Genomic DNA, 69,597 nt, shown 5'->3' on the forward strand with positions numbered 1-69,597 from the left:
CACCTCCCACCCCACACTTACACAAATATGGCACTCCAGAAATGTTTGCTGAACGGAGGCGATTTCTTGGGTCAGACATTAGCCAGGGCCAGGGCTTTCCAAACTTCTCCCCCTAGCACTAAAGAGTGGGAAAGGGAAATGGGACCCCAGGGATTAGAAATGTGAGGGTCTTGAACTTGCTTTAAGCTGGTAGGGCATTTCTTGAGTTTTATCCTTATATGTTATGCAAAAGTTGTATTCTATGCAGATTACACACATATTATTGTTTGTTTTAATACAAAATATTATTTTTCCCAAATCTTCAAATTGATGATCCAAAAAGATGTTCCTCCTTTACTCGTTAGGCTTTCAAATTAGCTGCTCCCCGCCCCCACCCGCCTCAAGGATCCTCAGCAAGACCTGGATGTTGTTCCAAGTGCAAACCCTGAAGAAACAGCTGGGTTTCGCTCCCCCGGGAGGTGGAGAATGGTTGCTGCCAGGAGGGGGTCCACCAGCTAGAAACTGGACCCCGCCCCTTCCATCCCTGGTCTGTCGGGAGGGCGGAGTCGCTTGGGTCCCGCCCTCGGGGGCGGGGACGGAGTCACAGCTGCCTGGCGCTCCCGCTTGGCTGGTTCCGGGTTGAGAGGCTGCGCTGGGACTGGAGCAGTGACTGCTAAGCCGGCGGGGGTAAGGATACGCGTCGAGCCGGGTCTTGGGCCCGGGATCGGGCTGCTGAGCGTGCTTGCACCCCTTCTTTCCTCTGCCTGGCACAGCCGCGGTGCGATTCCGCTTGGCTTCTCCCTCCCCCAGAATTCCGTATCCCCAGTGTCTCCCCTCCCCCATCGCACCCATCCCGGGATTTCAGCCCCCCTCGAGGCCTCCGTCCCCCTCTTGGATTCCCTTCTCCAGCACCCATTCCTTCGGGCTGTCCCTTCCCCTAGAACCTTCTTACCAGGAGTCCCTTCCCTCAACCCCCTCCCTCCAGCACCCGTCGCTCCAGGTCACCCACTGCCTTGAGACCACCTTCCTAAGCTCTCATCTTGGGTAGTCCCTACTCCTTACCCCTTCCTCACGTTACCCGCCTCCCGGACCGCTCTCCTTCCTTCTGTAGCGTCTACTCCTCTCTCCCTGCCTGCTCCCGCACGCATCCCTCCGTGCTGCCCCCAACAACGCCGCGCTCTCTCGGCAGACCCCCTGCATCTCAGGCCCCCATCTCCGTCGCCCCCGGAGCCATGGCCTGCAGCCTCAAGGACGAGCTGCTCTGCTCCATCTGTCTGAGCATCTACCAGGACCCTGTGAGCCTCGGCTGCGAGCACTACTTCTGCCGCCGCTGCATCACCGAGCATTGGGTGCGGCAGGAGGCGCAGGGCGCCCGCGACTGCCCCGAGTGCCGGCGGACGTTCGCCGAGCCGGCGTTCGCCCCCAGCCTCAAGCTGGCCAACATCGTGGAGCGCTACAGCGCCTTCCCGCTGGACGCCATCCTCAATGCGCGCCGCGCGGCACGACCCTGCCAGGCGCACGACAAGGTCAAGCTCTTCTGCCTCACGGATCGTGCACTGCTCTGCTTCTTCTGCGATGAGCCCGCTCTGCATGAACAGCACCAAGTCACCGGCATCGACGATGCCTTCGAGGAGTTGCAGGTGGGCAGCACCACAGGCCCGGAGCCGGGGGGCGGGGCAGGCCCGGGGGCGGGGTCAAGGCTGGCCCGCAGGCGGGGCCCAGTTAGAATTGTCATGGGGCGGGGTCGCTGGCAAGGTGCTGGCCCTATCAGAATTCGTACGGGGCGGAGCCAGTGCAGGGCTGCGGTGAGGGGCGGGGCTTGGGGAGAGGCCTGAGGGAGACCTGAAGTTGGGGGTTGGTCCATGGTTGGGGAGAGGTCAGCAATGCAGTGAGGGAAGGGTAAATAAGACCAGAACTGGACCAGGTACAGGTTGGGAGAGGGTTGGGGATGGGCTGAATCAGAGCTGGGCAAGGATAGGGCCACTGTCAAGTGTCATTAGGGACTGGACCTGGCCACAGACGAATGGTTCAGGACAGTTTGGGACAAATACAGATTGGTATGGGAACACAATGAAGGCTAGACATGGGGTGGAACTGCCTCCCAGGATGGGCCAGGACTATATGGAGTACCTGGGCAGCGGGTGTGGGAGCCCAAAGGGGAGGGCTCAGTCGGGTGTGCGTCAGGAGCATGGGACAGTGCTCGAAGGATTAAATCTGAGAGAGTCCAAGTTAGACTCAGCGAACCGCTGAGAGGGTAGGTTCGGGTGCCAACGGCTAGGCCGAGGAGCTTGAGGGGTTAAGGCTGGGATCTAGTCCCGACACTGTAGGAACCGTTTTGGGTTTAAGGTCAGGACTTGAGGACTCAAGGTTTGGAGAATGAGGCCCTGAGGTAGGGTGATTTGAGAAGGCAGGGTGTGGACCTGTAGGAGTCTCCAGGGGCTTTTGATGACCTCCTTGGCTCTGTTACCCACATCAGGACCTTTGAGGACTAAACGAAACAGTACATGCACAGTAACCTGAGCACAGTCAGCCTAGGACTGTAAACATTCTCCCTTTAACCACCCCATCCTCACTAACCAACTCCTACTGAATTCTAAAAACCCTGCTCAAACATTCTCTCTGTGTAAGCCTCCCCAAGAACCACTGGCAAAAAGAAAAAAAAAATTCACACTAGAGCTGCATTTCCCCTAATATTCTCTGTTAATAAGTATGATGTTTTAAAGAGTGGTGTTCCAGAAAGCTATGTGTGGGGAAATATAATATATTCTCTATTCACCCCTTGGAGGATTCACAGTGTACATTTTCATATTGAAGGCTTGGAGAAATCTTACAGCAAGAAACTCATTTTACTATATTTAATCAAATGATTCCCAAGCTTCCTGGAGCCTGGAATCTTTTTCTCAAGTGAAATCATTTCAATCCAGCCCTTCCTGTCTCTGGCCGTGGCATACCAGTCCAGCACACAGTTCCCCAAGACCAGGCACAGTCTGTTATTCATCTTAGCTGTGGCCCCAAAGCCTGGCACAGGGCCTGGTTGACAGCACATGTCAGTAACGGCTGAATGAATGAATGAATGAATGACCAACCTTGGCCAAAGCTGGCCCAAACTTATGGAGACTTTGGAAGCAGAAAGTTTTGATGCAAACATTTTATGAACATGCAGTGGGCTACCTTGGGAGACAGGGAGCTCTCTGAACCTCAAGATGCTTATGCAGGAGATAAATACCTACTTTGTCCCATGTTGTAGGGAATTCCCCCCACCCTTCTCCATGGCTTCCTAAAAGTCAACCTGCACCTGGCAGATGCTCGTGGAGATGAGTGTGGGCCCCAGGAGAAATGGCCTCATGTTCACCATTACCCACTCTCTGTCCCTTCCGTCCCCAAACCGTGACTGGCTCTCTTCCAGTCTGGCTCTTTAAGGATGAAGAGCAAAGGCCCGGGGCTCTGAGGGCTTGTTAAAGGGTAGTATTGGCCCTCCACCTTCCTTGTCCCAGGCACACAAACTAGGAAGAGGAAAGAGCCTTTGACAGAATTGGGCGCAGGTTGTAAGGGTTTGAAGGGACTCTGTCTGAAACCATCTGTCCATCCTTTCCATTACATAGCTGTAGAGGCTGAGGTCCAGACAGGTGATGTGACATACCCAAAGCTACACTCTGGACAACGAGAGTTCTGGGCTAGAAAGCACAGCCAGACCCGGGCCGGATCCCTGGGTCCCCTCCTCTCCCTGTGCGACTTTCTAGTTGGAAAGTCTTCTCCCTGAACCTTGGTTCCCCTTTCGGTAAACCAGAAAATCCGAATTACTGTGTTTTGGTCCATTCTGTGTCCTGGGGAATATAGGAGAGACTGAACATACATTTTCTGCAGACGTTATTGAAACCCTTTTGATTCTTTGGGGAAATGACAAACAGGACTACCACTCACTACCTTGTGGTTACCGACCTGGGGTCAGACACACTTGCTTTCCAAACCTTCCTTCAACACAACCTGTGTAACTTAGCCAAGTCACTGCTTGTAAGCCCTGATGTCCCCATCTGTAAAGTGGGGTCAAGATGATTCTTTCCTGTGAGAGTTTTCATGAGGCTGACCTGAGATGGACCTGCTTTTAGAGACACTGGGCACATGGTAGGGGCTGGGTCAGCACGCACTTCCATTCTTTCTCCTCTTGCCTGGGAGAACTCACGTGCCCAGATGGGGGAATGCCCAGACCTGCCTGTCTTGCCTGAGAAGGCCTGGCGTTGGTGCCTCTTGGGCTTGGCAAGAAGGTGACAAAGAAACATGCCTCCCTAATGGAGAGGTAAGCTCCTGGGTGAGGTTCAAGCCACTCCCAGCCTCTACCTGCATCTCTCTCCTGGTGGGGAAGCCGGCTTGTTAGCTATTTAGGCACTGGGAATGAGACTGAGTCTGCCCACCATACCCCCTCCCCTCCCAGATGCAGGCTCCTGATGCTTGGGACTGGGCCCCTCTCCTAAAGATAACAGACTTAGAGTTGCCAGGGCCTTGGAGATCATCTGGTGCAACCTTCAGTTGACAGATGGGGCATGGCAGAAGGGGGGGCTTTGCCCAAGGTCTTGAGGCCAGAGGAGGCTGGACCTAGGCTCAGCCGGAGACCTGTGCCCCCTTCCTTCCAGTTGGTCTGGAGCTTTTACATTTATTACAAATCCTGGAGGCAGCAGAGCAGAAAGGTTGAGAGCTCTCTGGCTGTGTATTCAGACAGCTCCAGCCCCGACACTGCCGTTTTCTGGCTGTGTGACCTTAGAAAAGTTACTTATCCTCTGTGAGCCTTACATTTTTCATTGACAGCATGGAGTGATGGGGTTGGATTAAATTAGAGGACGTTTGCAAGAACTCAGTACTGTACTTGGCCCATAGTAAGCACTCAATAAATAATAACAGCTCTAGGATATCCCATCGTACTCTGCTGTCAAATGTCAAGCGTCTATTGACATTTCAGGTCAAAGAAGGCTTTGTTTTGTGCGAGGCCCAAATGCAATCCTGTGCCCTGTATATTTAGCAGCATCCCCAGCCTCTGTCTACCCACTAGATGCCAGTAGCACCCCTCTCCCCAAGCTGTGGCAACTCAGAATGTCTCTAGACTTCACCACATGTGCCCCAGGGTCAAAATCACCCCTGGTTGAAAACCCAGGCCTAAAGAAGTCCTACTCAGCTTTCCAGGCTCAGCTCACATGTCACCTGCTCCGTGAAGCCTTTCCTGACCTGCCAAGCAGAGATGCCTGGCACTTTCCAGATTCTAATACGGGGTCAGACCCTGGCATCAGCATCGAGAAGCTGTGTGTCCTTGGACAGGCTACTTCACTTCTCTAAGCTTCCACCTGCTCATCTCTAACAGGGGTGAAAACTGGTGTAAAGGTGAGGGATGCTCTGTCCAAAGTGCCTGAGACTACCCTGACCGGTGTGGCTCCGTCGGTTGGGTGTTGTCTCGAAAACCGAAAGGTCGCCAGTTCAATCCCTGGTCCGGGGACATGCCTGAGTGGCTTGTTTGGTCTCTAGGTGGGGCACTTAAAACCAGCTGATGTTTCTCTCTTACAGCAATGTTTCTCTCCCTCTCTGTCTCCCTCCCTTCCTCTCTGTCTAAAAATAAATAAGTAAACAAAATCTGTTTTTAAAAAGTGCCTGATGCTGTACCTGGCACACAACGATTTTTAAGTATCTTTATTTTTTTCAGATTATAGGATTAGCATAGTAAACAGAGCCTTATGATGTAAAAGTTAAAGTCTCCCAGGAGTGCCACCCCGTAGGAAAACTTGCTTAGAATTGCTTTCTAGTTCTACAGAACTTTTGTTGTATAAATAGCACGTGAATGTGTGTGTGTGTGTGTGTGTGTGTGTAGGCAGGGGGATGCATTCCTTTTTCTTTTCCTTTTTTTACTGCTGAGCACTAGACCACAGAGCAAAGGGGAGGGAGGGAACCCCATCTCAGCAGGGTTGGGGACTTCTCAGGCCATACTCATTGAGCTCTAGCCTAATGTCTGGGGCTGTACTAAGCGCATTTATGGTATTACCTCATTTAATCTTCATAACGCCCTATCCAGTGGGTACTGTAATTTGATTCTTTTACAGATAAGTAAACAGAGGCTCAGGAATGCAGTGCCTTGTTTGGTCGCCCAGCTAGTAAATGGCACAGGCAGGATTTGAGGCCAGTCTGCCAGGGCCATGCATAGCCTTGGAGCTGCCTCTGAAGGCCGGGTGGTTGTCTTCCCACCTCCCCACCCGCTTCCTGCCTGTCTTTGTATTTCAAGTACTCAGCACAGGGTCAGGCTAAGGACACTGTCTGTGCCAGCTGATGCACCAAGGGCAGGTGGCTGGAGGTTGTCTTGGTCAGGCAGGGTATCCGGCTCTGTGGCCAGCTCAGCTTCCTGACCTCCAGGGAAAGGATTGGGTTCAGGCCCAGCCACCCCCTCTGGGCTCATGTGACCGCTGGAGCGTTTCCCAAGGCCTCCTTTGTGGCACAGGAGACAGCAGTATGTCAGCCTTGGACGGGCGCCTTGAAAAACTTGGTGTAGGGATCCAGGGATACCAAGGCAGCCACATGAAGAAAGAGCTTAAAGTGTCAGGGGACTGGGTTCGAATCCTGCCTCTGGCTTCCCCCACCCGAATGGAAGGTAATGCCTTCTCTGCACCCTTTCCCAGTCTGGGAAATGGAAGTAGGAACAAGACTGTCCACTTAATATATAAAGAGAGAGAGAGAGACGTTCTGCCTATTCAAAGAAATGACATACAAAGAACAGGGAGGCGGCCAGGTTGCCTCTGTCCCGAGAAGCCTGCTGTGACTTTCATGTGCAGGCAGCAGCCTCCGTGGGGGTGAGGCTAGCAGTGAGTCAAAGCCAGGGCTAGCTGCTGGCATCTTACTTCCCTCGTCATGGGTGTCCTGTTCATTCAGGATGCCTTGGCTAAGCACAGGCTACCATATAGAAACCTAGAATTGAAGTTTATTTCATAGAGAGAAAAGGACCTGGTAGGGGGTGACAACAGAAGTAATAACAACTCTAAAAAAGACACTGGTGGAAGTTTACCAGCTACGTGCTGTGTGCCAGGTGCTGTTATGGGCATTGAATCCTCCCAGCAGCTCCGCCTCCCTTCCCTAATCCAAGTGGGACTAGGATCAGCCCATTGCACAGATGAAGACACTGAGGCTCAGAGGCTCAGTAACTTGCCCGAGGTCACACTGCAAGTACAAGGCGGAGCTGGGATGCAGACTAGGGTCTGTGTGGCCTAGAGCTCGGCCTCCCACCAATATTCTAACTGCCTCAGGGAGCATCCGAACAGGGAAGGAGCTTGGAAACCATCCAGTTCCACCCTCTCCCCACTTTCCATATGGGAAATGGACACCCACGGTCACACCGGAACCCAGCTATGTGGACTCTCATCCAGTGGTGTTTTCACAACATCATTGACCTTGAGGACCTTGAGATCTGCTTGGACACTAGGGGTGGGGGAGGGGCGCAGAGGACTTGGAGGTGGGTTCCATTTTATACTCAGAGATTCATTCAGTAACTTCTCCAGTTGACACCCCTGCTACAGATACTGAGGCCACGGCCTGTGAGGGGCCCAGGAGAGAAAGAATGAGCCCCGGCCTTGCTGTGGTTCTCAGTCCCTCTCTCTCTTGATTAATCTTCATGGCAACCTTATGAACTGGGTCTCATCGCTACATTTTTAAATGAGGAAACTGAGGCTCAGAAACTGTGCCTTTAGTACAACTACTGTCACTGAAGCTGGATCTGGGACTCAGGTTATCTGAGGCTGCCCAGGGACAGGCGTGGAGGTGAGCACCACGTGCTGTGTTGGGTCTGGAAGGGAGGCTGTATGGGAGGAGGCGAGAATGGGAGAGTGAGGTCTGACCAGCTCCAGAAGGACCCTGCATACACCTTTCCCCAGCCCAAGGAGCTTGGACTTGATCCTGGAGATGCTGGGGAGCCAGGAACGGGTTTGAGCAGGCGTGCGTGGCCTGGGCCGATCTGCTCAGGGTGGACTGGTGGGAGAGCCTGGAGGCTGGGGGAGCAGCCAGGATTCGTGGCCAGAGGCGGCAAAACTCAGAGACGGGCAAGATATACAAGAGTTCGCATCTGTTGGGAGAGCAGGAACATCAGGAGTCTGGGCACTGAAGAGGGATTGGGAGGAAAGGAAAAAGGAGACGCAAGTTCAGTTTGCCCCGTTAAGACTTCCAGCACCCTTGGGTCAGAGAAGGGAAGAGAGAGCAGTACCAGGGCTCAGAGAAGGGGAGAGGGCCTCGAGCACCTCTGTGCCAGCACCGTGCTGGGCCCTTTCATGGGTACCGTCTCGTTTAATCCTCATCACAACCTCATGGTGGCTCTTATCCCCATTTGATGATAAGGCTCCAAGAGGTGGACGCTGAGAAAGGAAAGAAGTACCACTGGGATTTGAACCCAGACTTTTCTGAAGCCAGAGTGCATGCTGTCTCCACTGGGCTGCGCTGATCGGTGAGGGGGTATAGTCCCTGAAGTCAAGGGGAGATGGCTTCCTGAGGCAGCCTTGTCCTCTGGGCTGGGGGAGGGTGGCCTCTCGGGAGGACAGGTCTGGCTCTCTGTCCGCCCCAGCTTCTGTTCCAGCCCTGGCCTCTCCAAAGCTGTGGGAGCCCCAGAGCCTCTCAGCTGACATTTTTGCGTAACTGTGTGCTCAGGTCTGCCCCAGCCCTGACTCTGCCCCCTCTCTAGAGCAAGGGGTGGAGAACTGGCTCTGCCCTCTGCAGGTGCCTCCTCCTCTCCCCTCCTCCCGCCCTGCCTCAGCTCTGATTGGCCCCTGTGGAGGCCAGCTCCCCCAGGCTGACCTTCAAGGCCTTCTCCACACCCACAACGCTCACCTGAGCTGGCCTCATGGCCTTTCAGCTTGTGACTGCCTCTGGCCACATACTCGGCTCCAGCCATCCCTTGCTGCCCCCATGCCAGGTAGGTGTGCCCCTGCCTGACTAGTTCCGTCTGCCGAAATGCTTGGGCCCCACCCTGGAGACTAGAAGGAACCCTGCCCACCTTTTCCCCTGATCCTTCCACCAAAAATAAACTCTCTCCTGGAAGCTCCCAGGTCTGAGTCCCTACTTCCTGTATAATTGTAATTACTTGACAACAGCTAAGAGTGACAGAGAACATCCTGGGCATCGCGGCGGGTCATGAATTAGGTGGTTATGTAATCCGCACAACCCCGTGGAGCCTGCGCTGTTATTAGCTGCGCTTCACAGATTTGGTGGAGGGATGGTGGCATCCAGCTGGGGTGGTTCCTAGGTGGTCCCACGGTGTTTATTCTGTTCCCCCATGGAGTCTTCACATTCACGTTTCTGCCTCCCCAACCAACCGCACCCTCCTCAAGGGCAAGGACTGTGTCTATAGCCCTTGGAGTGGCTGACCCAAGGCCTGACAGTGGGTGACCAGGCAGGATGCCGTGTTGAATTGAGTGGGAGACAGAGCAGCCAAGGGTTTCCAGCACGGATTAGGAGTCACTCAGAGCCCCTGATGAGCTGAGTGACCTTAGGCCAGCTGCATGACCTCTCTGGGCCTCCGTTTCTCCCTCTGTGAGATGGAGGTGATAAGGCACTAACCTCGTGAGCTTGTGAGAATTAGATAACATGACACCTGTGAAATTCAAACCCCAATCACGCCACCTCCACCCCTTCTGGTCCCCAGCTCTGGCAGTGCCAGCATCCTTCCCCCCATTTAGCCCTGTCACTTAGGAGTTTATCGATAGCTTCATGTTTCCTGTCTGACCTCTGCTAGGGGTAAATTACCCGGTTGGTCCTCCTGTGTCAGTCCATGTGGCTGTGGGCCACCCAGTCCCTCTTCTTGGACTTTAATTTCCTGTTTTAGAAATCCAGGGGGTTGGACCAGATGGTCCCGGAAGCTCCTTCCTGCTCTGGCTGCCCGAGGACGCAGAGAGGCACCTGGACACAGCAAGGGGTGAGGATGTGGAGAAGTGACTCAAAGCCTCACGTGGGACATGGTGACCACTCCATCTCCTACGTGCTCAGTGTACGCCAAGCTCTGGCCTATGAGGCTACACACTTCCTATCGTTAATCTCATTTCGCCTTCCCAACCCTAGGAGGTATTGTTATCCCCACTTCACAGATGAGGGACTGGGGCACAGAGAGTTGGGGTACATGCCCAAGGTCATACAGGCAGCCTAGGGCAGAGCCAGCTTCCTGACCAGGTCCGATCCCAGGCCTGGAAGGAGATGAGCAAAGGGGGCGGGGAGCGGGGGAGGCAAAGCTCAGGCTACCTCCTAGTCCTGCCCTGTGAGTTCCATGGTTTGGTTTTCCTTAATTAGCTGTTTCCTCAGTCTGGGTAGCCCTCCTGGGGTGAACTGCCTGCCTGGGGCCCTCTCTCCTCTCCCACCCTTCTGGAGGTAAGCTCGGGTCTGGACAGCCTCTTCCCTGGACAGATTCACACCAGAGTCACTCTGTGCCTGGCCCTGTCCTAGGTACTGAGAGTGAAAATTCAGCAGGTGCAGTCCCTGCCTTCAGAGCCCACAGTCTCGTCGGGGAGATGGACAGGGGACTCTATAATAAACATGCCATGTGTGCCACCGTGGTGCCAGTGAAGGAGGGTCTGGGACAGTGTAGACAGTGTGAGATGCTTCTCAGTGGAGGTGACGTTTACTCTAGGTCTTAAGAGATGAGCGTGTAGTATAATAAGTGAAGAACGATGTGGGCGAGCACTCCAGAAAGACAGAGGGGACAACAGACGCACAGACCTGAGGACAGCCCACACGGTGCTTAGTGCATCTAAAGCAGCGCCATCCAGGAGTTTCTAGAATGATGGGAGTGTTGTGCACCTGTGCTGTGTGATACAGACGCCACAAGCTACGTGTGACTTTTGAGCACTTGAAGCATGCACTCCAGTGCAACTGAGGAACATAAGTTTTAATTTTATTTAGTTTTGATTTCATTTAATTTAAACACGCACATGTGGCTAGTGGCTACCATATTGCACAGTGCAGGTCTAGACCAAGAGATAAGGCTGGAAAAGAAATCTGGGGCCACTGGTGACGGGCCTTGAATACCTTGTTCCGATTTGTGCCATTCTTCCTAGACAACATGGAAATCTTGGAGAAGGCGTTGGGGGAGAAACGTCTGCCCTTTACAACAATCACTCCAGCTGCTGGGACGGGGCGGGGAGTTGAGGGACTTGGAGAGTGCAGGGGCAGGGAGGCGCCTGGGACCACAGCCCACGAGTCTTGGGGGGGGGGGCGGTGGCTGAAGGGTAGGGCGGTGAGGGCAGAAGCATAGAGAGGAGAGAGGAGGGAACACATTTCAGGGCAAACTGAAGACTGGATTGGTAGGTAAACAGTATCAAAGATGACTCCCCAGTTTCTGGCTTCACTGGCCATGGTGGGTGGGGTGCCCTTCACTGAGATGGGGAACATGGCGGGAGTAGGTTGGGAGTCCCCTAATATTGTACTTCCAGCATTCACTGCAATGTTAATGTCTGTGTCACCGTCGCCCCCCCCCCCAAACTGCACCCCTCCTGAGGCACCATCGGTTGGAACTTGTCCCTCATCATTCTCCCTGTCGCTGGCACAGCACCATGTGGGACCCAATTCAATTGCTGCTGGGGTCCAAGAGGAAGGGACAAGCCTGCTGTCCCTATTCCCTGGCCATGAAAGCAGGAAGGAATGTGTCCAAGTCCCTCAGGGGCCCTGTTCAGAACACGGCCTCCAGGGCAGTTTTCTCAGGGACTCTGAAGAGCAGCCTGGGGGGCTGAGTCTTGTGGACCCACAAGGACCACCAGTGGGGAGGATTGCAGCGCTGGGCCCACCTCCTGGAATATGTGTCTGCGCCAGACCTTGTCCAGAGCCAAGCCGGGAGGACCTGAGGAGCAGTCACTGTGCACTCGTATGAGATCCATCTGCCCCCACGGCTCAGATGCACAGGAATCAATCAGGAATGACTTTCAGCTGTTAGTAATCCAGACCTGACTAAAAGGAGCTGAAATTAGGTGGGGGTGTTTCTCCTCCATGTAAAAGTAATACGTCTAAAGGAAAGGACCCCAGGCAGTGGTGTGCTGGAGCCAGTTTGCACCGGTTCCCGAGAGTGACAGTGCAAACCTCTTCGCAGCCCCGCGGTGTCTTGTGACCTCTCCCATTGAGAGCTTGAAACTGGCTTGGAAACTGGCGTCACAGAAACTGGCAAACCCCGTAAATTGGGACTTTTTCCCCCCCAGAGGGAGCTGAAGGAGCAGCTTCAGGCCCTTCAGGACAGCGAGCGAGAGCACACAGAGGCGCTGCAGCTGCTCAAACGACAGCTGGCGGAGACGAAGGTGAGCGAGGCCTGGGCACGGAGGTGGAGCCGGCCGGATGGGGCGGGGCTCTGTGGGGGCGGGGCTTTGAGGGGCCAAACTCCAAATGGAAGGGCTGGGGCTGTGGGGATGAAACCGAGGTTGAGGTTTCGGCAAAGATTAATAGGATGGGTCTCACTCCAGGGTGACTGAGGGCAAGGATTTGGTTACTGCCTGGGTTAAGAGTGGGTCCTCTTCTCCCTTCTTGTGGGTCCCACCCACAAGGTAGGACCAGGGACCCTGGGGAAAATCCTGGCTCCCTGCAGGGGTCTTTCTCCTCTTGCATTATTAAACACACCTTCCCTTGAAGCTCTGTCCATGGGCTCATGGACTCTAAAAAATAGGACCAAACTCTGCAGTCTCTGGCTACCATGTTTTTAAAAAAGCCTTTTTTCTTGACCCAAGAGGGGTTCTGTGAGTTCTGAGACAGCCACTCGCTCACTATGACTTGCAGTAAATTGCGTACTTTTCTGGGGATCCTGTCTGTACAGTGGGGATTCCGCCAGGCTCCTCGCAGCTGACTTCTGGATCCTGGCCCACGTCTGAGGTGCTTCCTCTAAGTTCCCCTCACAGACAGCGCACTAACTGGGCAAGGCTTGCTTTGATTTCTGCCCTATCTTTCTGGGACCGAGAACTGGGGACCCAGGCCCAGCTGCTAAGCTCTCGGGTGATTTCACTGTGGCTCCACTTCATCAGCAGGAGTGCCACGGGCAGCAGCAGCTGGAGCGGAGCATTAGGAATGCTCTGGGCCTGGGGAGGCCACCCTGGGGCACCGGGAGGCCATTGCAGATCCAGATCTGTGCCCCAGAGTGGCGACTTGCTGTGGGGTCTCACACATTTCTCCAGAGAACATTCCAGAGGGACCCTCTGTGCAGGACACTCTGCGGGTAACAGATGAGAAACAGTGCCAGGACTCTGGCCTATCTGCTTCTCACAGCCTCAGTTTCCCCATCTGCCTGGTGATTCTATACCTTCCTCGAAAAGAGAAGCAAATGGAAGCCTCTGTCTGGATGAGGTGGGAATATTATGGTCTATTTCTTCTCCCCTGCATTCTGCTTTCTCCATCCCCCTCATTGTTTTTCTCCACTGACCTCTTCCTCCTCTGATTTCCTGTCCATCTGTCTACCTCTGGGGGGTCCTGTGGGGCCACCTTCCCCTCCAGCTCCCCCAGCCCTGCTTCCTGTCTGGACTAGGGTGTTTATACAAGAAATGCCTATGGATGCTTTAGAGGTCATATTTCACCTGGTGCCTGACTCAGCTTTCCTGCGGCGCCTGCTCCCCCAGTGGCCCAGCCTGAGGGTCTGTCTGACCTCCCCAGGCCCAGTGTTTTCCTTGGTCGGCTCTGACTGAGTGATGCATTCTTAGCAGGGTGTTTTTCTGTCATGGCCCCAGCTCCTCCAAGCCCCAGTGCGTTCTCAGGGCGGTGGTGGGCTGGGGCGGGGGCTTCTTTCCCAGCCACAGCACCAAAGGGGCTGGGGGTGAGGCTGGGGTAGCTCTACCATAGAAAGAACTAAAGTAACTGGGACAGACCCATTAGGATAAACCTTTCTCTGCTAGAAACTGTTTCCCATTCATTGTCTCACTGAGCCCCGCAGCATGCCACCTCCAGGAGAGCAGGACTCCCCAGACCTAGCACTAGGTGCTTCCCACACAGTAAACAGTTGTCGAAGGAATGAGGGGGCAGGCAGGAACACCCTTGGAGGTAGAAACTATTATGGCCATTTTATCAGCAAGGAGACTGAGACATAGAGAGGTCGAGGGAATGGCCTGAGGTCCCAGAGCTAATAGGTGGCCAATTGGAAGCTTACTTTCCAATTCTGTCAGAACCTAGTGCCTATCCCAGCCTTGTGCTGGGAGACCCTCAGCCAGGTCCTTGGCTTTGTGATCAGCAAACCAGGCAGGTCAGGGAACATGCTTGGGTCTTCTGGGGTGGCTGTCACCCAGGTGTTCAACTTCTTAGCTGCCTCTGCCACCTTCCCTACCCATCCCCTCTTCTTCTAGGAAGCCCTGGGCTCCCACCCTAGAAATAAGATGGAGTTTGTACCCACCTTTGTAGAGTAATCTTGGGCAAGACCCTTCACGCCTTCACTTCTCAGGCAGGTACTGACTGCTACCAGCCTTGTGTCAGGCCCTGGGATGGATGGGGGGGCCGGGGGGTGGTTGAGGGGTAGAGCTGAGAAAGACATCATTACCATAGGGCAAGGGGGTTGGTCCCCTAGCTGGAAGCCACATGAACTGTGGGTCAGCGCATTAAGTATTTATAAAATGCTCTGGGGACCTTTAATTAACTGCTTGAAGAAGTAAAAGAAGGTGTCACAGAGGAGATAACTTTTGCATAAATGATTGTTGGGGCGTCCATTCAAGGCAGGTAGAATCGAAATGCAGTGGCACCGGCGAGGTAAGCCAGGATTAATTAAGGACTCTAAATGCCAGGCTAAGGAATTCGGGATTTAACCAGTCATCAAGGAGCCAAGAAGGGCCCCAAACGCACAATTGGCTGTCTCTCAGTTTACGCATTAGAAGGATCGCTCTGGCAGCGAGTTTGTTGGCCGAAACACAGAGTTGACTTTGGACCGAGTGTGTCGGAGGGCCTTGGGATCCCAGGTTATGTGTGGAAGAGGCAGGTGGAAAGATGAATGTGTAGTCAGGGGATGTGGAAGGCCAAGGATAAGGACGTGGGAGCCACCCTCAAAGCAAGGAGAGCCGGAGGTGACAGAGGACACATGGGAGGAGAATGGGAGGAGCTGGCCTGGGCACACCCTGAGGAACGTGGGTGCAGAGAGGAGCAGCCACAGAGGTGGGAGGCAAACCAGAACTTTCAATCAGTAGAGGGGGCCCTGTGGCCAAAGGCTGCTGCACAGAGGTTGAGGAGGAAGTAGAAGGGGTGGCCACGGGGCTGGGGGGCTTTGGAGGGCAGCGGCAGAGAGTGCAGGATGGGCAGGCCCGGTCTTCTCTATCTGCAACCTGCCACTGCAGAAGCCTCTAACCTCCCTGGGTGAGGGGCTCAGGAAGGCCACAGCAGCCTGGTTGTTCTTCCCCAGCCTCCCCTCCACCCCTTTGTCTGCCTGGCGCTCTGGGTGGGCATGCGCAGGAAGGCTGGCCCACTGCCAGCAGTTCTTCCTGCAGGCCGGCAGCCCAGACAGGGAGGGAACTGGCCCTAATTGAGCCTTTGTGGAGCCTCCCACAGAGCCCTGGACACTGCACACGGCAGGACGCCTGACTCTGTGAACTCCCAGCCAAAACCCCACAAAGTGAGATTGCAGAGGCAGGCCCCACACACTGCTGCGGCGGGCCGCACGCCGTGCCCTGTGTGTGTCATCCTGACTCGTGCTGGCCCCTCTTCCTGTTTCCCTCACCCCTGGTTGACATCCCCCTCATCCTCCAGGCTGCAGCTCAGAAGCCAGCTCTCAGTGAAGACTTCTAGGATGCGTTAGAACTGATGCCTTTTAAATAAACGGGCCCTTTCTCTGAACCTTGAACAATGCCATGCATGGGGCAAACGTTCCCTCACTTAACCCGCACCATAACCCTGCGGTGTGGTCGTGCTCCCTCTTTCACAGATAAGAGAACTAAAGCTCAGATACCAGGCGGCTGAGGTTGCTCCAGGCCCAGAGCTAGGGGCTTCCCAGCCTGAGGAGCACAGAAGCCTGTGCCCTGCCCTGCTCTTCCTTGGCCAGTGGGTCTCAGGGGCAGTGGGACAGACGGGGCAAGTGATCCCCAAGGTTTGCCCAGCATATTGCAGTTTCTAAAGCATCTGATATCTGTCATCTATTTGTCGTCTTAGGAAGTAAAGATTTAACTGTATTCCAGGTTACACTCACAACCTTCTCCCTGCCCCCCACCCCAGCTTCAGCTTCCTATCCCTCTGACCCCCAAGCCAGAAATCTGGCATCATTCTCAGACCTTTCTCACTGCAGCCTGCCAGCTGGTCACCAGGGCCAAAGATGTCTTTGACACCCTAAATGTCTTTCAAGACATGTATGTCCCTTTGCTGAGCCCGTTATTAATGCGCATTGTCTCACCTGGACCACCCCATTAGTTCCCTAACGGGGTGCACAGAATCATTGGCTGCGCCTGGCTGAGTGGGTCATTTCATACCACCATACTCTCTCCTGCGCCACTCTCTGCATCAAGCATGTCCTCTCCCCCTTTCCGCTCCACGTGCCAAGGCTCTCAGTGTCCTCCTCTCACCCAGGGATCGCCCCACCTCCTTTCCCTAACATAGTCCCAATGGCTGTCCCCACAGTCTTCCACCAAAAGCCTGCGGACCACCATCGGCGAGGCCTTCGAGCGGCTGCACCGGCTGCTGCGGGAGCGGCAGAAGGCCATGCTGGAGGAGCTGGAGGCCGACACGGCGCGCACGCTGACCGACATCGAGCAGAAAGTCCAGCGCTACAGCCAGCAGCTGCGCAAGGTGCAGGAAGGGGCCCAGATCCTGCAGGAGCGGCTGGCCGAGACTGACCGGCACACCTTCCTGGCCGGAGTGGCCTCACTGTCGGAGAGGTGACTGCCCCCCTGTCAGGGACCTTCCCCAGATGGGCATCCCCTCCCCAGCCCCTGTGGTGTGGTGGGCATGGGGCAGATGGGGCGGGTAGCAGAGCATTCATTCATTCAAATCTTTGTCAAATATATTGGACATTTTTCATGTGCCAGAGACTATGCTGAAGGCTTTATGTATTTATATGTACATAATATAGTATATTACTTGTATTACAGTACGTATGTTACAGTTCATATTGATGTATTATTTATAACATCGATATCGTATCGTGGCCCCCCGAAGGTAGTTACCACCATCACCCCCATCACACATGTGGACACTGAGGCACAGAGAAGCTGCATCAGTGGGCTGAGGCTCCTCACGTGAGCCAGGATGCACCCAGGTCTCTCTGGTGCCACAGCCACCTTTAATGACAGGAACACTTGCTCATGGATTTGTTGCTGATCCACACTGATAACTGCCATCACGTATTTGGTGTCGACCATGGCTGTGTCAAACATTCTGTATATGTTATGCCATGGAATCCAGACAGCCTAGAAGGCAGGTGCTATCATAGGACCCATTTTAAAGATGAGGAAACTGAGGCTGATTGCTAAGAGGTAGAAAGTGCCGCCAGCAGGCACTTGAGTCTGGGTCCGGCAGACTTCACACACGTGACCTCACCCTATGTTAGCTACGGTGAAGGTGGCTGGCTGTGGGCCCCAGTGTTGGGACAGGAATCCAGCCCCCAATGCAACCCGCTCTCCTGCTCTCCTTCCAGGCTCAAAGGCAAAATCCATGAGACCAATCTGACATATGAAGACTTCCCAACCTCCAAGTACACAGGCCCCCTGCAGTACACCATCTGGAAGTCCCTGTTTCAGGACATCCACCCAGGTAAGGCCCTGCCTGCCTCTCCACAAGAGCGCCCAGGAAGAAGCAAGGACTATCATGGGCTGAGGCTGGATGGGGCACATCCCCGCCCAGCTCCCCTCTCTCAACACAACAAGGGGGCAGGACCAAGGGACAAAAACAGTGCCTTGCTCAACACCCACAGTGTTCTAGAGCCTATGCTGAGCACATAATACAATCGCTTAGCTGAAGGAATCCTCGTACAACCCCAGGAGGTAAGTTCTATTAGTATACCCATTCTCCGGATGAAGAGACCGAGGTCCTGGGCAGTTCACAATATAAAGCACCTACCTCACACCAGGCACTACTCTAGGTGCTAGAGATACAGCAGTGAGCAAACCAGGCAAAAATCTCTACCCTTGTGGATCTTGTATCCTAGGTGTGGGAGAGAAAGAAAGAAAAAGCAAATAAGTAAAATGCAGAGTTTATTAGGTAATGATAAAGGATAAGGAAGGGGGCTCGGGGATGCTGAGGCAGGACAGAGATTTTGGACTGGGGATCCAGTTAGGAGACCACACTGAGAAGGAGGCATGGGAGTAAAGACCTAAAGGAAGGAGAGTGACCTATGTAGCCATCCAAGGGAGGAGCGTTCCTGGCAACAGGAATAGCACGTGCAAAGGCCCTGAGGCGGGAGCAAGCCCGAAGTGTTCAAAGAACAGTAAAGAGGCTGGTGTGGCTGGAGTGGCACGAGTGAGAAGGGAAGCTGATGCGAGGAGGTGAGGGACCGATTAGTGGTCAGACCACGAGGGCCTGTAGGCCAGTTTGACAACTTTACATTTTATGCTGAGTGAGAGGGGAGCCATTGGAAGGTTTGGGTCAGCGAAGTGACTTGAGCTGGCTGGAGTTTGTAAAGGATTTCTCTGGCTGCGGGATTGAGAAGAGACCGAAGAGGGTAAAGGACGGAGGCTGGGAAAAGGGTTAGGAGACTGCTACTGCAACCCAGATGAGAGGTGAGGGCAGCTGGGAGCCGGGCCGTGACAGCGCAAGTGATGAGGAGTGATCGGATTGAGGACCTACTTTGAAGGGAGAGCGACAGGATTTGCTAATGGATTGGACCTCACGAGAGAGAGAGAGAGAGAGAAAGAAGACAAGGAAGCCGGCGACAATTTTGGCAGAGGAGACAGAAGAATGGGACTGAGGTTCCCGGTGCCTGTTAGGTGTCTCAGGGCTGATGTGGAGGAGGCGGTTGTCATGGCAAATCTGCAGTATAGGAGAAAGGTCACGGCCGGCATCCTCAGCACGGAGACTGTGTTGAATGGGCCCGGACGAGATCACCTAGGAAGCGAAGGTAGGTGGGAGAGAAGGGGGGCCACTCTAATATCTGGAGCCCTGAGACGTTCAGGGACAGGAGGGAGGCCCAGCCAAGGAGGCAGAGAAGGAGCCACCAGAGAAGTAGGAGGGAACCCTGGGTTGTCCTGGAGGCCGAGTGGAGAAAGTGGTTCCAGCAGGAGAGTGGCTGGTGGTGACAAAGGCTTCTAGGCCAAGGGTGGGAAAACCCGAAACGGACTGTTCTCCAGGTCCAGTGACATGAAGGTCTTTGCTGACTTTAACAAGAGCTATCTCGGTAGAGCAGCAGGGGCAAAGAGGCTGATTGGAGGTCGTCCAAGAGAGACGGGAGGAGAGGAAGTGGGAGTGTGTGGAGACAACGCTTTCAAGTTTTCTTTCGGGGAAGGAGAGGGAGTGTGGCAGCAGCTGTTTCTTTAAGACAGAAGAAATAACAGCGTATCTGTGGGATGATGGGAAAGACCCAGGAGGAGAAGGCAGAATTGAAGGTGAAGGAGGGAGAGAGTGGCTGGAGAGACAGCCAAGGAGCGGGGCCTGCTGGGAGCCCAGAGAAGGCAGAATGACAGCGCTGAGCAGAGGGGCTGTGTGGGGCTCTGGGAGTCCTCTGCTGCAGGCCTCGCCTCCTGCAGGGAGGCAGGGAGGCCCTCATCAGAGATGAGGATGGGCACGAGGAGGTAGCGGAGGTTTGCCGAGAGGGCAGAAGGCCTGAACAGTTTTCCAGCAGTTAGTAGACCCTGGGGCTCAATGCCTTCCCCAAATCACACAGCCTACGGGGGCCGCAGATTCCAACCTTTTGATAGCAGAGAACCTTGTGTATTCCTCAGTCTGGCACGATGTCCTTTACAGGCAAGACACGGATATAGTGGGGTATTCTCCCTGGGAATAGGCAGGCACTATCATTATCCTCATTTTTCAGGTGAGGAAACTGAGGCACAGAGCTATTAGGAACTTGTCCATGGTCACAACCTTGTCCAGCAAGACAAGGACTACGTATGAAAGGGACTTACCCAGTGCTGTGGGGCCCAGAGTGGGTAATGGGGGGCTCTGGATGGAGCAGCAGGTGGAGCCAGGGGATGTTGGACATCACTGAATAGATAACGTTTGAACTGAGCGCCAAAAGCTGAGGGCTTTGCTGCTCAGGGAAGGACGGGGCCTGGAAGTATCTCCAGACAGTCCCTGGTGGGGAGGGCATGGGCATGGGCATGCATGATCCCAGGGTGTTCGCAACTGGGCCTCCTGGGCAGGAATGGAGAGGGGCTGAGGCCAATCACGAGCACGTAAATGCCAGGGCTGGGGCTCCCCCGTGGGTGTCAGAAGGCCTCATTTGATGCACCATTACTGATTTCACAGACGTGAAGACACCCCTCCTAGTGCTCTATGCCCTTGTTCAGAAGGGGGCAGTAGTTGGGGGAAGGCCTGTTTTCCAGCAGATGGGGTGGGACTCTGGGTTATCCTCCTGGGCCTGGGGTCTCCGTGTGCTCTGACCCTTGGAGGGACCCAGCAGGGTGAGGGCCACTCGTGGCTGATGCAGCATAACGCAAGGAGGCAGCACGTCCAAGGGTCCCATTCCCTCCCCAGCCAATGACCCAGGGAGGCCCCTCAGGGAAAGGGTCTCAGAGCTCTCTTTGCTTCAGGTGCCACCTGTTGCGTCCCTGTCACAGCTCACAGAGGCAATCCAGGCACCTCAGCACGAAAGGCCCCGTGAGGCACATTCTCCCTCCTCCATACTCTTACACATGCTGCTCCCTGTGCCTGGAGCCCTCTACACAAACCTCAGTCATTGATGCCTAACTCCTATCTCCTTTACCTCTTAGTTTATAAACACCCCTCTGGGGAGGCCTTCCTGGATTTCTCCAGGTGGCCCTAGGCTTTCCTGGTCTCACTGATTTGTCAGTGTCCCCATGACTGTCTCCTTCACTAGACTGTGAGCTCCGAGGGGTCAGGAGCTGATTCATCACTACATATCCCCAGCAGCCAACACAGTAAATGTCTATTGATGAATGAATAAAAAAACGAGCCCTCGTCTCAGTTCTGCAGTTAGAATAGTAACTGGCATAAAGAAGGGACTTCATAAATATTTGTTGACTGAAGGAACTTGCCACACCTTCTTAAACGAGTTGCTTCCTTCCTTTGAGCCTCGGCCCTCCTCTGTGAAATAGGGATGCTAATGTTCCCGTCTCCACTCCCCCACAAGAGAGCTCGTGGATGTGGGAACTCACTGCTTGGCCCAGAGTGGGTTTCTCGGCCTCAGCACTACGGACATTTGTGGCTGGATAAGGCCTTGTGGTGGGGGGCTGTTCTGTGCATGGTGGGGCGTTTGGCAACATCCCTGGTGTCACACAGCGGGATGCCGCCCCCTCCCCCTCCCCAGACTGCCCGAGGTGCTCTTCAAGGCACATCGCCCCAGTTGAGAGCCACTGCCCGGGGGAAGGCTCCCCAGTGTGTGAGGGAGGGGCTGAGGGAGCAGAGTAACACGTGCCCTGAACATCCTGCCAGAACAGAGGCCCCTGGGAGTTCAGAGAACAGTGATCTGGTTAGCGAGGCTGGTTCTTTTGTCAGGAGGGCCTGTGAAGTCATTCTGGCCCCTCTGCCAGCACCAAGGCCCTTTATGTCCAGATGGGAGGAGTGGGCGCCCCCAGGGACCTAGCCCTCGGATTCTAGCAGCTTCCTGCGTGCCCCCTTTGCACCTCAGGCTTCCCGTTGGCTCATCTGAGAGCTCTATCTAGCACCTGTCACTCCCCCCAAATCCTCACCCCCTGCTCTGGAACCTCTCCTACCGCCCACCCCTCGTCCCTTGCCTCAGCTGACATTGGAAACCCTCCTCCAACTGCCTGGCCTGATTGTCCCAGCCCTCAGGCATCAAATTCTTCCCCAGCCAGGCCAGGTGGCCATTGTCCCAAGGACACGAGACACTACTCCCTTTTTTCCTACCACCTCCCTCTCCTGGCCTGTTCTCAACTAGCCCTGCTTATCTGAACCCAGTCACTTGGGTTCCGTCACGCTCACTGCCCACCTAGCTGTGAGGCCAGGGCCGTCGCTGCCCTCTCTGAGCCTGTTTCTTCGTCTGCGAAAGTGTGATCTACCTCCCAGGGTAGGCGTGAGAGTTAAATAAAACCATTTATTTGTGATAATAACTTGGAACTTCCGTAAGTACGTGATACCTGATTGTCATTAGTACCGTGAATGTCAGATGGGTCCTCAGTCTTGCTGGACATGCTTTCTGGGGCCACAAAAGGCACGTGGGAAAAGACCTTAAATCATGTCCCAGTGCTACTTCCACCCCCAGTGACAACTTGAGCAAACCACTGAACTTAGACAATTCTCCTTGGAGCCTCAGTTTCTGCGTCTGAAAAATGGGTATGGTAATTTGTGCTCCAGGGGGTTCTGGGGTATTCCCGCCAGCTAGTGGGTAGGAAAATGTTTTTAAATGCCAGCACTATGCAGCTGAGGGCCTGAGTGGATGCGAGGCCTGAGGGAACAGTTTTTAAAGGACTGGCCAGAGGAAAGAGCGTTGTGTCTCCCGTCCTGTCAGGCCTGAGCATGCTCAAAGCCACGGTCCTTGAGAACAAAGAGGACTGTGAGGCTTCTGTGCTGCTGGGACTGTTGGAGAGTCCTTGTTGTGTGCTTAACGATGGCCCGGAGACATTCCTGGGGCCTCCACAGTCCACTTTCCTTCCCGAATGCCTTTGACCTTGAGGCCTCAGAGAGGCTTAAATGGAACAAGAACCCTCCTGGAGACCAGACAGGTTGCCTGCTTTTTTTTTTATAAAACAGTGTCTTAGGGCCTGGGAAAGAGCTCTGGCCTGTCAAATAGTCAACCCCAGGGGACTGGATTTGCTTCCCTGGGGCTATCACCTCTCCTGAGGATGAAGGATTCATGGAAGGGTCGCCTGACTTCTAGAAGGGAGAAACGGTGTCACATGTCCTCCTCTGGGTCTCTCTCTGATCTGAAGGCTGTTAACTGCTGTCAGCCCGAGCCTCAGGGAGGGTACGAGGGTGCCCCAGAAGACAGGACCCTCTGTTTACCATGAGGTGGGAGGCCCTAGAGGTGGCCCTCAGCTTACCCTTTGGGGTATAAAAGCCTCCCAAGAGTCAGGCCACACCTCCTGCCTAATAACACCAAGCCCCGCCCTAGCCCCACCCCCGAGATGTACAATCCTGCCCTTGTTATCAGGATTCCCTCTCCCACCTCTAGTCCCACCTCCACTGCCAGCAATATACAATGAGAGCCAGCAGACCCAGCTCCTAGGTCCACCTAATGAATGGTGGGCCCTGCCCTCATCCAGCCCCCTGGGCTTCTGTGCCCAGGACCTGGCACTCAGGGCAGGATTTCCTCGTCGTGGGCTCAGTGGTATTGGCCCAATCTCAGAATGACTGGCAGCCTCCTTGGCTGATTCCTAGATCAGCCTCCCAAGTCGCAGGGGCACTGGAAGTGGCCTGTGCTACCTCGGCTTAAGAGTCTGGGGCTGAGCCCTCCTGCCTGTGTGCTGGTCTCCCCTCTGGTCCTTCTGCCCCAAGTTGCAAGTTTGCTGGTCTCCTCCAATCTTCCTGGGCAGATAAAAGGCCCCGGGTGCCTGCAGGGCACGCAAAACTGCGGCTGCCCACCATTGGGCACTGTGCCTGCTCTGACCATATGCCACAGACACCTGAGTGTGGCCCACCTTCCACAGCCAGTACAAATGGCCCCATCTGCATCTGATTAGATGATTCTTCCCTTATCTCCTCCCCCTCCACACACACGTGCGCATGCGCATGTGCGCGCGCACACACACACACACACACACACACACACACTCTACATCTTTCTCCACATCTTACCTCCTGACCCCACTGTGGGAATTCCCACATTCCATGTGTCAGGAGCCTTTTAGTTCCGACAGGCCACAGACGGGGTAACACATTCATACTCGGATCCAGTGTCTTCTTTTTTGTGGTTCCCCCTCTTCAATATCCCTNTGCGCATGCGCATGTGCGCGCGCGCGCGCGCGCGCGCACACACACACACACACACACACACACTCTCTACATCTTTCTCCACATCTTACCTCCTGACCCCACTGTGGGAATTCCCACATTCCATGTGTCAGGAGCCTTTTAGTTCCGACAGGCCACAGACGGGGTAACACATTCATACTCGGATCCAGTGTCTTCTTTTTTGTGGTTCCCCCTCTTCAATATCCCTGGGTAGAGAATCATGTTTCCATTGACCCCTCTGTTCACAGGGCTAATTGTTTCCATGCAGCCCTCTGAATTCTAAGAACAGGAAAGGAAAGTGTAAAATGCAAAGCTAAATTTACCCCTGACAGCCCTGACGGGTGTGGCTTGGTTGGGCATTGTTCTCAAAGCGAAAGGTCGAAAGGTCGCTGGTTCGATTCCCAGTTGGGGTGCATGCCTGGGTTGCTGGTCGGGGACCGTGTGAGAGGCAGCCCATCAATGTTTCTCTCCCCTTCTTTCTACCTCCCCTCCCCTCTTTTTAAAAGTAAATAAAATCTTTAAGAAAAATTTACTCTTGACAGAGCTCATGGAAGGAGCTTGCTGTGTCAAACAAGCAGCTTCGTTAGTGGGTGCATGGACAGGAGTGGGGTTCAGGGCCGTCTGTTGCCCCCTGTTGGGGACAGTTGCCATCACGGAGGCAGTTTATTTCTGTGCATGTACACAGCCAACAGGAGTGGCTGAAGTAGGGGTCATGCTCCAGCCAAGTGTAACCATGCCCTGTTCACTGGTAAGGAAAGTGCCAGAAAGCCGGATCAAATCCTTTCTTTACTCCAAAAAAGTGGTGACAGGATTTCTTCTTGCTCCCTGTCCTCCCCTCCGTCTTGCTCTGTCCTGGAAATGGTCATCCGCACTGAGGAGGATCGCTTCCATGTTCCCCCTTCTTCCAGCTGGGCATCAGCCCTCTCGGGGAGGAAAGAGTAAACAGACTTTGAGAGGCCAATCTGCTAAGCCAGCATGGCCAGCCCAGAGCCAGGCGACCCAGCCCGCGCTGCCTGCCCAAAGGGCAACACAGATTGGGTCAGTGTGGTTTGGTGAGCCTTTCCAGACCCGCTGCATGCACTGGGCACACGAGGGAGAGGCAGGCTGGACAGTACACAGTCCTTCCCTCCTGGGAAAGTGTGGGCACAGAACACTGTACCCTGTACTGGGAGAGGCACAAACAAAGGTAAAGCATCTCAGAGGAAGGAGTGGGCACACCTGCTGGGTAACCAGGAAGGCCTCCCAGAGGACCAGCCTTGGAACTGAGCCTTCCGGGGGTGATTCCAATAAGCAGAGGGGAGGTGGCAGAGAGGACAGTCTGAGTGAAGGCCTTGGGCCTGAGCCAGATGGGGACAGCAACTAAGGGAGAATAAAGAGTATCCTGATTTGGAAGTTATTGGTGGGGTCGCCTAGGACCGCCCTGTGGGTTTCATTCGGGGCATTCAACACCCCTGTATCCTGTCTTTGAATCCAAACTCCGCATACAAATTTCCAAATCACCCCCTAGGGGGATTATCCAGCCCTTGAATAATCTTTAAGCTCCCTCCCAGCTCTGCAGTCTTCTAATTCTGGACTTCATTTCTGGCTTGTTCACCAAACTTTTGTGAAGTGCCTTGTTCAGGCATCAGCAGTGAACAAGCCCCCAGGGCCCCTGCTTCCTGAGCGGAGCTGAAATCTGGAAGGACCTTACCCTTCACTCCGCCCTTTTACAGAAGAGGAAGCTGAGGCCCAAGAGGCTTGTAATCAGCATCACACATCCTCCTGGGGCCCAACCAGAACCCAACCCTCAGGGAGGTTCCACGGGATAGGTCCACAGCCTTCCCTCCACTCACGTCTCCCTCCTCCATCCCCTGCAGTGCCAGCTGCCCTGACCCTGGACCCAGGCACCGCCCACCAGCGCCTGATTCTGTCAGATGACTGCACCATCGTGGCCTACGGCAACCTGCACCCACAGCCTCTGCAGGACTCGCCAAAGCGCTTCGATGTGGAGGTATCAGTGCTGGGCTCTGAGGCCTTCAGTGGTGGTGTCCACTACTGGGAGGTGGTGGTGGCGGAGAAGACCCAGTGGGTGATCGGGCTGGCACACGAGGCCGCAAGCCGCAAGGGCAGCATCCAGATCCAGCCCAGCCGCGGTTTCTACTGCATCGTCATGCACGACGGCAACCAGTACAGCGCCTGCACGGAGCCCTGGACGCGGCTCAACGTCCGAGATAAGCTTGACAAGGTGGGCGTCTTTCTGGACTACGACCAAGGCCTGCTCATCTTCTACAATGCCGATGACATGTCCTGGCTCTACACCTTCCGTGAGAAGTTCCCTGGCAAGCTCTGCTCCTACTTCAGCCCCGGGCAGAGCCACGCCAATGGCAAGAATGTGCAGCCGTTGAGGATCAACACCGTTCGCATCTAATGCACCCGAAGGAAACCAAAAACACCAGGGCCGTAGCCTCCAGAAGAGCCCCACCCAGGGAACGGGAGGTCTGACTCTGCGGCCCGGCTCCGCCAGCCTGAGATCTCAGGCCAGTTGTTTACCCTTCAGCCTCCCTCGTCTGTAAAATGGAGGTTGTGCTCCACGATTCCCAAGCCCTCTTCCAGCATTGATGTTCTATAGCTCTGACCTTGATGGGGATGTACCTTTGGTCCAGGAATGTGACATGGCTTCTCCTCAGGGCAGCCCCTGCCCGACCCTCATCCCCATCCTCCAAGGGGCAGGGGACTGTCTCCCTGTATCTCCCTCCTGCCCACATGCCCTAACCTCAGGATACGCCAGAGTGTTGTTGCCAGCAGTTGGCAGCTCAGAAGATACCTTAAGAAGATACACAGAACCCTTAGACTCCCAGACCAAGACTGCCCCTGACCAAGCTAGTGATGGGCCAGTGTACCCTTGACCCCAGCCCACTGTGAGCACAGGCAGTATCTGGACCTAGTGTGGCCTGAGAAGCGCCCTCTCCTTCCACCTCCAGACCAAGACCTTTATTGTTCCTGCTTTCCCCCCTGCTCTGCAGGTAGAGAAGGTGCTGTGACCTGTGGAAGGCACCCAGTAGTCGAGCCCACATGTCTGTTACTGTACCACCACTGTCCTGCCCACGGGTCTAATGGTGGGACAGTGGCACACTCGAGGCTGATTAGAGCCCAGTAGCCTAAAGGCAGCTACAGGACAAACATCATCGGATGATGAGGTATGGATACGGGTCCAGCCAGACCTCTGTGACCAGGCGAGGGTGTAGGGGAGGTTTCAGAGAGCAGCTGTTTTCATCAGAACCTGAGAACTGGAAAGGGCTGTTGGGTGGGGACTCTCATTGGCTTCTATCTCCGTTAAGATCCCGTTGTAGAAAAACGAGAGCTGCTCTAGCTGGTTTAATTAGGCAGGATTTATTCCTGGGTCCCTGATGGCTTTGCAAAATCATTGCAAGGGCTGGAGGAACAGACTCTTCACTGAATTTCCAGGAATTGCTCCCAGCTGCCAGATTCATCATGTCTCCTGACCAGGAACACTGCTTCCGTGTGCAGGAAGCCACAGCTTCAGGAAGCTGCTGACTGCGGAATTGTGCTCCCTCTGCTACTCGTCATGCCAGCAAATGAATGTCCTGAGGCCTGCCTCTCTCACTCAATTCAGTTCCCAAACCCAGGTCTCTCATGAAGGATTCTGTTTGGGGGATTGTAAATCAGATCCAGCACCTTGGTTGCAAGGGAGTCTGGGAAATGTAGTTTTCTTTTTTCCAGCCTCAGCCATTTAAAAAAAAAAAAACACTACTAGAAGGAAGTTCAAATGGATGTTGAACAAACCCACCCATGGGTTTTGCCACTGGAGTCTACCTCCAGGCCTTGGCTTTGAAGCAGCAGGGCCTCCAGGTCTCCTGCTCCCAGGCTCTGTCCATGCCCAGGGGCAGGAGCCCAAAGCATGGGCCTCTGGGCTCCGCTGAAGTGTCTCTCCAGCCTTGGCTTTTCTTTCTAGTCCCGGGGCCTATATTCTGAACTTGGGATCTCTGACCAAATCTATCCCAAAGAAGCCAGACTAGCTGAACTTGGGAGTCTCTCACCTCACAATGCTGCCCACTGGGGCCCACCTTGGGCAGGAGAAATCTTCGGTTTTACCCCACCCCTTCATCTCCCGGAATCTGGGCCACCCCCAGCAATATTTTAAATGTTGCCCATTTTGTGAGTTATGATAAATTTATATTAAATTAAGGTTATAGGATATCAGTGGTCAGTTTCATTCATTTTGACAAAAAGGCCTACCCATTGTCTCAGGTAGTCTACATACATTAGCATGGGTAATCCACAAAGCACCCTATTGGGTAGATAGTATTATGCCCATTTTACAGAAGTGGAAAAATGAGGTTAAGAAAGAAGACATGACTTAATCACACATAGAGAAGAGGCAAAGGCAGCCTGACCTTGGAGAGGAAGGAGAGGTCAGCAAAGATCTTACCCAGGGCAGTGGCTAAGGCTATGGTAACCCCATTCAGATCCCCATTTGTGGTCAGCAAGCAAAACGCTAGTACTTTTTGCCCTGGCTGGTGTGGCTCAGTGCATTGAGCATCAGCCTGTGAACTGAAAGGTTGTCAGTTCAGTTCGAAGTAACATGCCTGGGTTGAGGGCCAGGTTGCTGGTTGTTGGGAGCACGCTGATCAACATTTCTCTCCTTTCTCCCTCCCTTCCCCTCTCTCTAAAAAATGAATAAATCTTTTATTTAAGTGCTGGTACTTTTTAAGGCAAGCCCATAAAGTTGGTATCATCTCAATGTTTGAGTGGAGGGATGTTACTTCCCAGGGGACCCACAGCCAGTAGCGGGAGAGCTAGAAATCAGACCCAGAACCATCCAAAGCTAGAGCCAACCTCTTCACTGGACCTCCCCGGGCACGCTTCTCAACTTCGAGGACAGTTTCAGGGACGGGAAGTGGCCCCTGGAACTGTGATCTCCCTGGGATTTAAAGTGGAAGCGTGAACCTTGAAGCTTCCAGGCTGCACACCATTGTGGAACTGTGCGATCGCAAGTCAAGACTCAACTGCAGCCAAGCCTCACGTGTCTCCTAGAGTCAGGGGTGGACTCATGAAAACACAGTGTGAAGCAGAGCAGGCCCCTACTCTCCCTGGGCCTCAGGTTTCCCATCTCTACTGGGGAGGGGCTAGAGAGCTAGGTAATTGGTAGCCAAAGTCTGGCTCTGATGGTTCAGGATTCTGTGAGTCTAATATTCGTCTCAGGGCTTGGCCTGCTCAGCACCTAACAAGGCCATTAACTCTGGATCCTTCTCTCTCGGGTGGAGCAGGAACAGAAAACAACAGAGATAAGGTCTCTTGGCAGCACAGAGCTTGGCTCAGGGGCTCTGGGGATGAGCCTTCCCTCCTGCCAGAGAGAGCATCCCCGGAGGCTGACTACTCACACCTGAGCAGCATTCCCAGCTTCCTGGGTCCAGGCTTTGTTTGCTGCCCCCAAAAGCTGCACCAGGAGATCAGTTGCAAAGGACCATGTCACAGGTGTAAATACAGGGGCCTGGGGGTGGGATGGGAGGATGTGGTGGGGGGTGGGTGCTGGCCAAAGTGCTGAATCATCATTGCCCACCAGGGCACATGGTTATTTCTCCTTACCCATGATTCCCCCCAGTTCCCTGGGAATCTGAAATACATAAGGGAAGAGGGAATGGTGGGAAGTAGAGCAGAAACCCAGGCAGGGGCAGGGCAGGGGCGTGGAGAATGTGGTCAGGAGGCACAAACTCCAAAATAATAGCAGGAGAAGAGGAAATAACTTTTATTTTGAAATGTGCTCATTTTTCCTTATTTTTCCTTTCACTTGGATGAACTTCTGTGGGTTTGTTTTTACCCTGAATACAGCAGTCTTCTATCTTATTTCAACATTTTGGCAGTTCTCTCATATTTCTTACTATTAAAAAATGCTCTCCACTCTCCCTAGGAATTAGATGAAGTAGAGGAAGAAGAGACACTTGGGACCAGAGGCCCAGGGGCTTCCTACTCCAATGTCATGACAACAGAGAGCCTTTCAAAGATGGAACCAGAGGCACAAAGCCCAGGGTCTCATGAGCTCCCCCAAACTGTGGGCCTGGACGTGATCACATCTGAAGGCTGGAGAAGCCTGGTGGACCTTCCAGCCCAATTCAGAGGCTCAGAGAGAGTTGGTTTCTGGCTCAAGGTCATACAGCACGTGGCAGAGCTGAGGCCAAAGCCCAGGTTTCCTGGTTCCCAGTTAGCACACAGGAGGGAGAATGGCCAGTGGAGAGGGCCCCTGCCCAGGCAAGGAAAAGGAGCACAGAGGGGCAGCTGCAAGTGGACAGGAGGGAGGTGCTCAGAGGAGGAGGACCCCCGTGTCTAAGAAGGTCTGCAAGAGCTGCAGCTCAAAGGTCATACATAGAGCTGGGAAGTTCTCTCTAAGGTGGAGACAGGCCAGCTGAGCATGCGGGTCAGCATCCAGCCTCCAGGTGGGCTGCTGAGAGACCACGCATCTCACCTCTGTCATTTTACAGATGAGAAAACAGAGACCCAAATCGGAGGACACCAGCCTGTGGGGCAGAGCCAGGCCCAACCCAGGTCTCCCAACTCCCAGCCATCCGCTCTTTTCACACAACCTTTAATCTCCCCCCTGTGGATTCCGGTGCCTCCTCCCACCCCCTGGGAACCCTGACTGTGAGCAGAAGGAGAAAGGGAGTGGCCGGGGCCCCCACAACCCCAAGCACCAAGAGCTGGGTGCCTTCCTCCATCCTCACTCCCAAGGAGAAGGGAGAATTGGCTGGGCTCCACCGGCGCCCCCTCCAGGCCAGAGCCAGTTGGTGCCTGCCCACACCTGGTGCCTCTGTTGCCCGCAGCAGAGCCCAGAGCCAGCGCCAGCCACAGCAGGGGCAAAGCCACAAGGGTAGCTACTGGAGCCACAGGGAGTCACAGGTAAGTGAGGGCCTAGGGAATGGTAGCCCCAGGGAGTCACCTGATTCCATGGCACCTTATTCCAGCCCTGAGGCCTGGAGCGGTTTGGGGGTTTTGAGATCTTTTTTTTTCCCCAGAGAAGGGGCTTTTGCCCGCTCACTCCCTGGGCCCAATTCCTCACCCCCACCCCTTGCCAACCCAAGGCTAGAGCCCTCCCCTGGCCGAACTGCTAGACTACAAGCAGGAACAGGGAAGTGGGTCCAGTGGCTGTTTCTGCTCCTGGAAGGTGATGAGATCAGAGCCCTGGGAGGTCCCAGAAACAGCAGAGACTGGCTGAAGGCGCGTGCCTCTTACAGGTGCAGGGCGGTGGGTCTAGTCCTAGGCGAACCCTGCTAAACCCGGGTGGGTCCCAGCTCAATCCCTGATGTCTCTCTGATGGGTGTCCACTCCTTACCAGTTCAGCAAGAAGAATGGTGACCTTAGGCTATGGAACAACCACGGGTTCTAAGGTTCTAGCTCGGGGAGGTCTCTCGGAGTTAGCACAACTGTCCTCCCCACCTCACCCCTTCCTCTGTCGCACTTCTGAAATGCCCTCCTCCATCCCTTTCATTCCTCCATCCAAACCTACCCTCCAGTGTTCCTCGGGGTAACTGGCTTACGGTTTGAGGTGCCGCCCCCTTCCTGACTTGTGAGCACATACAATAGGAACCACTCCAAAAGAGTGGCTAGTGGTGGGATTGCAGGCACCACACCAAGCAGGTGAGGGAAAGATTATAGGGGGACAGGAAGGGGGAGGGGACTTCTTATGACTCCACACAGGCAGCACCACAGCAGCATTACTGTGTGGACACAGACCCAGCTAGAAATGACAGTGACTCCATGGATCTGGCCCATCCAAGCCTTACTCTTGGCTCAGCCTTCAGCCCTCACTCCCCTCACCAGCACCCCGCCCAGCACAGGCCAGTGTTGACACACACAGCCTCTCTGTTCCCAGGGGCTTCCGGTGGAGGCAGAAAAGACTGCATGTCACCTTGGAATCAGAGCATCCAAGAATACAAGGCTCCGGCCCTGGCTGGTGTGGGCCAGTGGGTTGGAGCGTCATCCCGTAGACTGAAGAGCTGCGGGTTTGATTCTCCGTCAGGGTGATTGCCTAGGTTACAGGTTCAGTCCCCTTTCCGGTGAGTCTAGAGGCAACCAATTGATGCTTCTCTCTCACATTAATGTTTCTCTCCCTCCCTTCCCCCTCTTTAAAATCAACGAGCATGTCCTTGGGTAAGGATTTAAAAAAAGAAGAGCATTAGGGCCCCAAACAGAGAGCATTAAGCATATTCTGGTCCTCAGCACCCTGCTTTTGTAATACTCACTCCCTGCCCAGAATGCCCTAGCCCTCCTTTTTTTCTGTTGAAATAGTATGCATTCTTCACATCCCACTCAAGGTCAAGTTGTCCCCATCATTCCAGTCCAGCAGAACGCAATGCTCTGGGCCCCAGCAGCACGTTGGGACTCCCCTACCACTAGAACGTGGGCCTGCCGAGGCAGGGATCATGCCCTGGCTCTGCTTGCTGGGCGCAGAAAGGGCCCCAGAAAATGTTCACTGGCTGGTGTCCAAGCTGGAATCACAAAAGCCCCCCATCTCCAAGTTGGGAGGATTCTTAGAGACTGGTGACAGTTCCCCCCTGAAGATGCTGGGATGGCTGCTGAGTGCCCAGGGTGAGCCCGAGGGTCGGCCCCAGCCAGGTTTTGCACAGGGAGAACCAGGGAGTAGGCGGTGGCTCTTTTTAAATTATAAAATAACTTATGCTCATTGTTTTAAAAATTCAAATAAATATAAGACTATCAAGCTCAGAGTCCCCTCATTCGGCTCCCAGAAATCAACAGCTGTTAACAGTCTGGTGCAGGTCCTTCTGGGCCTGTTTGCTTATGCACAAACATAAACAGAAGTTTCTGTTACAAAAATATGCTCACTTATCATCTTGCTACGTGTTCTGTGGAATAAACTTCTACAAAGGGGACTGTTGGCCAAAAGGTGTGTACATTTAAAAACGTGTTGCTTTCCTTAGTAACTTTCTTTTCTCACAACATGCTCATTGTAGAAACTGGAAAACACAGTCGAGTCACACAAAGGCTAAGTGACCGTCGTCACTGCCCAGAGATAACCACCGCTAGCGATTTCTTTGGTGGAAAGTTTTACAGCCTTTTCTCCCCACGTGAGTGTGTTTAGTTACAAATATTGGAACACACCCTGCTACCGTCCCAAGGCTTGCTTTTTGTCCTCATTGTTTTATCACGTACTGACACATCGTGAGCCTCTTTTCATGTTGTTAAATGTCTTCTGTGGCATCAATTTAGTATGATGATAAGAAACATTTGGCCTCAGGGCCCCCCAGAAGCCTGCTTGTCCTGACTGACCCCCATTCTGAGTAAGGAGCCTGCAACGACAGCGGGCTGGGAGCCATGACCCAGGGTGTGACCTCGCTCTGCCCTCTTCCTTTCAGAAAGGGAGCGCCCGTGCCCTTGGAAGGCCTTGAGCACCTGCCGCCTGGACACCTCCTGAGCTGAGGTCCAAACACCCCGCCGATGGGCATCCAGCACCCCTGCAACTTCTCCACTGCTCCCCATCGGAGCAGTAAGTAGACACCCGACCCTTTCTTCTGGGGCCAATCCAAGGCCCAGAATGCGAGAGGTGTGGGTGCTTAGGTGGTCTTCACTGCAAGGCAAGGGAGGGCGTGGCGATCCGAGCTGAGGGGTGGAGAATGCCACTTGCCCTTGCACTTCAGCCAGCTCTTCCGGCAGCATCTGCCTCCTACTGATGGCACTGAGGGAGGAACTGGTCAGGGAGGAACCAGGGGTGGCTGGGAGGGGGCTGAGCTCCTTGGAGGTTTTCTGGCCCCCAAAGCAAATACCCAGCTTCTTAGTCTAAGCCAGTGCTCTGCCCCACGAACTTACTGGTCAAATAGTGTGGAATTAAGTGTAATCTTGGGCAGGACCTTTCTCCTCTCTCAGGGGCGGGGGTCTCAATGCCATGTGGTTCCTAAGGCACCTACCTAAACTCTGGAATTCTATAGCCCAATTTGGACCAAGTTTTCCAATGTTCTCTTTTCTTTCGAAAAGAGCTTGGGGATTTGTTGACTTCAATTGTGCACCAGGCCTTGTTTGGAGCATTATTATCATAATTATTCTTATTTTCTTATTCTTCATTTAATCCTCCCAGCAAGCCTGAGAGGAGGCACCACTCTTATCCCCATTTTCCAGATGAGAACACTAAACCTGGAGAGTTAAGATGACTTTCCAGTTAGGTGGTAGAACTCAAATTTCGACCCAGGGCCGTGACTCCCAAACCGCTGCTCCTGTCCACCCATCCCCACGCCGCTCTGTGACGTGTGCAGGGGTCTTTCCTCTCTTGCTACAGTTGAAGAAACTGAGGGCAGAGAAGAGAGGCAAATCCCTCAAGGCCACGCAGCAAGGTCATGGCAGCGCAGCGCTGGTTAGTTTTCAAAGACAGAAGCTTGTGAACCAGAAGCAGCCTTTGAACTGTGTTCCAGAGCCCAGAACTGAACAGGAGGGAGGTAGTCCAGTGGGAAAGGCTGTGTTTGTTCAGCCCAGCCTGTCCGCCGTCCCCCAGCTCGGTCCAGAGAAGTGCTGACTGTGGGCAAGTCCTATAGGAAGAAAAGGTTACATGGCCTGTAGGGTGGGGGAGGGCTGGGCCAAAGGAACATTTCCCCTCTTTTCTGACCATGACCTGAATTTATTTTTTTAAATATATTTTATTGATTATGCCATTACAGTTGTCCCATTCCCCCTCTTCACTCCCCTCCACCCTGCACACCCCTCCTCCACCATTCCCCCCCTTTCGTTCATGTCCATGTGTCACAAGTTCTTTAGATTCTGTATTTCCCACAGTATTCCTGCCCTCCCCCCTATTTTCCACCTGCTGTCTATGCTACTTATTCTCTGCACCTTCTCCCCCCTTCTCCTCCTCCCACTCCCCCGTTGCTAACCCTCCATGTGATCTCCATTTCTATGTTTCCGCTCCCAATCTAGCTGTCCTCTTAGTTTGCTTTTGTTTTAGGTGTGGTTGTTAATAACTGTGAGTTTGCTGTCCTTTCACTGTTCATATTTTTTTATCTTCTTTTTCTTAGATAAGTCCCTTTAACATTTCATATAATAAGGGCTTGGTGATGATGAACTCCTTGAACTTGACCTTACCTGAGAAGCACTTTATCTGCCCTTCCATTCTAAAGGAAAGCTTTGCTGGATAGAGCAATCTTGGATGTAGGTCTTTGGATTTCATGACTTGGAATACTTCTTTCCAGCCCCTTCTTGCCTGTAAGGTCTCTTTTGAGAAATCCACTGACAGTCTGATGGGCACTCCTTTGTAGGTGACTGTCCCCTTATCCCTTGCTGCTTCTAGAATTCTCTCCTTCATTTTCATCTTGGCTAATGTAATTATGATGTGCCTTGGTGTGTTCCTTCTTGGGTCCAGCTTCTTTGGAATTCTCTGAGCTTCCTGGACTTCCTGGAAGACCTTTGCCAGATTGGGGAAGTTCTTCTCCTTTATTATTTGTTCAAATAACTTTTTGACTTGTTGTTCTTCCCCTTCCCCTTCTGGTACCCCTATAATTCGGATGTTGGAACGTTTAAAGATGCCCTGGAGGTTCCTAAGCCTCTCCTCATTTTTTTGAATTCTTGTTTCTTCCTTCTTTTCTGTTTGGTTGTTTCTTTCTTCCTTCTGGTCCACTCCCTTGATTTGAGTCCCAGTTTCCTTTCCATCACTATTGGTTTCCTGTGCATTTCCCTTCGTTTCAATCTGTTTAGCCTCCTCCCACAACTAAATTAAAGACAGCAAAATTTTAGAAACAAAAACGCAGCCAAAACGGTGAAAATTGAACTGTAAGGAAGTCTGATAACAACAAACCACTCAGCCAGACCGATAAACCAAGCGAAGGAGCAAACAGTGAGACAGACTGTTCAGGCTAAGGCCCCAGCCTGATGAAGGATGGGAATTAGAGCCTGAAAGCACCAACTGGAAAGACTTTCTCGGGGTCGAGGGGCCGGGAGAGGCTCCTAGGCTCACAGAAAGTTCATTGGGGTCCACAGGGTCCTGGAGAGTACATGGGCCCACACACCCAGGAACCAGCACTAGAGGGGCCCAATTTGCTTGCAGGAAGCCACAGAGGGGACAGAAATCTGAGAGAGAGAGAGTGGAGTGGACCAAAGCACCATTTTTCCCCCTCTCTGACCCTGCCCCAACATACAGCATCACAACCCAGCGACTGGGTGGCGCGGCCCTGACGAACACCTAAGGCTCCGCCCCTCAAACATAACAGGTGGGAACAGACCAAACATTATGACCCAAGAACAGCTCAAAGCCCCAGAGCCTATACTTCTAAGTGACGAAGAAATAGCCAACCTTTCAGATGCACAGTTCAAAACACTGGTGATCAGGATGCTCACAGAATTGGTCGATTTTAGCCACAAATTAGAGGAACATATTAATTTATTTTTTAACTTTATTTTTACTGTTGACACTATTATAGACGTCCCAATTCCTCCCCCTTGCCCACTTCCACCCATCCCCACCCTCTCTTCCCTCGGGCCATCATCACACGGTGGTCTGTGTCTACGGGTCATGTGTATGTGTTCTTCGGCTAACCCCATCACCTTCTTTCGCCCCGTCCCCCTCACCCTCTCTTCTGACAGCTGTCAGTCTCTTCCATGCAGCCATGCCTTTGTTCTTCTTTGGAAGAATCCCCCTTCATCTCCCGTCTCCCCTGAGACAGCCCCACTGTGCTTTCTCTCTCATTTAATCACTTACCCAACAAGTCACTTAGATAAGCAATGACAGGTGCACCCCAAGTCTCTATCAAGGAGTTGACAGTAACCAGGCAGCCACAGCACATGTGCTGTGGGCTAGGCTAGGACAAGAGGGGAGTCACAGGGACTCAGAGAAGAGAGGCCAGCTGGGGGAGATACGGCTGAAGCTGAGACTTGTAGGATGAGTAAGATTTGGGCAAAGTATTTCAGGGAGAGGGAACAGCACGTGCAAGGGATAGAGGCTAGGAATGAGGTCATGGGGCTGAGGGCTGAATGTGAGGCAGGGGAGCACAGTGATGAAGCTGGAGAGGAAAGCAGGGGCAGATCATGCTATGCTGTGGGCTCTCTGAGGGCGATGGGGACTCATCACAAGGATTTAAGCAGGGACTAGGGGATGATCATATTGGTAAGGGGCAGGGCAAGGCTGGAGGTAAGGAGTCCAGAGAGAAGGCTGAAAGGCTGGTCAGGCTGAAGCAGGGGGCGGAGTGAAAGATGGGCAAAGTGAAAGAGGGCAGAACTGAGGACCCAGTGATTCTCCTAGGAACACTGGGGGCTGTTTCAGAGCCGGGTTACTCAGCCGCCCTCCCCTTCTTCAGGAAGGACAGGCACAGCAAGCTGGCGATTCTGCAGAACCAGACCCAGAGGCCCCCCATCGTTCCCAGCAGCAGCAGAACCTCAGAATTTGATCCTTGCAGTCTCCGCAGCATCCCGGGGTAAACAGGTGTGGTGACAGGGAGCCCGGCCCATCCCACCACTGGACAATGATGATGAGGAGCTCTTCCTTTACACGGGTCCCCTTGCGTCCCACTGGTTCTAGCTCTGTCTTCCTCTCCCCCACCCCCAGACAAGACTGGCCTCCTTTCCGTCGGACAGTCTTTTACAGATCTCTCTGTCTATTCCTTTACCAAGGACTTATTGAGGAACTACTCCGTGCCATGGGTTGTCTTACTGGTCTGGGCCACCTGCCTGGCCAATGGTGAGTGTTTAGGACATGCTTATTGGGAAGCACGTGGACAGCATGAATCCTGGCGGCACACAGACCTGGGTTCAAATCCTGTGCATATCCCTACTCTTCAACCTCAGACAAACCAGCCTCTGTACTGCAGCTTCTCCATCTGATAAATAGCAACAGCAATGGCTGCTTGCCAGACTGGATAAGACAAGGCCTATAAAGCACCTGGCGTTACTAATATCACTCCTCTCCCATGCACCAAGCATCTTCTAAGTGCCAAACACTGTCACTCGATCTCTGCCTCCAAGCATGGTCTTGCCCTGTACCATGCCACCTCCAGACCTGGGATCCCAATGTTGTGTGAGCCATGTCTATGGAGGACAGGGACAGCCTGCCCCAGGGAAGCGGTCCTCTGCCCCTGCCTTGATGCCTCCATCCCTTTGCCAGATGTGAGCAGCTTGCAGGCTCCAGTGATCATCATTCCAACCCTGCTCTCCTCGTCCACCCTGCTGGTCGTCAGCTGCATCTTATGGAAGACATGCCATCGGGCTCGGGCCACCAGCCCCAGCCCTCAGTCCCAATGAGGGGCCCAGGTAAGCCACTCAAGGACCACACGGACAGAGAGTTCCATTTCTGTTTTACTCTTAGTGTCCTTGCACACAACACTCGAGAAAAGCCCCGTTCCATCTGTTTTGCCCAAAGTTGTGACACATAACCCCTCAGTCAAAGGAGAAACTCTCCTTACTCTCTGGAGGCAAGAAAAGATGATGTGCTGCCCTGAATACAGCCTCACAGTGGCCACAGCCACCTTGTGTGACCTCAGAGTCCCCTGTACTCGGGTCCAGGGTCTGTTGGATGGTAACTCACCACCCCTTATTTCAAGGAAGCCCATTCTGCACCCCTGTAATTGTGGCCCTGAGTGACCGTGGATCAAGGCTGTCCTTGGCCACACGCTGCCCCCCACCTCCCTAGGCCCACCACCCCCAGACCAATGGGGCCTCTGCAGGGAATCTTACTAAGAAGCAAGACATCCTCCTCCAAGAACTGTATGAGATCCCTTCTGGTTTTACCCCAGTTCAGGCGGGGCTCATCACATTATCCAGAACTTATAGTCCTTAGAATTTTCCACTTCTCATATCTTAAAACACTCATATTACCTGTGCATTCCTGAGGTCATGGAGTTTCAGCTTAGCACATGTTCTTGTGTGTGGGAGGGGGGTGGGGGGAACATGATCGTAAAGCCCCCGGCAGGCAAAGCCTGGCTGATAGGGAAACTGCCAGGGCCCTGGACTCCTGTCCAGCCTGGAGCCTCGCTTCTCCCTGATCTACTGCCTGAGCTCTGTGGTTCAGAGGGAGAAAGTGGGTCCCACACAGCTATTACAAAGCCCAGAATCCTCACCACTGCCCTAAGATCTCAGGTCATCTGCTCCGTCTGCCAGCCACAGGGTCATGCCTCCTTCCATTCATCCAATGACACCCAAGTACGTACCACGAGCCAGGCATGCCAGGGGCTGGGTTTACAACAAATGAGACCCAGACCAGTAATGTAATAGTTGAAACAGAATAATGACAACAGAGTATAAGAAGCACCTGGGTGGGGTACAGAAGTCTGTGCAGCATAAAGAGGCCACTCAACAGCCAGGAGAGGAGAGCGGAGGCAAGCTTTCAAGAAGTGGCATCTAAACCGAGACCTGAAAGTTGACTCGGAGCTTGCTCGAAGGAAGGTGGGAAAGACAGTCCAGTGAGAGAGAACAAAAAGTACAGTAGAGGGGTTGGCAAACTCTGGTCCAGTTCCTGGCTGGATAAAGTTTTATTGAAACATAGGCAGGTCGATACATAAGTCACTACATTCACTTATCTATTGTCTCTGGCAGCTTTTGCTCTACATAACAGAGTGGAGTAACCTTGACAGAAATGCTATGGCTTGCAAAGTATAAAATATTTACTCTCTGGCCCTTGGCGGAAAAAGTTTGCTGACTCCTAGAGGTTAGAGAACTTATGCTGCCTTTTAGGATCCCAGTGGCCCGGAGGAACAGGGGGAAACGCGAAGCAGGCAGCACACAATGAGCTCTTCTTCCCATAGCCATAGGGGGTCGACCCGGGAGTAGACATACCTGATTTAAAGATTTGATTTATCTACTTTAGGAGGGGAAGGGAAGGAGACAGAGAGGGGAAAAACATCAGTAGGTTGCCTATCACAGGCTCCCAGCTGGGCACCTAACCCACAATCGAGGCATGTGCCCTAAGAATTGAACCAGTGACCTTTTGGTTCACAGGCCAGCACACAATCCACTGAGACACACCAGCCAGGGCTAGACATGCCTGATTTAAACAGACCTGATAGAGGGACTTCCGGCCAAGATGGAGGCATAGGTAGACACACTGTGCCTCCTCGCACAACCAAAATAAAGCCAACAACAATTAAACAAAGTAACAACCAGAACTGACAAAAAATTGAACCGTATGGAAGCCCAACAACCAAGGAGTTAAAACAGACACATTCATCCAGGCCAGTAAGAGGGGCAGAGTTGGGTGGCCAAGCGGGAGAAGAGGGGTCGCAGCAAAGAAAGCTGTGGCACTGGGTGTGTGAGGCAGCAGCTGAGAAACCTCGGGTGTGCAAGACAGCAGTGGGTGGACCCTGGGTGCACAGGTGGCAGCTGACAGACCCTGGGTGCGGGGTGGCAACAGGCAAAGCCAGTGAAGTGGCAATTGTGAAGCGGGGTGTGGTGTGCAAGGTGGCTGGCTAACCAGGCAGCAGTCCCACATTTGCATGCAGCAAGACAGACCACGCAACCCAGGGGCCCAGTGTGGGGAAATAAAGCCTCGAAACACCAATTGAAAACACCTGTGGGGGTTGAGGTTCTGGGAGAGACCCCCAGCCCCACAGTAGAGTTTGCTGGAGAGACCCACAAGGTCCTAAAACGTATACAAGCCCATCCACCTGGGAACCAGCACCAGAGGGGCCGACTTTCCTTGGGGGAAACAGCAGAAGGGACTGGAATCTGACAGACAGTGGAACAAGTGCCACTGTTCCCTCTCTGACCCCGTCCCCACATATAGCTCACAATCCAGCGACTTGGGTTGCCTCACCCTGGTGAACACCTAAGGCTCCGCCCCTCAGATGTAACAGGCGTGACAAGACCAAAAAAAAAAAAAAAACAGGCCCAAATGGAAGAACAGATCAAAGCTCCAAAGCAAATACAACTAAGCAACGAAGAGATGGCCAACCATCAGCGCTTTGAACTGACGGCCAACAGACGCACAGTTCAAAGCACTGGGGATCAGGATGCTCACAGAATTGGTTGAATTTGGTCGCAAATTAGATGAAAAAATGAAGGCTACACTAAATGAAATGAAGGGAAATGCACAGGAAACCAATAGTGATGGGAAGAAAACTGGGACTCAAATCAATGGAGTGGACCAGAAGGAAGAAAGAAACAACCAAACAGAAAAGAAGGAAGAAACAAGAATTCAAAAAAAATGAGGAGAGGCTTAGGAACCTCCAGGACATCTTTAAATGTTCCAACATCCAAATTATACAGGTATCAGAAGGGGAAGGGGAAGAACAGCGAGTCAAAAAGTTATTTGAACAAATAATAAAGGAGAACTTCCCCAATCTGGCAAAGGTCTTCCAGGAAGTCCAGGAAGCTCAGAGAGTTCCAAAGAAGCTGGACCCAAGAAGGAACACACCAAGGCACATCATAATTACATTAGCCAAGATTAAAATGAAGGAGAGAATTCTAGAAGCAGCAAGAGATAAGGGAACAGTCACCTACAAAGGAGTTCCCATCAGACTGTCAGTGGATTTCTCAAAAGAGACCTTACAGGCAAGAAGGGGCTGGAAAGAAGTATCCCAAGTCATGAAATCCAAAGACCTACATCCAAGATTGCTCTATCCAGCAAAGCTTTCCTTTAGAATGGAAGGGCAGATAAAGTGCTTCTCAGGTAAGGTCAAGTTCAAGGAGTTCATCATCACCAAGCCCTTATTATATGAAATGTTAAAGGGACTTATCTAAGAAAAAGAAGATAAAAAAATAGGAACAGTGAAAGGACAGCAAACTCACAGTTATTAACAACCACACCTAAAACAAAAGCAAACTAAGAGGACAGCTAGATTGGGAGCGGAAACATAGAAATGGAGATCACATGGAGGGTTAGCAACGGGGGAGTGGGAGGAGGAGAAGGGGGGAGAAGGTGCAGAGAATAAGTAGCACAGACAGCAGGTGGAAAATAGGGGGGAGGGCAGGAATACTGTGGGAAATACAGAATCTAAAGAACTTGTGACACATGGACATGAACTAAAGGGAGGGAAGGATATGTGGAGGGGAATGAAGGGGGGAAATGGGTCAACTGTAATAGCATAATCAATAAAATACATTAAAAAAACAATAAACAGACCTGATGGATCCCCTCTTCCTAGGAATTTGAAATGTGGAACAGAAGGCCCAGAAATGGAGCCAAGTCACATAAGTGTCTGTGAACCTGTGCTGCTTAGGCCCCCAGTCTGGTTAATCAACTCCTTTGATTCAGAAGGCCCTTGCAATCAATCTGCCAAACTTCTAATTTTCATTTTCCTTCAAAGTCAGTACCTGTTACTTTTCATGAAAAAAACTTTAAAGGAATGGAGATGAAGCTGGCAGAGTATACAGGTTCAGTCAGCATGGTCCAATTTAAGTATAACATGAACCATATATAATTTTACATTTTCCAGTAGCCAAGTAAGTAGGCACATTTAAAACAATAAAATGAAATGAGTGAAATTAATTTAATAACATATTTTATTTCACCCAGTATATACAAAATATTATAATTTCAATATGTAATCAATATTTTACAATTGTTAATGTGATATTTATATTCTCCTCTTTGGGCTATATCTTTGAAGTCTGGAGGGATTTTACACTTAGAGCACATCCCAAATCATGCCCCATTTCAGGTGCTCCACAGCCAAATGAGCTTGCAGTGAACATCATGGACAGCACAGGTTTAGACACTCAGGCCCTGGCTAAAAAGCGGAGGCTTCATTCTGAAAAAAGTGGGAGTTCCGCGAATAGATTCACTCCAGGAAGTAATGTGATAAAAACTTCACTGTAATTGGATCACTCGGACTTCCACTTAAAGAATGGGCTGGACAAGAGCTGAGACTAGAGATGGGAGATGGGGAGATTAGTCAGGAGGAGTTGAAATAACCCAAATAGAAGATGAGAGACCATGATGATGGAGTTTGCCAGTGGCAGCAGGGATGGAGAGAAGCACTTGAAGCCAAGAGATGTTTAGGAGGCAGAAACAACATCCCTCATCATCACTGCTGCTCCTCACCACGCCTCATAAAGCCACTTCCCACCTACATCTCCTTCTCACCACTCTGTTCCAAATACCTTCACCTCCCTCTGGGGCTACCAAAAAAGCAACCTGCCTCCACTGTTTACTATCTGTTCTAGATTAAGATACTTCACATTAAAGCCTGTTTCCTAATATTTAAATAGAAATAATTTAAGTAGTGACTATGGGTCACATGCTGTTCTAACCTCTCTAAATACGTTAACTCATTTAATCCTTAGAACAGTATGAAGAAGGTACTATGATTCCATTTTACAAATGCAGAAAATGTAGCGCGGTCTTGCAGCAGGAAACACGGGATTGCACCACAGGCAGGGATGGATCGGAATTTGTGATAACATCCCCTTCACAGAGTCGTGTGAATTAAGTGAAATAATCCGAGTGAAGGGGGATGGCAGGGCATGGCACACAGCAAGTACTCTATTTTTAAATGTAACACATCTTGGCCTCCAGGTAAAAAGAATTCGTTCAAAGACCCTGATTTTTTGCGTGAAACCAGGTGTCTCCTCTCGGGAATGACATGGATGGGCGACGGGGACCCCGGAGACGAGACACCCTAGAAACGCACAGCTGTCCTTTTAATCTGGGATCCCCCTGCTAGGTTACATTGAAGCAGAAGTACCTGGTGAGCAAGGGTCCGACTTCCGGTGTTACATTGGGCCCTTGTAGCCGCGGGAAGCCTCTCCCTTTCCCACGCTACATTGTGAGCTCTCCCAGTTCCCGTGGGAGTCCCGCCCTCGGCGAAAGTTCGGTTTCCCACTGGTGGAGTCTGAGAGCTGCATCTCCGTCTTTCAACCAATGGATTCTGCTGCCTTTTTCTCACTGTTTGGTAAAGTCAGATCCTCCTCCTGGCCGGCAGAGGGCGCGAGAGCTTGTGGCTCGAAACCCAGGAAACTCTCGGATACCACGGAAGTGACGTCACATTACCAGANCTCCCAGTTCCCGTGGGAGTCCCGCCCTCGGCGAAAGTTAGGTTTTCCACTGGTGGAGTCTGAGAGCTGCATCTCCGTCTTTCAACCAATGGATTCTGCTGCCTTTTTCTCACTGTTTGGTAAAGTCAGATCCTCCTCCTGGCCGGCAGAGGGCGCGAGAGCTTGTGGCTCGAAACCCAGGAAACTCTCGGATACCACGGAAGTGACGTCACATTACCAGAAATCCTCCGCCGCGGAGTCTGAGCGAGGATTCTGACGTCTGGAAGGCGAGTCATCTAGGCGCCAGGAAGCAGTAGCTAAGAGTACCGTTTCCAGCCCTCACCTTCTCAAGTAGTCAACTGAGAAAACTGAGGTCCTAGAGAGAGGGGTTTGCTCATATTCACTCAGACCAGCGCGCCTGCACACGACTCCTCGGAGCAGAGAGACAGCCCCTTGCGGGGTTTTGAAGTCAGAAATATTCATAGTGCACAGATGGGGAAACCAAAACCCGGAGAGAGACAGGGACTTGCAGGGTAGGCAAGGTTGCCAGATTTAGCAACTACAGGATGAATAGTTGAAGTTGAATTTCAGCTAGACAACAATGGTTTACTATAAGAATATTCCAAATATTGCATATATACGACCCATATATGCGTCCTGTATTTTACATGGCATTCTTAGGTCAAGGTCACCTAGCTGAGTGGAAGAGCAGAAAGAGCTATTGAGACGTCCTCGATGCCTCCCCACCTAAGGCTCACTAGTAGGTAGACCTGTGCTTTTCCTAGGTGTAATCCTGAGGTGGCCTGAAGGGACCACAGCCCCTTGGGGTCAGTGGTCTTCCCTCTGCAGGATCTATGTAGGCTGCTGTTCAGGTGCTAAGACGGGGCCAGATACCCACCCCCGAGGATTCAGGGGTACCCCACCCCCCGGCCTCCACCCTCCAAGACTAGTTTATTCAAGACACTAAGTACTTACTTTGTGCCAAGCACAAACTCAGGCAAGTAGGAGAAACTCCCTGTCTTTTTTAAAATTAATACATTTGCAGGAAAACTAGTATAGAGGGAAATTATAATACTTAGTAGTCAACAGTTCTTTACTGTGGGTAAATGCAGAATGCTATGAAAGCTCAGAGAAGTAATAAATACTAACCAAGAAAAAAGGGAGAGATACCCCAGCTGAGACCTGAAAGATGCAGTCAGCAGTTATCTATTGCCTGTGTTTGGGTGGTGTTCTAGACACAGGGGACACAGAACAAAACAAATTTATACCCTTAAGAGCTTAATTCTAAATATGTCAAGTGGTGATCTGTTGAGAGGGGGAATTAAGGATGCTAAGGGAATTATGGGGTGTCTGGATGGGAGTGGGACAGTTGTAAAGAGAGTGGTCAGGAAAGACTCACTGAGGACATTTGAGCCAAGACTGGAAGGGGTGGGGGGAAGAAATCATGAGGGTATTTGGGGTTATAAGGAAATGTGTCTGGCTTGTTAGAGGAGCAGAAAGAGTGATGTACTGCCTCCAGTGTGATAGCTTTCTAAGGGGTGTTTAGTGATACTGTTGACAATGTGTTTCTTGCCTTAAGTATTGTCTTCAGGATCCCATTCCTGTTCAGTGTAACTCCACATACCTAGGTGGGAAACCACTTTGAATAGGGTGTTCAGTAAAGACCTTCCCAAGAAGGGGACATTCAATTATGATGAGAACGAGCCACCCCTGGAGAAGCTGAAGAAGAGCTACTTACGCGGAGGGAACAGCCAGGGCAAAAGTCTGGAGGCAGGAAAAGGCTGGTGAAGTGCGAGGAGCTGAAAAGAGGTCATGGGCTAGAGCACAGTGAGAAAAAAAGGTAGCACGAGATAAGACAGGAGAGGGGGGCAGAGGTCCCAGACAGCTCAGCCTTTATTGGCATCCCAGTAGGAATCAACTGAAGGGTCTTCAGCAGAAGACTGACAAGATAGGATTCATGTGCCACGAAAAGATTCCTCCGACTGCTAGGAGGCTGCACTGGATGATTCTGCTGGTTGAATTTTTTTTAGGCTTTGCTGCTCATTCCAGAGGTGCCAGGAAGAGGGTTTAGAATGGAGCAAAGGGTTGAGTGGGAAGGGCCATCCTTGTGCCTCCTCCATGGTCCCTTTATAAAAGCTGGAGTGAGCCAACTTGGGCAGCTGGGGTTCCAAAGGGAAAGATGACACTGACCCACAGAGCCACCATCCTCCTCCTGAGTAGGGGTGGATAGAGATGACAACTTGTATCCCTCAGGGCCCCGGACCATTGTGTCAGGCTCCCTAGGCAGCCCCTCCTTAACCGGGAGGGGGGTGAAGGAAGTGCATGCTACCACCAGCCCCCCCAGGTCTCCTCCCTCTGCCCATTTGAAATACACTTTCAGTGATCCGCTCTAAGGTTCTGTCGTGCTTCTGCTCCAGAAGCAATAGGGCTCCCTCCTGTCTGCAGAATTTGGTCCAAATTCCTGGCTCTGTTATTCAAGGCCCTCTGCGCATGCTCTGCAGTGTGAGTTCCTTGAGAACTCAACTTATCTCTGCATCACCTTGCCTACCAGGGAGCATGGCCCCAGTAAGGGATCGACAGGTGCTCCAGGCATTACCTTTGGAGATCCACAGAGATGGAAAGTAGATTCGTGGTCGCCAGGGGCTTAAGGGAGGGGAAAATAGGGAGTGACTATTGACGAGTTTCTTTCTGAGGTGATAAATATGTCTAGAATTGAATAGTGAGTGGTAAAGTCTGTACAAACTCTATACTAAAAAACGCCAAGTTTTATACTTTGAAAGGTGAATTGTAAGGTATGTGAGTTACATCTCAGTTTTTTTTAATGCAGAAGGAAAATCTTCTGGGTCGCCTGTTGCAGCTGGGGGAACACTAAAATCTGAACTCCTTTGCTTAGCCTGAGACCCTCGCAGCGTGAAGGAGCCTTTGTCCTGACAAAAACTTCTAGTCTGAGGAGACAGCAGCATCAGGGCCCTTGCACTGGACGTGGCAGTATCTGTGGCCAGCCCTGTTCTAACAGGGACTGCGTTGGTTACCATTGCTCTTACTGCTCTGTACACCTGCAAGGAGGGTGAGGGTGCAAGGTCTCCTCAAAACCCATCTCTTTGCTGTTTATCTTTGATGTAAACTTCCAAAGCTGTGTCAAATACTCCATTGCCCCCACTGTGGGTCAGGCCGTAGGCTGGGTGCCAGGTTCACCTGAGGCCCCTCTCAGTCACGAGCTGAGCCCCAGGGCTGAAGAGAAGCAATTCTGACCCCACCTCAGCCCCTGACAGCCCAGCCTTCCTCATGCTGCCAGGCACAGAGGCCTGTGAGGAGAAGAGAGATGAGTCCGAGAAGCCGGTGCCAGCAGGAGATACCCACATTGCAGCCATGTCAGAACGGAGGCACTGGCCAGGGATCCTCAGTGCAGGATGGGAAATCTCACTGCTGGCCTAGCCCAGGCTAAATTGAATTTCCAGATTCCACTGGAGTATTAAAAAACCTAAATATTTATTTGTTTCGTATTTACAAAAGTGGGAAAGAAACCAAGGGAGACCCCAAGAACACCCCTCACCTGGCTGACCAGGCCCTTTGCGCTGCAGAGGAGGCGGACACAGCTGGAAGGAACAGGATTTATGTTGCATACTTGAACTACAGCGAGTGTGAGACTGGTCCTATGTACAGGGCAGAAACACTGCAGGTGGACTGTAGGGGGCAGCAGAGCACGCACCAGAGTCCCGGCCCGAAGGTGCCCTGCTTGCCACCTTCCCCACCTCTCCCAGAGACATCTTTGTGGCCCTGCTGGAGTTCTCCCAGGGGAACGGGCCCTCTCACATGATGCTCGCCGGGGTGAAGACAGGGGCCACGCACAAGGTGTCTGTGATCTCCCAGCCGCAGGACAGAGGCTTGCACACGCCCTCAGCATCCCCGTCCTGTTCTGCAGGCAGCAGCTGCTCTCGCAGTGCTTCCCTGTGGGCGAGAGATGGGCACCAGAGGCCACCATCGTGGGACCCACAGGCTGGGACTTCTGATGACCCTGCACTGGAAGACCTGGCCCCATCAGGTATAGGGGTCACACCTGGGCCTCGGAGCCCAGCCTCAGGCAGGGGCAGACCTACTGACCCCTCTTTCCCAACCCTTCTAGTCCAGCCCCCCAATAATGAAAGGAACCTGTGTTTACTGAGCACGTACTGTGTGCCAGGCACTTTACTTACGCTATCTAATTCCATCCTCCCCCAAACCTGTAAGGGCAGCATTATCATCCCCATTTTACTGACGAGGAGGAAGTTGAGACAGAGAGACCTGCCCAAGGTAGTAGAACTAGGATTCTACCCAACTCTCTCCCACGTTCTTTATACTCTAAGCTTGAAACTTAAAAAAAAAAATCACCTCCTTCCCCATTCAAAAAATTCCACAAACTCTCCTCCTCCCCACCCATGTTGATACAAACTTTCTCCTCCTACCCACCCATGTTGATACATAGCTCCACCATCTGATCAGCCACAAGCTGGGAGTCTTGTCCCCACACCCAGATGATCCCTGCGGAGCCCAGCTCCTGAACATCCTCACGTGTGCACTCCTCTCTCCATTCCCGCTGCCACCACCATCTCTAGCCGGGAACACACAGCCTCCCTGATCTGCTCCTGCCTCCTGCAGACATTTCTGGTCCTGCCTGCTCTTGAGTTGCCAGCAGCTTCCCTCCACTCAAGCCCCATGCGATCTGGCCCGGTGGCCCCTCCAACCACTCCCATACTCACCTCCTGGGTGCCACCACAGCACTGCCTTTCACGCGTGCACGCGCCCCAGGCCTGTGCACACAGTAGTGCCTCCGTCTGCATCATCACCCCTCACTAACTCCTCCTCAGTCTTCAGGTCCCAGCTTTAGCCACTGAATGAACCTCAGGGAAGACTTTGCTGAATCCCATAGCACAATGTACTTCTCCTTGGTAACAACAGGGTTCAATACCTGCTTCTGTGACATTCCTTCACTACAGCAGGGCAGGGAGTTCGTGCCTGGGCCCCCAGTGGTAATGCTGGCAGAGGGAGCACTTACTCCGTGGAGAGGGCAGGTGCCACTGCCCTCCGCAGCCATCCCCCCAGCCCCAGAAGGGGGATGTGGGGCTCCTCACTGCCCACCACCTGTGTGACCTCAACCAAGTGACCTGTTTGTGATAACACTGATGCCACAGAGTTTTGTGTGGTTAGAAGGAAATAATGATCAATCCTGATAGAATTGTTTAACAAACTCAGCTTCCTCCCATCTCCTTCACCTTCTTGCCTCACTAGATCCCAGCACTGGCCTGGTGAGGCAAGCAGGGCCAGCGTTAGACTCATTTTCTGGGTGGGAAGACGGAGGCTGAGCGAACACACATCTTCCCAGGGTCACAGAGCAACCACTTGACTGGGCAGCTCCATGCGCACTCACCCTGAATCCACATGGTAGCTAGAGCGGCCTCTCTAAGATCCAAGTCAGACCATGCCCCTCCCCTGCTTCAAGCCAGTCCATGCTTCCCTCTCGCTGCTGAAAGTCCTGCATCAGTCTCCAAGGCCCTTCTCAGACCCAGCCCTGCCCCTTCCCCAGCCTCGACCACCTCACATAGTTTCAAGAAGGCAGAATGCTCGCTCCTTGTTCCCTCTTCCTGGAACCCCCTTCTGCCTCCTGCTGCCCAACTCCCCCTCATCTCCCAGGCTTTACTTCCTCGGGGATGTGGACCTGGGCCCCAGGGAAGAATCTAAGCTTCTACAGCCTGTCCTCGCCACCCAGCACAGAATTATCAGGAGTCCTGCCTGTTTCTCTGAGTCTCTCACTGGCTTTGAGTCCCTCGAGAGAAGTTCAGCCTCATTCGTGGCCACAGTCCAGTGCCAAGCACAGGCCTCTCTTGGAATCAGCAGCCAAGAGCTACTTTCAAGCTGGATGTCACAGAAGCAGGGTCTCAAATCTCAGGTTTTCCTCATAGCTTCTGTCCAGCCTGCTCCTGCTCCTCCCCTCACTCCATGTCCCAGCAGGGCCCCCTTACCAGGCCACCCGGGACATGGCATAGGTGATGCGGCAGGTCTGGGACCCTCCAAAGAGGGAGCCCATGCCCACGGTGTAGGCGCCCATGTTCTCAAAGACCAGCCAGTCCCCTACATGTAGTTGCGGCAGCCACAGGCCCTCAGCTACACAGTCAGAGCCGTCAAGCGCTGGGCCCCACAGGCTGCTGCTGTGCAGAGGCAGCTCTGTGGATGGTTTCTGCAAGAGAAGGGTGACCACATTCACTCTCCTGGGCATACTGTTCACAGCTTATCAATCCCACCCTCCCAGGCCTCCCACGGCTCCCACAGCCAATAGGATAAGGACTGGATGGGCCTCTTAACCTAGCATTTAAGGCCCTCCCACTTCTCTGCTGTTGTGGCCTCTTAGCCTCTGAAGCTGCAATGCCTCTTAAATCCAGGCTCCAACACTTACTAGCTGTGTGACCTTCAGCAAGATTCTTCATCCCTCTGTGCCTCAGTTTGCTCATTTGTAAAATGGGAATGATAATGGTATCGCCTCATAGGTCAGTGGACAGATATATCAGCATACATAAAGCATTTAGATCAGTGTCTGACACACTGTAAGGACCAGCAAGATAGCGCTATCATTGTTGCTACCTCCTCTCTGCTTCAGTCTTTCCTGGCAAATCTGCCACTTTCCAGACCCTGGGTGTGTCCGCACCTCTGCAGCCTTTCCCGTTCCTCAAATCCAGCTTCTCCCCTGGGCCCCACCCTGGGGCATCCTGTTCCGTGAAGGCCTCCCAGTACCCCTCATTCTGTACCAGGCCTGGTCACAAGAGCCGGAAGTACCCATGTGAGTAAGACCCATCATGTGAGTGAGACCCAGCCTCCCTTGGGCCCTCAGTCTGGCGAGGAACACCTCCAATGGTTACAGAGCCTGGCAGAGGTCACAGAGGGCCCTGTGAGGTGAACATAATTATTCCCATTTCAGGGAAACAGAGGCTCTGAGAGGTTAAGTGACTTGCCCAAGGACACAACTACCAGTTACATTAAATTTTCATATTTTTCTTAAGTTAATTCCAAATCTAGAAAAGAAATGTGGTACCACAGACCATTTGTGGACAAGCAGGATGGCCATGCAATTCGTCTCAGTGTGGGGGACCCTGCCGGGCAGGTCCCAGAGGAGGAGTCATGACTGAAAGATGGACTTGAGGGAGTCCTGACCGTGCCCTTCAAGGCCCTCATTCCACTTGCCACTGCACTCACTGTTCTAGTCACTCTGGTTGCTCTGGACTCCCCAAGTGAGCCTGCCCCCCCCCAACCCCAGCCTTCCCCTTGCTATTCCCCAAGGCCCCAAACCTGCCAACCCCCAATTTCCCTTTGGAGCAGCAGTTCTCAACATTTTTGGCACCAGGGACCAGTTTTGGTTTCGTGGAAGACAATTTTTCCCCTGTTGGTGAGGGGTGGGGGACGTGGCCGGGGGGCGTGGGCGGCAGGGAGGCAGAGTTTAGGTGGGAATGCAAGCAGCGTCCACGGGTGGGGAGGACGGAGGTTGGGGACCCCTGCTTGAGATCTGAGTTAACTCGGCCTCATGGAAGCCTTTCCTAAAACTCTGTGCACCCCAAGCTTTGCCTCCATAGCATTAACCCCAATTTATAATTAGGCATTTGTGAAACGTGTCTGCTCAGCTTGCAGACTACAGATTCCATGAGCCCAGGGATCCTGACAGTCTCGTTCCCCCATCCTCTCCATGCCCTGCGGACTGGCATACAGCACGGGCTTTTTGAATAATACCTTTTAGATGAATGAATGGGAAATGTGTGAGTGAAAAAAAAAGACAGAGCAAGAAAAAGAAAAAAGACATGAACAGAAGCCATCCAAAGAGCCCAGAAGGAAGCAATGGAGGAGACGAACAGAGGAAGATGGAAAGGCATTTCAATACCTTAGCCAGCAGCAGGGATGGGTAAAACTGAGAAAGAAAAGCCATAGGTTCCATAAGCAAGTTTCACATACTTGCCAGAAAATTAATAAGCCTTTAGTCTCATTAATTTAAAAAAATGTACATCTTATTAACATTAAGAATGAGACCCTGCCCAGCATGGCTCGGTTGGTTCAGCATCATCCTACAAATCTAAAGGTCACTGGTTCGATTCCCAGTCACTGCACATGCCTGGGTTGCAGGCATGGTCCCAGGTTGGGTCCCGTGAGAGAGGCAACCAATTGATGTTTCTCTTCCTCTCTTTCTCCCTCCCCTCCCCTCTCCCTAAAAATATTTTTTTAAAAAGGATGAGAGTTATCCTATATTCATTCATTCACTCAACAAATACTTATTGAGCAACTACTATGTGCCAGGCTCTGATTTGGAGTCAGGAATGCAGTGGTGAACACACACACACACACACAAAGTTTCCATGCTCAGGAAGCTCACATGCTAGAAAAGGAGACAAACATATAGCCTTGTTCATATAACTTAATATTCTTGTTTATAAACTTTCTGCTAATAAGTAAAATTAATCTCAGTTTCTCTGAATTCTTTCCCTTAGCTCTAATCAGTAAAAAAAATGTTAAGCTAGCTTTTAAAGATAGCATTGGGGACTGGGAGGAATGCTACATAAATGTACCAACAAAAATCCTTGAAAAAAGAGATTTCAAGGGCTCTTCTACAGTAAAGTGAAAAAAACAAAAACAACTTTGAGTTATGTTAGAGTTCTCTCACTTCTTACTAGTGGCATAATTTTTTTTTAAATAAGTGGGGAAAAGATTTTACAACTTTACAAGAAATAATGCAAAGCTACCCTCTTGCTATTTAAAGCTTTTTTTTTGGTTTACAGTTGTGAGAACACGAAAGACAAAGTGGCAAAAAGCTTGAAAGTCTCCGCTCCCTTCATAAGTCTGAAAACTGAATGGAAATGGACAAACATCTGTAAAAATACAAGACACCTAGTCTCCTCCTGAGAGGGCAGGGGGTTCCTGGTTTACAAACCATGCCCACCACTACTTCACACTTCCTCTGGAATCCTTTTGCAGTTCCCCTTTTACAGATGAGACAAGTCAGAGAGAGGGAGGGACCCGTCTGAGTTCTGGAGGGAGTTAGGAAGAGAACACTGAGTCATCCCAGACACGGGGCCTGCTAGCGGCACCCCACTGGCTGCCAATATCTGAGTGAATCCACAGAAGAAACAAGGTCAAACATTTGAAATGGCCCATGGCCCTGATGTCATTTCCCAACTTTTAAAGAATAAGTTGATTCTTATTCCTGTACTATATAAAGCGTACTAAAATATTTAGAATGGAAAAATGAGATGAACAAGGGCAGCACACAAAACGGAAAGAAAACAGCAAGCAACTAGTAAGTCTGAAGTTTGCTTTTTCTCTAGAGCACCCTGTACTGAGGCAGCTTTGGGCACGTTTCTTTCCTGCTTGGCTGACAGGTGGAGAATTCCTCCAGGAACTTCTTAGCACTTAACACTTAACTAAACGCCCCAGGACCCTCTATCGGCTGAAATTCTTTGGCTGCCAAATAAATGCTGGTGGGTAGATACAGAGAGAACGTTGTGGGATTTCCTTGCTTGTTCTAAAACAGTGCAAGAGAATTAGATGGACTTTTAAAAAAGCTTGTATTTTACGTGACTGAGGACTGGTTGATCTCAGGTCACTTCTAGCTCCAGTGACTGTGGTGGTTGTTGTTGTTTTTATAAAATCCCTCAACAGAGTTCTCTGCAAGCTCTTCTACTTCTTACAGTTAAAGCGCTCTGAGCAGCACCTGCCACTCCACTGACACTGCCCGGCGCAGCCGGCCACGGCAACCAGTGAGAAGTGCAACCCACTTCCCCCTTGACTTCGGTACCGTTTGACAGGGCCAACTTTGCCCTCTGGAACTGCCGTCTCTGCGGCTTCTGCAGTGATGTCTTGCTTCTCAGTCTTTGCTGCTTCCTCCTCTTCTCTTCCCAAGGAGTCGTTCACGGACTCCTCCACACTAATTCCCTCGCTGAGAAGACCGTCTACATGCTACGGCTTTAAATACCATCTCTAATGAAGACAGAGTTGTGTCTCCAACTTATCTCTCCGAAGCCCTAGAGTTCTCAAATTGCATGTTTGCTATTTTAATTTGGGTATCTCAAAAAACATCTCCATCTCAAAAAAAAAAGAACGAAATCTATAGTCAAAATCTCACTTGTGAACATAGAGGCAAAAGCCCAAAATGAATCCCTGACCAAATCCACACTCGGATTCCTCACGTGGAAGGCGGGGACAATAGGAACAAGTCAATCACTGGCTTCATTATAATGTGGAAAAGAAAGACTCAAAATTCAAATGTAATTTTCTCTGTACATATTAACATGGCATTCATTGGCCGGTAGCATCTATTCTTGATTAAAACTACACATAATACAAAATCCCACAATGAAAAGTATTTAAAAGAAGGAGATAATTACTGCTAACTTAATGGAGATACACTAGAATAGCCTCATTTCAGAACCAGAGGCAACCTTAATAAATAAAGTTCGACTCCCTCATTTTTCAGATGAAGAAACAAGAGAAACCAGGCTCAGAGAGATTAAGTAACTTGCCTAATGTTATTCAGCTAATATATAGCAGAGCCAGGACTCGAACCCATGTCTTCTGACTCCAAGACTGAGGCTTTCTGTCATCATTCCTATTTTATATATCATGAGACATTCTGGCAATTGCTATTAGGGGAAAAGAAACAAAGAGGGTATAATGTGCAGAAAATGAAGAGATACAATGTCAAATTGCAGAACACGTCTGCCCCTTTGGAAGGTTCAGAGGGGAGAGGCGTGGTCAGAGGAAACCGATGTGCACCCACACGTGTGCTAGAGTCTCAGCTCAAACCACAGTCAACATCTCCACTTGCAACAGCGATGAAAGCACTAAGTTATCAAGTCCTTGGATGTTCTTGGGCCACAATAATACTTATTCAAAGGAAATAAAACTTTAATGGGAAAAATAAAATACAAGACCTCTACCTCTCCTAGCTGGAAAGACTTAATAAAATAAAAAGGAGAATTCTTTCCAAGTTAATAAATAGATGAAATAAACTACTACTAATTAAAATCCCCGAGATATTTATTCTAAATGTTAGAAACAGTGTGATAAGAGAAAAATGGGACTATCAAAGAATATTAATAAGAAGTGACAGATTCAGGTTTTTGTTAAATATTTAATCCATACAAAAGAACATTAGTATCATGGGTAAGATATAGGAAATAATAATAAAATGAATATTGATGTACTCACTACCCAGCTGAAGAAATAGAAAATTTCCGGTATCTCTGAAACCCCGTGTGGCCCACCCAGTGAACATGCCCCTTCCCTGACCCCTCCAGAGGTCGCCAGTATCCTGAATTTTGTTTTCATCGTTCTCTTGCTCTACTTTGTTTTCCAAGAGTATAGCCAACCTTGAACAATACAGTGTAACTATATAATGAGGGCCCATCCAGTTTGGGTGCCTGGAGGAGGGAGAGGGGCTCCCTCTACCTGCCACGGATGAGGGGCGGGAAGTAAGTGCTACAAAGAGGAGCTAATGTTTGGACCTTGAAACACCAGACAGACCCGAGAGGAAAGGGAAAACACGCACACGTATTGAAAGCTCGCAGGGGTCTAGGTGCTGGTTAGGCACTTCAGTGTGCTTCCGGAAGAGGGACCACACAAAGTCCCAGAGATGTCAAAATACAAGGAAAACCCGCCAAAGAGGAACTGTTTCCTTTACTTTTAGGAATTTCCCTCAGAGCAAGAATCAGAGACGGATGTCAAGATGCACTCACAGTGCTCACCAACGAAACTAACGGCCAACCACCGCAGCTGGATCAGTGATACTACTGCGGTCACAGGAGCGGGCTGTTGGAGGTCAGTGGACCTCGGGGAGAGAACCACACCCACATTAAGTGAGGAAGAGCAGGTTACAAAACAATATGAGCCCAACCTTATGGGGAAAAAAGCAAAACACATTTTTTAAAGACTGAAAAAGAAATCTTAATGTTCAAGAACTCTGTATGGACTGGGATTATGGGTGATAACCTTTGTCCTTGCCCTTGCCTATTTTCTACAGTGAATATGCTTTACTCTTCAACAATTAGATAGCAGCCCTGGACGATGTGGCTCGGTTGGTTGGAGCGTCGTTCCATTAACCAAAAGGTCTCGGGTTGAACTTCCGGTTGGGGCACAGGCCTAGGCTGTGGGTTCGGTCCCCTGTGGGGGCGTGTGTACAAGAGGCAACCAATGGATGTTCCTCTCTCACACGGATGCTTCTCTCCCTCTTTCTCACCCTCCCTTCCTCTCTCTCTAAAATCAATAAGCATGTCCTTGGGTAAGGCTTAGTAATAAATAAATAAATATTAGACTATAGCACAACAAGCCCCGGTGGCTCACCTTTGGCAGGGTGGGGGTGGGGCAGGTGTTCTCAAACAGCACTGAGTTGAAGAGCCCATAGATGCCCTCATCCAGGTGGTACATGATGGTCTTGGGGACAGAACCAGTCTCATCTGCAGGAAGGGAGGGGCCCGTGACAGGGCAAGCAGCAAGATGAAGGGGTGAGAGGGGGGAGCTGGCGCAGTGGTGGGCTCCAAGGGGACAATGGGCTACTGAAATGAAAGGGTTGCCTCTGCGCCCTCCTGTGACTGGAGGGTCACTGCCTTCTTGGAAACGCTCACGCTTGTAGCCAAGCAACCCTGCTCAAGACACACGCCTCGCCTGCAACTGAGCCTCTTAAGGCCCAGCAAAGGCAGAAGAGCAGTCCACCCAAACTCAGAGGTTAAGCCACAGGCTCAGAGGCACAACACCGGGACAGAGCATGAATGAGAAGCCAGGTCTGCTGCTGGGACTAGAGAGGCCAATTCCCCAGATCCATAAAGGAGGCCGGAAGAATGCCATTCACCCAATCGCACACACGCAGACATTCTACCTTAAGCCCAACACCCCTCCACACAGATTCTCTTGTGGGACTGCCGAGAGGACTGATCTAGCCAGAAGGGCAGGGAAGAGTGATGATTTTAGCAGTGTAGGCACAGACACCTGAGTGTCTTCAAGTTCAGACCAGCCTGAACTTGAATCCTAGCACTGCCCCTCATCAGCTGTGTGACCTTGGATGAGTAACTCAACCTCTCCATGCCCACATCTGTCATCTGTAAAGTGGGCTTAGACAAACACGTTGTCATTCGTGATTTTCACTATGTCATGGGACACAGTGGGTTGAGCACAAGGCGGTGCACAGGAGAGGAGACAAACATGGGATCAAATGCAGGCTTTGCTTCCTACCAGCTTTTAAGCAATTCACTTGTATTTGCTTTGGTTCTCAGTTTCCTCATCCGTATAACACAGTTAATAAAGTATCTATTCTGCCCTAGCTGGTGTAGCTCAGTGGATTGAGCACAGGCCTGCGAACCAGATGATCGCGGTTCAATTCCCAGTCAGGGCACATGCCTGGGTTGCAGGCCAGTTCCCAGCAGGGGACTCAGAAGAAGCAACCATACATTGATATTTCTCTCCTTCCCTCCCCCTCTAAAGATAAATAAAGTATTAAAAATAAATAAATAAAGTATCTATTCTACCTAATGTTGTTTTTATTTTAATCTTCATAAAATATGAGCATGCAGAGGGAAAAAAAGATGTTAAATAAGTGTCTCGGGGATGCGGCAACTTGACTGTAAGTTTCCGTAAAGCAAGGACGCAGTTTCTAGATTCCCTACTCCCTAAAGCCAGACCCTGCTCGGCCAGCCAGTCTCTACCTTCAGGGAAGAATGGGGCTCTGCTGCCCACCTGGCACCTACCTTCCCTGCCGGGCTGCTCTAGGAGAACCTCCTTCTTGGCGACGATGCTGACTGCCAAGGTAAAGGCCGAGCTCACGTAGTAACGACCCAGCTGGGCCAGGATATCCACACCACAGCCCTCCGGGAAGTACAGGTCCAAGGCTGAGTTGATCACAGAAGCGATCTGGTGGTAGGAGGATGGGGGTGGACAATGACATGTTTGGAGTGTGGGGTTTATGTTGAAGACCTGCTGCAGCTCCAGCCCTATTTTTTCAGAGCTGCTTCAACTTCAGAAAGAAGGACTTGGCAGCTAGGCACTAAGGCCCCCGCTGGTAACCAGGGACAGTTGGCCAAGGAGGTGGGTGGGAGGCAGAGTGGGGTCAGGCCCCTCACCCTTCTCAATGCCCCCCAGTGAGAAGAGGCACTCTCAAAATAACTCTTGGTGCTAAGATCCCAGAAGCCCTGGTATGGATTTTTCTTTCATAAAAAACTAATCTGTTAAGTGACATATTTTTTACAGAAAACACCGACAAGAAAAAAGAAAATCAAACCACCCCTAATTTCAGCATGGCTGGACCTTGAGGGTATTATGCTAAGTGAAATAAATCAGAGAAAGACAAATACCGTATGGTTTCACTTAGATGTGGAATCTAAAGAACAAAATAAACGAATGAACAAACTTGAAACAGACTCATCAACACAGAAAACAGACGGATGGTCGCCACAGGGGAAGGGGTTGGGGGAAAGAGGGGAAGGGATGCAGAAGGACAGATGGGCCATTACAAACAGTCACAGGGATGGGAAGTACAGCACAGGGACTATGGTCAAGGATACTGTAGTAACATATTGTAAAGTATAATCATGTACTTTATACTACTCTGAAACGAATACAAAATAATATGAATGTAAACTGTAATTGAAAAAAAAACTTTGAAGTTTTTTTCAAAAAAAAGAATCACTCCTTCCCTGGCTGCTGTGGCTCAGCTGGCTGGAGCATTGTCCTGTAAACAGGAAGGTGGAGTAGAGGTTCAATTCCCAGCGGGGGGCACATGCCTAGGTTGCGCATTTGGTTCCAGGCAGAGCATGTGCGGAAGGCAACTAATGGATGTTTCTCTCCCTCTCTCTCTCCCTCCCTTCCCATCTCTCTAAAATCAGTAAGCATGTCCGTGGATGAGAAGGGAAAAAAATCACTCCTCATCCTATTATCCAGATAAACCTAATCTTTGTGAACTTTTTGGAGAAGCTCCTTTAACTCTTTTTTTTATGCAAACACTGCTTTTTATGGTAAACAAGCTAGAGCTATACACATATGTTTTTTATAACCTGTTTTACTTAAGAGACTGTGAATGGCCTTTACATATAAGTAAATGTCTCCACCATAAGAATGTTTCATAGTTTAACCAGTCCCCGAGAGTTAGATGGACCAAGGAAGTGCAGTGGAATTCTGTGACAAGGCTGCAATGCTCATCTGTGAGGCTAATTCTTTGTGTCTATAGTGAATCATTTTCTCAGGGAGAGGACTTTGATGTAGGTATTCCAAGATGAAGCTCTTATTACTAAGGAGAAGCGTCCTCTAGTGGTTGGAGTGGAGATTGCGATGACACATTTTTCTGGATTCATCTCATAGATGAGGGACATGGACAGGTTTGCTTTCCTTTTCCTGCCTTCCCATTTGATTTCTTATCAGCCCAGACCTCAGAGAGCTTTATGACTTATGCAAATATGGCCTGGTTGAGCCTCAAATATGTGCGTGAGCTGGAGTCAGGCAGAGCTACATGTGCAGCCAGCTCTACCGTGGACTCAGGAAGTGACATAACACCTACAAGCCTCGTTTGCTCAGCAGTAACGCAAGGTTAATAATAAGATCCAGGCAAAGCACCAAGCACAGCACTTAGCACCTAGGACTCGTGCAGAGTGGCTTTCTATCTTCATTATAACCCTCCAGGACCCCAACTCCGCCCCCACCCCCCACCCCCACAGAGCTCAACACGGTGCTTCCAGCCCCAGGGTTACCTCTTCGAATCTCACTTTGGACCCCTCCACTCCAGGAAAGCCACCACCAAGGTCCAGGATATGCATCCTGTGGCCCAGCTGGGCACCCATTTCAAACACAACTCGGGCGTCTGCGATGGACTGAACATAAGCCTGAGGGTCAGGACAGCCACTGCCGAGGTGAAAGCTGGGAAAGGAGGAAAAGCCTCGGCTTACAAGCAGGCCCTCAGGTGCCACCACCTCAGCCCCAGCCAGGAAAGGCACACTGGACTCGGTGTCCATGTGGCAGATGTGATGACTAAGGGCCTAACAGGTTGAATGGGTTGCCGTGGGCCATGTGGCAAGTGACGAGTGGGCATTCTGCCACTAAGGTGGGGCCTTCTGGGATGAGGGCCAGGACCCCAGAGCCAACCAGATCTGGATGGGGTCCCCTCCATCAGCAGGGTGGCCTGCCTGGGCTTCAGTTTCCCCATCTGTAAAGTGGGGAGAAGACCCCACAAGGCTGTGAGAGAATGTATATGGAACGTTTAGCACAGGGCCTGGAATGTCCTAAGTACAGATAAATGAAAAGCTATGTTGTTAGGGCATTGCCACTATTTATTCCACGTCCCTCCAAGGAGAGAAGCAGAGCAAAGGTGTGGTCTATGGGCTGGTAAAACTCTTGCAAAGCCAGGTCCCTCCTGGGATCTCCTGGGACACCTAGGGACTGTGGGGTTGGGGCAGCAGAACTCACCAAACCTTTCCAGAGAGAGGAAACTCTCACATGGCAGAATTCCATGCCCAGGGGCAAGCCCTCCCTGGAGGACCTTGGGGAGTGCTCATACAGAGTTGGTTAACTCCCAGAAAAGAGGCAATAGGCCTGGTGTGGGTGGAGAGGGTGGGGCTTCCAGACACTCACCTCACACCTACCACTTCCACGTGGCTCTCCTTAGCATTTTGAAGCAGGTGTCTGCAGGATTTTAGCAACGCTCCAAACTTGAGGCTGAGGTGGCTCAGGGAGTGGGAGTCATCGGTGGCAATGCACAGAATCATTCTGGGGAGACATGCAGCGTACCTCCGCCAGGTAGACCCCGCCTCCCCCACCCCAACCACTTCTCTGAGTCAAGGGATGTGAAGCCCAGCAGTTCAGAGCCGCCCAACCCCACGAGTCCCGGGCCCCTTTCTCTCCCTACACAGCCCGTCAGCCTCTGAGCCCTGTCCCATCCAGTCCGTAAACGTCCCTGGGCCCTTCCTGCAGTCCCTGCCCTGGTCAGACCTCATCTGTTCTCCCTGGCAGCTCCACTTCCTCTAAACCAGCCACTACACCAGCTAGGCTTTCCCAGCTTTCTTTGTAAGAGGAGAACTATTTTATTTTTCAAACACAATCTTATCTAGATCCCCAAGATCATGTGTAACAGACAAAATGGAAGCTGCTGTGGGTGAAGCAGAGTGCCCACCACCTGGCCTCCTCTTTGCCCCCAGGTCCCTCCCTGGCATCCCCAGGGTGCCAAGTGACAGTGTGAGAGCCTCGGCCTGAGCAAAACGCCCAGCCCTGACCCCTTGCAAGGCCCGTTTGCATCAGGTCCCTGGCCCATGACCAGCGTCATTCACTGTCCCCGTCACCTCTCACCCCTCGCCCATGGTGTCTTCCAGTCTCCCCAGATTTCTGCTTATCCCACAGACGCCCCATGCTATGTCAACCTCCATGCATTTGCTTATGCAGCTCTCTCTGACACACTGTTTGTGCCCTCCCCAAACTGGGTTCACTACTCAAGGCCCACCTCCAACGCAAGCTCTTTCACGAAGCTTTCCCAACCACCCCCTCCAGTTCTCTCAGCCATGCCTTTGACAGAGTCAGGCCCTGGCATCCTGGGTCCAGTCCAAGGGTGCTTGCCCCAACCTCCTGTGACCCTGGCTGGGTCCAGGGCAGGGTCCCTGGCTCCAGCTCCACCCCTCCCACCCTCTCCGCCTCCCCACACGAGTGGCTCTCAGCTTACTTGGCAGTGGGGTGGCTCTTCACCACCTTTGCCAGCTCCATCTCATTGTCGAAGCTCAGCAGCCGGACCCTGTGCTTGGCAGCATACTTGATCTGTGCAATTTGCTTACAGGGATGGGCGTAGATGATCTTACTGGCAGGGACGCCAATACGCTGGACCAGCTCCATCTCTGTCTGTGGGGTCCCAAAGGTGCAGGTGAGGAGGCAGCAGGGCCTGCTGGGCCCGCAGAAGCCAAGGAAACACAGATGAGAGGCAAAGTCATAGCAAGGCACGCAGAGGTCCATAAGAAGTGGGCCTCACTGTTAAACAACCGGCAGACATGCGAAAGTCGCATGCCCAGCTGCGCAGGCAAGGCACCGCGCGGGCCCAGGGCGTCCGTTCACGGACATGTGGTAGGTTTGTGTACTTAGTGCAGCCTCCTGACAATATAGCACCCCCTTCTCACAAAATCGGTATATTTATTGTAACAATTGAGTGTCTTGAGGAAGGGGTACATTTTCTTTAAAAAAAATTTTAATGGCTTTAGAGAGAAAGGCATTGATTTATTGTTCCACTTCTTTAGTCATTCACGTGGTTGATTCTGCTATGTGCCCTGACCAGTGATCTAACCTGCAACCTTGCCATATAGGGGTGATACTCTAACCCACTGAGCTACCCAGCCAGGGCAGGGTGCATTTTCTAATTCACGTGAAGGCGTTATAAGGACTCATGGTGGCCCTAACTACAGACTTCTGATACATTTTCCTGGCAGATGTAAATGCTTAGAGGATATTGGTTGACATGTTAGAAAGTTCACAAGGCCAGGAGTCTTTTTGACACAGGCCTGCTGCCTGCACGGCGCTGTGCTGGGGACTCCCGTGAGCTCCGCCCCCACGGGGCTGCCTCCCCCTCACCCCTGCGGAACACCGCTCCACCTGATGGCTGCGTGACCACACAGACAATGGTGATTACAATGACAGCCACCATGGTCATGGAGCGCCTACCACGAGCAGGCACCCAGTGAGACACCTCCTACATCCGGTGTCGGCAAACTCTTTCTACACAGGACCAGAGAGTAAATAGTTGAGGCTTTGTAGGCCACACAGTTTCTGTCACAACTACTCCGCTGCCACTGTAGCACCCAACTAGCCACAGACACTGTAAAGTGAATGAGCCACATGGAGATCCAATAAAACGTTACAAAACCAGCAACGGGCTGGATTTGGCTCGCCATCCGGTTTGCCGACTCCTACTGTGCATTCACTCTTTTATGCGCTCCTTACGATAACCCCACCAAATGGGTATTCGCTCCGTTCTACAGAGCAGGAAGCCGAGGCTCAGAGAGGCCCTGCAGCAAGTAGGTGGCAGAACCAGCTCTCAGACTCAGGCCTGACTCTCCGTGACTGAGGGAAGGAGGTCAGTTTAGAAGCGGGAGAGGAGGCACAGGGCCATTTCTAGCCACCCCGAGTTTGTAATAAGACTCTCATTTTAATTAGTAACTTTTCAGCACAAGGTATTTATGTGCATTATCTCTGGTGATGCCCATAACTGTCCTATGAAATATTTACTGGCCACATTTTACAGAGGACAGAGAGGTCCCCCTGCCTGTGGCAACACAGTTAGTGGGCAGGTCACAAAGGTCCAGCTGCAGAGCTAGAGTAGCCGCCCTGAGTCTGGGTGGCTACGAAGCGGTTTCCCTCCCTGCTTCACCATGTGAGGCGAGAAGCAGTGCTAGCACCTTGGGGGCCTGAGGTTTAGCTTTGCTTATAAATATTTAAATAATAATCATTGCAATCATGGAGACATGCAAGTCAAAACCACAATGAGATTGCACACGTGTCAGAATGGCTATCACTGAAAAGAAACACCAGGCACGGGCAAGGCTGTGGCAAAACCAGAACCCTCACACACTGTTGGTGGGAATGTAAATTGGTGTGGCCGCTATGGAAAACGGTACGGAGATTTCCCAACAAAATTAAAAACAGAACTGCCACATGACCCAGGAGTCCCTCTTCTGGATGTTTATCAGAAGAAACCAAAAACACTAATTCAAAAAGATATATACACCTCTGTGTTCACTGCAGCATATTTGCAATAGCTGAAATATGGAAGCAACCTAGGGGTCCATCGGTAGATGAATGGATGCAAAAGATGCGGCATACAGATACAGTGGAATATCATACAGCCATCAAAAAGAATGAACTCTTGCCATTTGTGACACAATGGATGGACCTAGAGCATTTTATGCTAAATAAAATTATTCTGACAGAGAAAGACAAATACCTTATCATTTCACTTATATGTGGAATCTAAAAAACAAAATAAACAAACAAAACAAAATACAAACAGCTTCACAAATACGGAGAACAAACTGATAGTTACCAGAGAGAAAGGGAGTAGAGGAAGGGGAAAAAAAGGAATAAGAGATACAATTTCCAGTTATATAACACATTAGTATGGGAATGTAGCGTACAGCACAGAGAATACAGTCAACAACACCGTAACTCTCTCTGGTGACTGCTGGGTGGTGGCGATCACTGAGTGAGGCACACTGATGTCTAATCACAGTATGGTAGACCTGAACCAGCATAATATTTCCATCCTGCCAGTGATGGAAACAGTTTCAAGGGTTTCAGGAAGGGAAATGACATGCTCAGGTCTGCATTTCAAATGCAATCTAAATGCATATTAGTGCGGCCTCGACTGGCATGACTCAGTCAGTTGGGCGTCACCCTGCAAAGCAAAATGTCACTGGTTTGATTCCCGATCCGGACACATGCCTGGGTTGCTGCACATGCCTGTGCAGTCCCTGGAGTGCACAAGAGGAGTGCACAAGAGGAGTGCACAAGAGGAGTGCACAAGGAGTGCACAAGAGGAGTGCACAAGGAGTGCACAAGAGGCAGCTGATTGATGTTTCTGTCTCACATCAATGTTTCACTCCTTCTCTTTCTCCCTCCCTTTCCCTCCCTCTGAAAATAAATAAATAAAATGTAAACATAACCTTAAATGCATGTCACTCTGGCTACCCAGAAGGGTCTGAGGGCACTGTGGGGAGACCGTCACAGTCACTGCGGCAGAGATAACAGAGTCTGCACTAGGAAGGCAAGGCTGGTGAGACTGGTGGTGGGCTACGTGTGGGGAAGCAGGGTGAGGACGACTCAGTGGACTCCATGCATAGCAGACCAAGGGTGGCTTCTCGAAGGAAGGATCATGAGTGTATTTGAAAACACTGGATGCCAGGCATCCTGTTACATTATCCAGCCAGCAGCTGGTTATGTAGGTCTGGGGAGTAGAACCAAAACATGGGAGGCGGCGGCATACGAACGGCATTTAAAGCCACGGGAAGAGACGAAACTCCCCAAGCAGAGGGGGAGTTTACAAGAGAAGGGAACCTGAGCCAGAATCTACAGGGGCGCTCCCATTGACAGAGCAGCGGATGATGAGGGAAAGCTGGCTCCTGGGACCTGCCCAGAAGTGAGAGGAGAGAGAATTCCTCCAGAAGAGGCAGAACAGGGCAGAGATTCCAGCGCCATTTCTGCCCAAGCAAAGCCTGTCCTACAACCGGAGTCTGTATGGAAGGTGGGGTCTCCACTATCGGAGGCACCAGTGAGGGTGGGGCAGGGCCAGAGCCGCATGCGAATTCATCTGACACACGTCAGAGGTCTTTAAAAACAGGAACATCTGTTATTGTTGAGTGTGTTTTATTTTTACTTTTATTTATTTTTAGAGAGGAGAAGGGAGGGAGAAAGAGAGGAAGAGAAACACCAATGTGTGGTTGCCTCTCACATGGCCCCCACTGGGGACCTGGCCTGCAACCCAGGCATGTGCGCTGACTGGGAATCAAACCTGCAACCCTCTGGTTCGCAGGCCTGCACTCAATCCACTGAGCTATACCAGCCAGGCTTGAGTGTGTTTTTAAGAGACTACATGGTTAATGGGGGAGTTGCTACTCAGCGGGCACCAGGTCTCAGTTCTGTAAGATGAGTAAGTTCTAGAGATCTGCCGTCCGACATTGTGCCTACAGTTAGCCACACAGGACTTTAAAAAAAGAGAGAAAAAGCCCCTGTGTTAAATATCGTTGAGGCCAAACAATAAGAGGATCGAGGAGCATCCCCAGCAAGGTCAAAAGCACCAACACAGCTCGCCAACACCTGCTGAATGGCAGGCTACCACTGAACAGCGGATGCCACGCGACCACCTCTTCTCTTTTATTACAAAATCACAAGATATGTTTTCTATAAGTCATATTTGCAAGTATTTTTTAAATACGAACATACCCACCAAACTCAAATTCATGGTGGCAATCATCTCCAGAGACACAAAGCTGATATCCTACTTGTGTGTGTGTGTGTGTGAATGAATAAACACATATATTAATTGAGTGGTTCAAAATGAAGATTTAAGCCCTGGCTGGTGTAGCTCAGTGCACTGAGTGGGGGCCTGCAAACCAGAGGATCGCCTTCGATTCCCAGTCAGGGCACATGCCTGGGTTGTGGGCCCGTTCCCTGCAGGCCAACTCCCAGCAGGGGACACACGAAAGGCAACCATACATTGATGTTTCTCTCCCTCTCCTTCCCCTCTAAAGATAAATAAATAAATAAATAAAATCTTTAAAAAATGAAGATTTAAAATAAAGTGTTCGCTGAATCCAGATCACTGGGGACGTCTGTAAGAGGAGGTACCTTGGAGGAGTGAGAGTGGAGGCCAGGAAGCAATGGTGTAAGGAGTGGGTGCTAAGGGAGAGTGACAAGTGAGTGCAGACACGCGAGTGCAGACAACTCATTTTGGCTATGAAGAAAGAGCAAGGGATCAGGGTGGGGGACAATCGTGCGTTCAGGAAAGGCTTTTGAAGATGAAAGCACACTAGGGGAGACAGCAGGAGAGGGCAAGCAATGTGGTCAGGGGAGATTACATGAGGTCTTTGGGAAGGTGGGTAGACCAGAGCTTTGTGCAAGGTGTGGTCTGTGCCCTTGACCCCCAGGCCCTCTAACACCAATCGGTAGACCCAGCCCCAGCTCATTGCCAAGCCCTCCATCACTGTGCTAAGCACAGCCACCAGCTATGGCTGACCAGAAGAGGGCAGCCTTGGACTTCCAAGAAAACCTGGGTGTCCCATAGCCACCTCTTAGCAAATGCACCTAGAGGTCTGCGTGATCCCACCCATCAGGAGGGGTACTTGGCCTCTCCCAGGCCTCGTGGCTAGCATCTGTCACCAGCCTCATCCCAGCTCAGCCCTCCCCTCTCTGGGATCCTGGAAAAGACAGCCGCTCTAGCATCAGAGGCCATTGCCATATACCAGCAGCCACTTCCCAGAGAGTCACTCAGCCTCTGCTTTCTTTATACATTTAATGTGTCCTCAGAGGACTGTTGTCAGAGCATGGTAATAGTAATTACCTCACGGGGTTGTTTCGAGAATAAGATGAGGTCATGCACAGAAAATGCCCGGCAAAGCCCCTGGCACAACAGAAGCACTGAGCAAATGGTAGATGCTTTTAAAGCCCCCACTGACTTCAAGGCCTTTCTAAGCCCAACACACCCTTTGGAGGCAGACCCTGAGGCTGGCGGGCCAAGAGCACCCCCTCTGGGTTTCCAGAAACAGATGGCTTGAGTAAGTGGGGTTCGGTCCTGTTCTTCACCCCTAGACCAAGGGGCCGGGAAATGGATCTCCTTCTTTGCCCAGAGCAGAGGCCCGGTGTGGGCAGGGCAGAGTCCTGGCTCTGCTCCTGGTTGGCCCCCAGTTTGCTCAACTGTAAAATGGCAATCTCTCTCCCCATGCCCCTCACACACGCACAACTGGGTGTGCAAAGCAAGAGCTAATGCAATGGGGCTTTGCAGGTGATGAGAGCAAGAGACTCATCTATCAGTAGCAGCATTTCCGTTAGTCCCTGAAAAAGGTTAAGCTGCTCCTTCCCATGGTCCCACCCTGGTGCACACCTGTCTGCCACTGGAATCCCACCAGCCCTGTCGTCCTGGCCAGGCTGGCTCTTTTCCTTCCCCCCCAGGACGCCCATCTAAAGCCCTCCTCACAACACCCAGCCACATTGCTGCCTTTAAGAGGGGTTTTAAAGGATTTAAAAAGGATTCCCCTCAAAAATAATCATTACTAACCATTACAAAAAATAACAGTAATGAAAATAACACAAACCAGTGCCCACCAGGTACCTCAGGGCCTTTGCACATGCTGTTCCCTCTGCCTAGAATGCTCTTCCCCTCGTTAGACACACAGTGTGATCTTTTGCTTCTTCCTTCAGGTCCGTATTCAAATTTCAGCAAAGTCTTCCTTAGCCAAACTATCTAAAAGTGCTATCTTCTCTCCAAACATTCCCTACTTCCCTTTCCCACTTTAATTTTCACCATTTAAAATACTATACACTTTCTTTAAAAAATATGTGTTTATTGGTTAGAGAGAAAGGGAAAGAAAAACATCGATGCGAGAGAGAAACATCGATTGGTCACCTTCTGTGCTTCCTGACTGGACTGAACCTACCATCTAGGCATACACCCTGACCAGGAATTGAATCTGCAACCTCCACAACCTTGTGGTGCATAGGACGATGCTCCCACCGACTGAGCCACACCAGCCAAGGCCATACTATGCATTTTCATTGTTTAACTTATTCAACTTATTTCAGAAAGGAAGCTCCAGGAAGAAAGGGCTTTTTGCTGTTTTGTGCACTTGCTAAATCCCCATCTACAACAGTACTTGGCACCACAGTAGCTTCTAAATAAGTGCCCGCTGAGCTAACAAATATATCCAAAGCTGGACTCTAAGGAAGCTTTATAGCTAAAAGGGCTTTTTCCAAGTAAGAACAGAATTAGGATAAGCTAGTGTGATGATGAAAAATAGGTGAGCTAAGCTTTCAACTAAAGGACAGCAGAGTCTGTCTTACTCTGTGGCCAGCTCTGCCTATCACAGTGACCAGCACATCACAGGAGCTCAACGAATAAAGAATGACAGTAAATAAGTAAAGTAAATCTAAATTGAGCAGGAAAGAACTGAGACAACAGCATTAATAACATTAGAAAGGTGATAGAATTGGCAATGAATAACAAAAGTCTTAAAGGATTGGTTAAGAAAATGTAGTCACCTATTATTAAGATTATACAAGAAAATAAAACCAACAGCAGGAGAGTGTTTTTGTTTTTAGCTAAAAGCCCTGTGTATAGTGCCATGGATAGCTCTATGATGAGAAGTTTGAAAGCCTCTATTTAAAAAGATAACCCCAAAATAAAAGTAAAAAATGACCCCGTGACCCCAGGACACACATGGTTCTGATTTGCAACTTCAAGGCTGGCAAATGCCATGCTGCTTTCTCCCTCCCTCATTCCTTAAACCCTCTTCCAAGCCAATGGCCCTTCCAGAGGTCAGAGGCCAACTGCAGGTCACTCCTGAGTCCCCAGGGCCCACCCATAGCAGCCCAGCAGCCATATGTGTGCTGAGCAGGCAGCAAGGGTCAATGTGCTCTGTGGGGGCAGCGGCTCACCTTGTTGGCACAGCTGAAGCCCAGCCCCAGCTCAGCCAGGACCTTCAGCACGCCTGCGCTGCTGTTGCACTTGACAGTGTAAAAGGGCCGGACTCTAGGCAGGCACTTCAGAAAGCGGAAGTGCTTCCTCACTACCGCACCCAGGTCAGCCACGAAGAAGGCAGTGACCTCTCCCTGCACAACAAGATGGGGGAATGTAAGACCCTATGCAGCTCCCTCCTTCTGCATGCCATCCCTGATCCTCGCAAAGTATCTGCCCCAAGCTTGGCTGTGGCCACAAAGCACTTTGCTCTCAATTCTCTGGGGCTTCCCAAGGCTACAGGACAGAAGGCAAACTCCCCAGCCTGGCATTTAAGGATCAGTAATCCAGCCCTTGTCCCCTCCCCCCCCTTCGCTGCAGCTCAAACTCCAGCTTCAGGCTGGCATCTTTATTGTCCCACCTCCAAGCCTCTGTTCCCAGCATGTCCTCCACCGAGAACACCCTTCCCCAACTTGTGTCTGGCAAATTCCTAGTCTACCTTCAGGTTTCATCTCCAACATCACCTCCCCCAGACAAAGAAGGCAACTCTGCTTTTAAGGCTCCCACTGCATTTTGCTCTTGTTCCCAAAGTATCAGAACTGTGCATGCATCTG

At 51.6% G+C, this 69,597-nt stretch overlaps 2 protein-coding genes across 7 annotated transcripts in view; one reads left to right on the top strand and one right to left on the bottom strand.

Moving 5' to 3' along the window:
* The first annotated feature begins 594 nt into the window (after nt 1-594).
* On the top strand, nt 595-27,670 carry TRIM62 (tripartite motif containing 62). Of its 3 annotated transcripts, none has more exons than XM_037061512.1 (6): nt 595-666; nt 1,166-1,619; nt 12,162-12,257; nt 16,522-16,778; nt 17,537-17,652; nt 25,782-27,670. In XM_037061512.1, the coding sequence occupies exons 2-6, from the start codon at nt 1,212-1,214 to the stop codon at nt 26,330-26,332; spliced, it is 1,428 nt and encodes a 475-aa protein (XP_036917407.1). In that variant the 5' UTR covers nt 595-666; nt 1,166-1,211; the 3' UTR covers nt 26,333-27,670. The 3 variants fall into 3 exon arrangements, with proteins under 3 accessions (XP_036917407.1, XP_036917408.1, XP_036917409.1); XM_037061513.1 differs by having other exon boundaries at nt 602-666; nt 1,169-1,619; XM_037061514.1 differs by lacking the exons at nt 595-666; nt 1,166-1,619 and adding an exon at nt 9,820-9,970.
* A 19,739-nt stretch (nt 27,671-47,409) lies between these two features.
* Nucleotides 47,410-69,597, bottom strand: part of AZIN2 (antizyme inhibitor 2) — a 24,249-nt gene continuing 2,061 nt past the window's right edge. For 2 of the 4 annotated variants that reach the window (XM_037061515.1, XM_037061518.1), the window contains 8 exons: nt 68,965-69,138; nt 61,502-61,674; nt 60,424-60,558; nt 59,547-59,712; nt 57,555-57,717; nt 56,158-56,270; nt 49,809-50,023; nt 47,410-47,760 (listed from right to left, as the gene is read on the bottom strand). In XM_037061515.1, the coding sequence (XP_036917410.1) occupies nt 47,622-47,760; nt 49,809-50,023; nt 56,158-56,270; nt 57,555-57,717; nt 59,547-59,712; nt 60,424-60,558; nt 61,502-61,674; nt 68,965-69,138 (1,278 nt within the window). In that variant the 3' untranslated portion in view covers nt 47,410-47,621. The remainder of the gene's footprint in view (nt 47,761-49,808; nt 50,024-56,157; nt 56,271-57,554; nt 57,718-59,546; nt 59,713-60,423; nt 60,559-61,501; nt 61,675-68,964; nt 69,139-69,597) is intronic. The other 2 variants (XM_037061517.1, XM_037061516.1) reach the window with 1 other exon arrangement.

The sequence above is a fragment of the Sturnira hondurensis genome, unplaced genomic scaffold, assembly GCF_014824575.4.
Source record: "Sturnira hondurensis isolate 20B ecotype Veracruz unplaced genomic scaffold, ASM1482457v3 Scaffold0013381, whole genome shotgun sequence".
Lineage (NCBI taxonomy): Eukaryota > Metazoa > Chordata > Mammalia > Chiroptera > Phyllostomidae > Sturnira > Sturnira hondurensis.

What these genes read in the sequence shown, in the direction of transcription:
- TRIM62 (XM_037061512.1), top strand. Translation starts at nt 1,212, where the DNA reads ATGGCCTGCAGCCTCAAGGACGAGCTGCTCTGCTCCATCTGTCTGAGC. An exon ending in GACAGCTGGCGGAGACGAAG is followed by an intron (nt 12,258 to 16,521) that starts GTGAGCGAGGCC and finishes CTGTCCCCACAG; the next exon opens with TCTTCCACCAAAAGCCTGCG. An exon ending in GTGGCCTCACTGTCGGAGAG is followed by an intron (nt 16,779 to 17,536) that starts GTGACTGCCCCC and finishes CTCTCCTTCCAG; the next exon opens with GCTCAAAGGCAAAATCCATG.